Below are 72,089 nucleotides of genomic sequence, written 5' to 3' on the forward strand. Positions count from 1 at the left end.
GCTGGTTACGTAGAACAAATTTCCTGGAGTACGTGCTCACCCCTCCTCTATCTCTCTTCTCAGCCAGCCAGCAGACGCGCGGAGCCCATCATCTGTTTCTCACATGCGGTCCCACATGTCAGTGAAAATGCAAGAGGACCCACTGAACATGCACATCTTTCACCTCGACGTGCTGGTGATGAAAAACAAATCCAATAAAGATCTTCGGTGGCCGCTTTTGGAGTTACTCAAGAGTAGTAAGATTCTATTTACAGTTTAACCCAAGATGCACATCACGTGGCTTCAACTACCACTCCATTTTCTTGCATGACATGACCTGGATGCTGGATGTCCCACGTGTCGGCAAAAGAAGGAAGAACTCGACCAAATCTTCTCCACATTTAGACCGGAGGAGTAGGAAACACGGGAAGCCCTGTGCCTACATCATACTACGTACAAGCCCACCTCACGCAGTCACGCTATCACCATATTTCTGGGCCTCCGTGCGACACCTAGCTCTATATGATCTAACTAGAACTAACTATTGGTTTGCTCTATGTGATGTGGCAACTTCATACTACTACGGATGTTGGCTATACTACTACGGCACTAACACACCAAGAAGTGATTCGAAAACCATTTATAAATTGAGTTTATGACATGCATAGGCAAATGTACCATTCATTACATACAACAAGTCAACAACACACAACGACAACGAGGATACATGTTGGATTATAGATTAGTTCCAACAAAACATTCTAGTAAATACTAAAGTTTTCATCACACAACAAATAACAAGCTATGAAATGAACTTCAGCTCAACCAATCCTCGGCGTTGGAAACACTTGCTTTGAACCAGAAGTGATTCTCTGGGAAGGGGCAGCTACCGTCAATCTCGAGACCAACGCAAGACTGATCATCCAAGCTGAAGCGGCCTATGTCAGAACGCATATTGTGATAGCCACGGTAAGGAACCATAGCAATGTCAGAGGTATAGATACAGTTGCTTCTCATAAATGGTAGTAACGTTGTGTCAACAGCAGTTGGATCGCCTTTCACCATCATTGGATAGTTTTGTCCAAGGAAGAGTGAGTTTCCTCCAAGAGTATCAATACTAAACCAGGGAGAAGGTGTTGGCACTAGCACAATAGTATCCATCCTGAGTACCCTGCAAAGGATGTTGGAATAGGTTCGGAGAGTGCGACCATGGGAGACAACACCTGCTTCCTTAGTAACATCAGCAGTTCCCTGTATACAGACAAGAAGAGGTGATCCATCGGAATAAGTTGCCAGGCGCCACTGAGTATATGGGTCCTCATGCTCGTGATCATCATCATTGTCATCTCCCCCTTGGTTATAAATTTTTTCAAATATAGGTGGTAGAATGTTCACGGGACCTTGGAAGCATAAGAAGGTTAATTAGTAAAGGGAAACTAGCTAACCCGCATGCATGTGGATGAAACAATTATAATTACGGTGGAAGACAAACGTACCGAAAGCATAAGGATTCCATGCAAAAATAGTGCCACGAGTTGTGGCAACAAACACAAGACCCTCGTATTGAATTGCATCACAGTACACATCCATGTATAGAAACTGATTTTTGAGCAATATCCATCCAGTCGAACTATGAAGGAAGGCAACAAGCTTCTCGAAGATAGCAACAACTCCATAGTCCATTAAATCCCAAGAGCGTTCGGGAACATGACAAATTGCTATCTTCTATAGACGACAGTCACCATGATCGTAGTTGAACATACGTAGAATACCGGTGTGCTCAACCTCTGGGCAGTTTGAGATTTTTGGAAGTGGAACCCGGTGACGAGTGCACACATTCACAAGTTCCCACTCGAAGTTGTACCCAATATAAACAACCCAATCTCCATTCGCCTGCCCAAGCCTTACCCTCAAGCGATGGCATCTTAACATCACACGTATCATTATCAAGCGGCATCAACTTGCACAAGGCGAGGCATGCGTCGTCCGCGCGCCAGTGACCAGGGTCACGGTGAAGAAGATATGGGAGATCAAACCGCTCCTAGACCCTTGGGTTCCTTGTAATGATGTTATTAGTTGAGTCAAGAATGGTCTTGAATGAACCTGCCATGCTAGCCAAGGTCATGACGTCGCACCGATCAATGAGTTCCTCCACCACATCATCTTTTAGATCGGGGCAAGAATAACGGGGTCGTTTCCAGCCTATTCCCTCCATGGAGAAGATGATCGAACAATGGCAGAAGGAAGGGTGAAGGCAAAAGGAGGAGGGAGGAAGAGCGTGCTACAGCAGTTCCAAATCGAGAGGGAAAGGCGAAGAGCAGTTGGACAGTTGCCATGGTACACGAAGAGGCGCCCCGGCCTACATAGACGTCCATTCGGAAATTGTACAAAAGGACTCGTCGTCATCTCACTGACATGTTGGAACAGGACCACATGTCAACGAAGAGGCTAGTGGGGAGCGGACGGTTGCTACAGAGGTCACACACTGATGACAAGGCCGTCCTGTCAGACCTAGCGCCCGTGCGGGATGGCTTTCGTCCCCCACACAAGCGAAGCCACTTCGCACCCCTGCACGGTTGGTCCGCGACACCGCTAGGCCAACTCCAGCGCGTGCATCTCGGACATGCGCTCGCTCAGCCCCCTTTCCCTCGACGCTCCGGAGCTACCCAACCACGGCTACGTGTTTTGCGCACCCGGCGGCCGGATTTGGAGCGGATCCGGTCGGGCTTGAGCTCGCCCGGCTGTGGGAGGCCGCACCACGCCATGGACTGGCCGGGCACCGGGCTGGAAGGCCCCGGCAAGGCCGCATGCAGGTACTGACTCCTCCTCTAGCCGCTTGGATCTACACCGTCGGCGGTCCGCCTACAGATACATGAATGGCGGTCGGCCGGGCTCGGTGTTGGCCCAAAAGCTCATCGGCGCACCGTTGCCACTCATTACGTGCGACGACTGCCCAAAGGTCTTGTGCCGCGTGTCTACAACGCCGGAACATCCCGGATGGGTGTTCATCAAGTGCTCAACCGATGGGGTATGTGCTACTTTAGCTTCGGTTGTGCTCTCGGATAATACTAGTTGTGCTAACTTAGAATTTTATTTTGTAGAATGGATGCAAGTTTTGGTATTGGGAAGAAGAGTACATCGATATATTGATAGAGCGCAATTTAGTAGATGTTGTAGCACTTCTAGCTAGCATAGAGGCTAGAGATGAGACTAGTGCACTTCTTGATAGAATAGAGGCTAGACATGAGACTAGATGCGAGGAAGCAACGTCTACTTCTTTACACTCGAAGAAGAAAGAAGCACGCAAGATCGAGCCTCCATAGATCAACAATGAATGCATCGAGAAGGCACTAATCCAACTTACAGGAGCAGTTATGGAAGTTGGATATCTTCTAAAATGTATTCTTGTGGTTCTTGTTTTATTTGGTCTTGCTTTTCTAGTCAAATTTTGGTGATCTATTTCCATGTACCAAAAATCAATGATGAAAAAAAGATATGTGTTTACAAAGAAAAATGTACGCGGCCGGGATGCGTCCGCGCATTGGGCACACGGCCACCGCATCCGAGAAATGGCCCGTACACGACCCCGTTGCCCTACCCAAATGGACAGAACCCGGGCAAAATGGAGGTCCATTTGGGGTCGTGCGTTGGAGTTGGCCTTACAAGTGGGACAATAGTTGAGGAAACTGACTATTGGCAAACCCCCACCTCGCCGCCACGCGATGGTTGAGTTAGAGAAACGAGGAGGTTGAAGAGATAGCTATAGCACGGACTCCAAGAAATATGGTGTCAGATGGAAGTCGTGCTGGTGGCGTGTGCCGTACTCCCGGACATGAATGCTTGTTCTGGCCCATGTCACCCTACTATATATCGAGGATTCGAGGTGCTGGTTACGTACAACGAACACATTAACATATGGCCCACCTAACACTGTGGCCAAATTTCCTGGAGTCTGTGCTAGGTTAAAGAGTGTTCTTTGTGAGGGTGGGTGGCTGGTCTCAAGTTTAAAACATGTTGCGTATACGTAGACGTAGAGATAGTGCAGCAGTTTTGAAAGTTTGAACCCAAACATCAGAATGCAATTTCTACGGGACTCATCTGAGGACCTAGGATGGTGGGATTCGCAGCTACAGTAAAAACACCCGCCCAACGCGCGAAGCATGTGAAGCTACTACAAATAGTAGTACTATTGTTGATTGGACTCACCCCATAACCTGTTGCAATGCACGTACAATTATGCATTCAGAAAATATTTTTTTGCCTCGTCGCAGCACCCACTCAGAGAAGCGACTCGAAAGCCATTCATAAATTTAGTAAGTTTATCATAGGCATATCATTTTATTACATACAACAGGTTATGAACCCACAACAACAACGAGGGTACATTAGAAATACTAAAGTTTTCATCACACAACAACTAACAAGCAATGAAATGAACTTCCGCTCAACCAATCCTCGACGTTGGAAACGCTTGCTTTGAACCAGAAGTGATTCTCTGGGAAGGGGCAGCTACTGTCAATCTCGAGACCAACGCAAGACTGATCATCCAGGCTGAAGCGGCCTATGTCAGGACGCATATTGTGATAGCCACGGTAGGGAACCATAACAATGTCCGAGGTATAGATACAATTGCTTCTCATAAATGGTAGTAACATTGTGTCAACAGCAGTTGGATCGCCTTTCACCATCACTGGATAGTTTTGTCCAAGGAAGAGTGAGTTTCCTCCAAGAGTATCAATACTAAACCAGGGAGAAGGTGTTGGCGCTAGCATAGTAGTATCCATCCCGAATACCATGCAACGGATGTTGGAATAGGTTCGGAGAGTGCGACCATGGGAGACAACACCTGCTTCCTTAGTAACATCAGCAGTGCCCTGTATACAGACAAGAAGAGATGATCCATCGGAATAAGTTGCCAAGCACCACTGAGTATATGGGTCCTCATGCTCGTGATCATCATCATTGTCATCTCCCCCTTGGTATAAATTTATTCAAATATAGGTGGTGGAATGTTCACAGGACCTTGGAAACACAAGAAGGTTAATTAGTAAAGGGAACTAGCGAACCCGCATGCATGTGGATGAAACAATTATAATTACGGTGGAAGACAAACGTACCGAAAGCATAATGATTCCATGCAAAAACAGTGCCATGAGTGGTGGCAGCAAACACAAGACCCTCGTATTGAATTGCATCATAGTACTCATCCATGTATAGAAACTGATTTTTGAGCAATATCCATCGAGTCGAACTATGAAGGACGGCAACAAGCTTATCGAAGATAGCAACAACTTCATAGTTCATCTAATCCCAAGAGCGGTCGGGAACTCGACAAATTGCTAACTTCCGTAGACGACAGTCACCATGATTGTAGTTGAATGTACGCAGAATACCGGTGTGCTCAACCTCTGGGCAGTCTGAGATTTTTGGAAGTGGAACCCGGTGACGAGTGTACACATTCACAAGTTCCCACTCGCAGTTGTACCCAATATAAACAACCCAATCTCCATTTGCGCCTGCCCAAGCCTTACCCTCAAGCGATGGCATCTTAGCATCACACGTATCATTATCAAGCGGCATCAACTTGCATAAGGCGAGGCCTACGTCGTCTGCGCGCCAGTGACCAGGGTCATGGTGAAGAAGATAGGGGAGATCAAACCGCTCATGGACCCTTGGGTTCCTTGTAATGATGTTATTAGTTGAGAATGGTCTTGAACAAACCTGCCATGCTGGCCGAGGTGATGACGTCGCACCGATCAATGAGTTCCTCCACCACGTCATCTTTCAGATCGGGGCAAGAATAACAGGGTCGTTTCCGGCCTGTTCCCTCCATGGAGAAGACGATCGAACAATGGCAGAAGGAAGGGTGAAGGCAAATGGAGGAAGGAGGAAGAGCGTGCGACAGCAGTTCCAAATCAAGAGGGAAAGGCGGAGAGTCGATGGACAGTTGCCACGGTACACGAAGAGGTGCCCCGGCCTACATAGACGTCTATTCGAAATTGTACAAAAGGACTCGCCATCGTCTCACTGACATGTTGGAACAGGACCACATGTCAACGAAACATGGTGTGTAATTTCTCGTGCAAAATGTGATCTAGCCGCGTTGGCCCGAGGTGCTGCATTAGTTATCGACCTTTATTTTTTTAATGGCATGCCATTCAGTTTTGAAGCATGACTAACTGGTACTGTATGTAGAGAAAATATAAACTACTCTACCACTACTCCACTAGTACTAGTAGAATAAAAAAGATATATAGGCTGGAGCTTCAGCGCTTTCTTGCTAAGGGCTGCCCACTTGCTTCTCACACTATCACCCTCTCTCCAGATTTAAAAAAGGCGGCCTCTCTCTCCCTCCTCACCGGTGGTCACAGATCCGCCGGGGAAGAAAAGGACGTGCAGCGTTGACGCACTTGTCGTCGGCGAGCTAGGTCATGCACTTACGATAAGCCGTCCTCTCAGACCTAGCGCTCGCGTGGGATGGCCTCCGTCCCCAAGCTCGCTGCCGTAGTGTGTGTGGAGGACGATGACCATGAGCGAAGCCACTTCCCGCCGACCCTCAGGTATGCTACCTCTTTTCGAACCATACCCTTGTTCTATTGCCCCATCTGCCACGTCGCTGCATGTGGATCTTTTTCCACTCCACCATCTTCCCAATTTGCTATCATCTGCTCTGCTGGTCACGCAGACGAATAGCTTAACTTGCACTATTAAAGGAAACCCTACTTCATGCAGACTAATCCATATCTGGGTTGAATAAGGAAAGGAAGGGAGACTGTACTATCCAAGAGACTAGGCATCGAACCTGCATCTAGGTTGAAAAGGGGAAAATCAGTAGCTAAGGAACGAGTCTTGTGTCTCTTGGTTGAAGAAGGTTAGAAAGGCATGACAACGCAATAGAGAATTTCCAAGTCGATCGGTTTGTTGTCCTCACATAGGAAAAAGGTGGCAAAAGAGAACAAAAATGGGACGTAATCCACATATGTTGCCTGGATATTTGTTGCTCTGGGCAACCATACCTCCCTCACCACACTATGCGTCCGTGGAGGTACATCGTACCGGTGCGCCCATTGTCCGAATGGGCCTCCCATGCTTTTATTGACACTTTTTTGCTGTTAGTATAACGCCAGCGGTCAAGTCAAGCAATGCTACTGCTAAAGTGATGCCACATTAAACTAATGCCGCACTCAGTCTAATGCCACCGATAAATTTAAGCAATGCCATTTAATGTCACTGGATTATTTCAGGGTTAGCTGTTGATTGTGGATGTATTAAAGTTTTTTCAGCTAAGGCATTCTAATGTTGTTGCACAGCCAGTATACCAACGATGAAACTTGTTACTACCTTCAGATTTTTGCACTGCTAATGCTTATAGATTACATACCTCACTTTCATGAGATAAGTCAATTTTTTTTGTACAGTGTCACCAAAATCCCAAGGCGCTGATGTCATTTTATTTTGGTTAAACTGCACAAAAAATTATGAAGACAAGAGGAAAGCTCAAGAGTGGGCACCTCCTCCTCCGGCTGTTCTCTTGATTCGTTCGATCAAGTTTTTATGTTTGATCGATTATCAAGATTGGGATAGCAATTTTTAGGTCCCCTCGAGTTCGAAATGATATTTACGGTTTGCAATTTTTTTATACTGTCATTAGTTAATAATGCTAGTTACCTTCAGACTTTTGTATTTGGTTTAATGCTCTTGCACAACTAGTATACCAATGCTGAAACTTGTTACCTTTACATTTTGTATTATTAATTCTTATAGAAATCTTCGAGTGCTAGAGCTTATTTCTGTTCAGTAAAACCATTGTATTGTACCCTGTAATAAAATAACTACTCTACTGTTGCACTAGCCACTGGATTAGTGTATATTTGTACTATTTGAATGGTGTTGCATTAGCGTATGGACATATATAAAGTGAGGCAAGCTTTCCCAGATATGTGCTCAAGAAAACTACTACCTGTTTTTCTAAATACTAGACGTTTGGGTACTTTAAATTGAACTGCGAAAACGTCTTATATTAAGGAACAGAGGGTGTAGACTTCACTCAAATTATCCCGGTAAAGCTAGTCACACCTTTGTTAAAATTAGTGTTCATTATGTTATTGGAGGAGGTCTGTATGTTTGTCTCTAATGCCTGTCGACTACATACCTGACATGATGATGTAATGTTAAGTCATTTCCTTTTGTACTGTGTCACGGAATTGTTAAGGTGGTGATGGCATTTTATTTTAGTTGAACTGCACAAGATATGCTTAAAAGAAGAGGAAAGGTCAGGAATGGTTCAATTTTTCAGAAAAAACTATGTATGCCTTCCTGACATCAGCCGATGTTGCCTTATTTATTCCTTCAAACAGGTGGTTAGAAACAGTCTTGCTACCTTTTCCCATTAAGAAATTGGAATGCTTATATTTGTGAGTCTATGCTTCAACTAGTGCCACTTTTATAGTAATCACACTTTCAATATCTATGCAAACAGGGATGCTCGATTTTAGTGGAACTGCACAAAAAGTTCAAATGGTTCAACATTAGGAGCATGTTTTCCTCCAAACCTTTATATCCAATTGGTGGCACTATGAGTTGTTCATTACGAAGGTACAGCTACTATCTTGCTACCTTTTTTGTACTGTCATTAGATAGTAATACTAGTGGTTTGCATGTGAATTTATTGGCAGGGTGGACCTACATTGGAGGTACAGGATAGGATTCAATGATTGGATGCTCAATTTCGGTTGTATCGATTTCACCTCTTCCATCACTGCGAACATGGATATCCTTGGTCTAATGAAGAATATGCGCTATATTTCTGCTCTGAATGAGCAAATCAATTCAGTATGAAATTGTCTAGGGCAAAACATGACTGTATCAAATTGTCCAGTGCAAAACATGGCAGATGCTAAGCGGAAGAGACGTGTTTAAACCGAAAATACAAGGTGGGGTATGTGTTTACTAGTTGCTTGATATTTGTGCAGACAGAGATGTCTGCCCGTTGCTATTTGGCAAAAAAACAAAGTGACCGCAATTTTGGTTGAACTGCACAAAGAGAATAGTATAGTCACTGCATGCTGTGCCATTTGAAAATAGACACAGAAAGATTGGATAGTCACTTCATGGACTACAGAAAAGTAGTATTGTACTATTTATTGGCCAACACTAGGTGCTTCAAAGCTTTGGTCTGATTATACAATGGGCATCATTTTGCCTAAGTTAAAGTTTGTATTCCGAACATAGTCTCGTCGTGTGATCGAGAGAAGACCAAATCATATTGCAGTGGATGTTCCTCCATCATGTGTGGTTCATTCTCATGGTTCCAGCTGTTGGTGAAACCACTTACATTTGCAAGAGGAATTGTAGACTTCACAAACAAATTTGTCTTTCACTTCGTACTGAATGTTGGCCAAGAGAAGCATCCATGTTAGTAGGAAGAACATATGTTTTTTCTAGATCTTTGCTTTTGGAGCTACATATTTGTATATGATCTGTGAATCATTGAGATGCATTAATAGGTTGATCTTATGTATGGGAATCGTACTAGTTGGTTTTGAATTTGGTCAACTAATGTGAACATATTACAATGCAAGGCCTGTGAGTCTCGTGTGAACATTTCGAACGGATTGGCTCTTACTGTTGTGCACAGCATGATCCTTATTTATGTGTTCTCAGTGTTTACAAGTTACTAACAGTTCCTTATTTCTGTTTGCTCAGTGTTTACAAGTTACTGATCGATCACTAGCTAGCCTACTAATGCGCTCCTGGCAGTTTTAGTTGTGACACAAGATCCAAAGTGGCAGTATTTTGAATAAAAATGCCTACCTGTGAAGAAACTGATAAGCTGCTCTGAAGAAAATGCCATGCGAATCTGAAGAAACTGCCAGCAAAAACGTTCGCAAATGCCTTATCTCCCAGCGAACGTTCATCAGCTAATGCGATTCTACACGTACACCCTCCGACCTACTCGATCCAACGCGTACACTATTCGACCTACTCGATCCTACACGGAAAAATAGCGGATCACGCACGTACTACCTCCTTTCCGGTTTGCAAGGCTCAATTCAAAAAACGACCTACTCGATCCTACACGAATAAATAGCGGATCGCGCATGTACTACCTCCTTTCTGGTTTGCAGGGATTAATTAAGAAATCTCACCAACCAAGGTAGTACCTCCGTCCGGGTATATTGGGCCCTATAGCAAGGCAGTCGTGTCCTGTTTTATTAGGCCGTTTCCCTCGGTCGTTGTTTTTGACAAGGAGTGAGTACCTCATCTAGATGATTCGAGTGCACTCGTTTGGCCGTCATGCCGGCGTGCGACCCAGCACGGATGGGACGCACCACTGACGGGACAGCACAGTCATAATTTCAGTTTTTCTAGTTTTCCACGGCAAGCTGGCGCGCTAAGCCATGCCTGCTTATGCATTGAATTCCAATGACCGCGATGACTGTCGCGTTTCCCGCGACACACTGGTTCGCCTACCTTCCGCCTATAATTATTGTTTCCCGGCCTTCTCCGGTGGCACCATCACCAACTCGCCCTATCCTCATAAGCCCCCACCGGCCCGACGTCGCTCGCCACTTATCCTTGCTCTCGCCACATCCGCCATGCCCCCGCCCGTCTGCGATAGGCGACGCTGGAGGCGGTCACCGCCGGAACTAGTGTTCGGTTTTTCACCGGAAGGCAGACGGAGGGAGGAGGCATTCTATAGGTCTGTAGATGGCAATGCGGAGTATGAGGAGTTATTGGAGCATGACCGCCTGGCGGAGGAGTAGCGTATTGCCGATTTGCGCCGCCAGTGGGACATGGAGCAGCAGCGCACCGACACTCTGAGTCGCGAGCAGAGCACCCGCAACTGGGCCGACTACGTGGAGGCCGACACCCGGCAAATAGCCCTAGAGGCTGTCGGGCACGCACGCGTTCGCGACGCCGAATTTTACTACCAGCTCGTCAAGTGGGTTTCCCACTCAGAAGCCAAAGCTTCGGTGGACCACGCCGGCATGGAAAGGGCCAACGCGCGTGAGCAACGCGCCCTATCGCACCTCTGGCAAGTCCGAGGCAAGGCGGAGGACGCCGGTGGTGGCATTTAGCGTGTACCGCAGATGGCGGCCGGCATCGTCTAGTTAGCTAAGAGTAAGTTAGTACTTGTACACTACTAGAGTATTAGTGGGAGTAGATAGTTAACTTGGCTATGATGGTTGTCAACGTGGAAGTTCAGTACTCTATATCTGGATCAGACCTGTTACTTTGCTCTGAATGTTGAACTTTCCTTTTGAACGTATGGAATGGGCTGTTATTTTTTTAAATGGGTTGTATTTGTCTGCCATGGGTTTAGAGGCTGACTTGTGGGCCTACCAGGTTGACGCATACACAATCAGGAGATGATTGTACATGGAGAGGATGACAGCAGGGGCCCACCAAGGTCATGGCAGTACGCAAGCAAGTGCCTCCTTATTTCAAGCCAATAAAAAATGGCTCCTCCTAATGGATTTCTGACATCTGGGTCCCATGCCATTGTCAACATAGTCAATAAACAAGAGAATTGCACAACGAGCGGCTGACACCAGGGACCCAGCAGCTCGCCCAGTTATTTTTGTTTTGGGCTATTTTGATAAATGCCACTCCAAATCTGGTGATTCCGAGAAATGCCACTGCAATTTCCAAACTTTGAAAAATGCCATTTCATGCCATTTCCAGTGGCATTTTTCGAAGTCTGGAGTGGCGTTTTTCAAAGTTTGCAAAAATTGCAGTGGCTTCAAAGTTTGCAAAAATTGCAGTGGCATTTTTCAAAGTTTGGAAATTGTAGTGGCATTTTTATGAATCGCCATAATTGGAGTGGCATTTATCTAATTTGTTTTGAGACGGAAGCAGGGTGTCAACTGGGCTGTGCGGGGCACTCTTCCTGTCTAGACAGCCTTTTCCTTTATGTTTACCACAGACCAGCCCAGTGGTTTTTTTCTTTCTGAAAATGGCTAGCCCAGTTTTTTTGTGATTTCTCAAGTAAGTCGCTTTGTCAGGCCTATTGGGCGGCAAATCTTTCAAGACGAGGAGAGCTTCATTCGGCTGGCCGAGAAAATGGCCTATCAGTAATGAGAAATGAGTTGTACATTTTTAAAACACATCAATCCGGCAATTAGTTTCAATTTTTTTCATTTCGAGAATTTAAATTGCATTGATTTTTATGCGTGGACAATTTGTTGGATTTTATACTGATATACATTTATTTTTAAAATCAGTTTGAATGTGACTCGAAATTTCGGGATTAAAAATAGTTCGGACCGCATCGAAATATGCAAAATTTCATATAATTTTTTAACCATGGCCACAATATGGGCTATAATGGTAACAAAAAGAATATGGGCTCCAAAAAAACCTTAAGAATTAGCAAATGGGCTGTAAATTATTAGAAATAACGGCAGATGGATTGTATGTTTTTTTCCACAGATTTGAGGCTTTCCTAAAAAAAGGTTGACGCACAAGCAGTGACTGTTGGATGTCCATCCAACGGCCGTCGTGCTTCTTCAATCTCTACTCTTCCTGCTCCAGCCGCTCAAACAAGCGTCGGTGGGACTGCCTGCTCCCTCCTCCCGTAGCCGGCTGTGCTGCCACGCAGGCCTCACCGCCCCACCGTACTCCCATCGCTGGCCTAGCCATCCCTCTACTCACCCACACCTGTTGTTATTCTCCGGCGACGGCAGACGAACCAGTAAACCCGCGTACTCCCCTCCGCGTGGGAAACAACAGCCGAGTCTTCCCTGGCTCCGTGTCGTTCCCTTCCTAGGCCTCGCCGTCGTCCACTGCCCTGGTGCTCTCAGCGCGGAGTGGTCAACGAACGACATGCATCGGAAGTGGACTATACGTGGAGAGGCTGACAGTTGGGTCCATCGCTGCACGCAAGGAAATGCCTCCTTATTACGCGCAAAATAATGATTCCTCCACCTGACAGCTGGGACCCACCGGAAGGGCCTTTGTATTTCGTGAAAAAAAAGTTCCCCCCGCTGACAAGTCGGACCCACCAGCTATATCTTCGCACGCAAGGAAGTGCCTCCTTATTACGCACAAAAAATGAATACTCCCCCTGCTAGCTGGGACCCACCATAGTGGGAGGCTGACTTGTGGGCCTACTAAGATGACGGGGACAGAGGCTTTGTCAACTTAGTCAATATGAATGATTCTAGCTCCAGTGACCGTACGATGTCCATCCAACGGCCGTAGTGCTTCTTCAACCTCTGGTCTTCTTGCTCTAGCCGCCCAAACAAGCATCGGCCGTGCCGCCTGCCCCTGCCTCCCGTGTCCGGCTGTGCTGCCACCGCTGGCCAGGCCATCCCTCCACTCACCCACACCACCTGTTAGTCTGCGGCGACGGCAGCCTCACACTGCAGCCGAACCAGTGAACCCTCGTACTCCTCTCCGCATGGGCATCCACTGCCGCGTCTTCCCTGGCTCCGCGTTGTTCCCTTCCTAGGCCTCGTCGTCTTCCACCACCTTGGTGCTCTCGGTGCAGCGTGGTCAATGTGGTCAATGAACGGCTTCCATCGGAAGAGTACTATACGTGGAGAGGCTGACAGTTGGGTCCACGGCCACAGCAAGGAAGTGCCTCCTTATTACGCGGAAAATAATGATTCCTCCACCTGACAGCAGGGACCCATCCGATGGGCTACCGTATTTCGTGAAAAAAATGTTTCCCCTGACTACTGGGACCCACCAACTACATCTTCGCACGCAAGGAAGTGCGTTCATATTATGGGCAAAAAAATGATTCGCCCCCCTGACTGCTGGGACCCACTAGCTACATCTTCGCACGCAAGGAAGTGCCTGACAGTCGGGACCCACCTGGTCGAAGCGTACGTAGCATTGTCACTCTGGTCGCAACGTGTACGTACATACGATCGGTCTGTCTGCAGGCTGCAGCAATGAACCGTGGCCGTGTAAGGAAGGGCACGTGTCGTAGTAGAGGCACGCATGTAGCATGTACACGTACGTACAACTAGGGTGCAAGAAAGTAAATACGGCCATGTACATACATACGGCCGGGGTCTCGAACGCCTACTCGCGCATACGTATGGCCAGGGCTCGTGTACATGGCTGGGTCAGAACGGAGAAACTACGTCATCGTCGTCGTGTTCATGGGGAGGGAACGGGATGCGTCGTGTTCATCGGGAGGCAACGGAATAGTTGTGTTCATCGGGAGCCAACCGGCTTGGACAGAGGAGCCGATGGAAACGAAGCCTGGTGTACCGCAGAACGGAGGAAATGGCCTTGTGTTCGACCGGCCACGGACGAAACGGGATCCTGTTCATCGGGAGGGGTCTGGCGTACCGCAAAACAGAGGAAACGGACTTCTCTTGGACCTCCTATGGTCGAAATGGGGTCCTGTTGATTGGGAGGGGTGTGGCGTACCACAAAACGGAGGAAACGGACTTGTGTTGGAGCGCTACCGTCGAAACAGGGGTCCTGTTCATCGGGAGGGGTGTGGCGTACCGCAAAACGGGACTCCACGGGATACTGTTCATCTCCACTGTCGACCTCCTCTAGCCTCCACGGGCTACTGTTCATCCACCGTCGACCTCCTCCAGCCTCCACCTGCGACTGTTTATCCACGGGCTCCTGTTCATCCAGCCTCCACCGCACGCTCCTCCACCGGCTACTATTCAACCAGCCCTCTCCACGGGGTCCTGTTCAACCACCCCTCCACGGGCTACTGTTCACCCAGCCCTCCACCGGCTACTGTTCAACCAGCCCTCCACGGGGTCGTCCTGTTCATCCAGCCCTCCACGGGGCCGTCCTGTTCATCCAGCCCTCCACGGGGTCCTGTTCATCCAGCCCTCCACCGGCTCGATCGATCGGGGTCCTGTTCATCCAGCGGCAACGGCCTCTACTACCACGGGGTCCTATTCATCCAACCCCCACCAGGAACTGTTCATCCAACCCCCCCAACAACGCTCACTGTTCATCAAGAGGGAGCAGGTTCGATCGGCTTCAGTTAGCAGCAGTAGCGAAGGAATCGCTCGATAGGGTTCAGTTAACAGCCATCGATCGATCGCTCGGGTTCAGTAACGCGTAGCCTGTAGTGCACTGGCTCGGGTTCAGTAGGCGAACGCCTCGCTCGGGTTCAGTTAGAGCCCAACGCCTCGCACCCACGCGCGTACGTGTACGAGAGAACGCGCATCGCTCGGCCACCGACCACCCACTTTAACCAGGGACTCCCCGATATTTTCCTCGCCCTCGCTTCTACCACGGTTTTTTCCGTCATGGACGGCCCAAAGAATGTCATGCAATTGCATCTCCGGCTCGCCCAGGACAAAAAGCCCATTTTATGTCATGATTTTTTGTCATAGAAGTAGGAGCCCACCACATTTATGATGATACCAGGTTTTGTCACAATTATCATCATAGAAGTGTCATAAGCATGACAGAAAAAATTTCGCTCGGCCCAAAATGTCACGGATGTGTCTTTTTTTGTAGTGACTAACCAACGTTACAGTGATGAATTTTCCTATATGATGAGTGAGGAATATCAAATGTCTATGATGGGAGAATTGAAATTCTTCTTAGGTCTTCAAATTCGTCAACAGCGCAATGGCATCTTCATATCTCAAGAGAAATACTTCAAGGATGTGTTGAGGAAATTCGGCATGCAGGATTGCAAAGGCGTCAAAATCCCTATGCCCACAAATGGCCATCGATGCACTGATGAAAATGGTATTGACTTCGATCAAAAGGTATACCGCTCCATGATTGGCTCTTTATTGTATCTATGTGCATCTAGGCGAGATATTATGCTTAGTGTTTGCATGTGTGCCCGTTTTCGAGCTACACCGAAGGAATCACACCAAAAGGCTATGAAGCATATTCTTCGATATCTAGCTCACACTCCAACACTTGGATTATGGTATCCCAAGGGCTCGGCTTTTGATCTCATTGGATATTCTGACTCTGACTATGCTGGTGATCGTGTGGACCGCAAGCTAACATCAGGCACATGCCATTTCCTCGGACGATCCTCAGTATGTTGGTCCTCGAAGAAGCAGAACTGCGTATCACTCTCTACTGCTGAAGCTGAGTACATTGCTGCTGGTTCGTGCTGTGCTCAATTGCTATGGATGAAGCAAACCCTCAAAGACTACGGCATCAGTGTGAAGAATGTGCCACTCTTCTGTGACAATGAGAGTGCCATCAAGATTGCTCATAACCCAGTCCGGCACTCGAAGACAAAGCACATCCAGATTCGTCATCATTTTCTTCGAGATCATGTGTTGAAGGGCGACATCTCTATTGAGCACGTGAAGACTGAAGAACAACTAGCCGATATCTTCACAAAGCCCTTGGATGAGAAGAGATTTAGCAAGTTGCGGTGTGAGCTAAATATCTTAGAATCTTCGAATGTTCTTTGAAAAGGACATACATCCTAACACTTATGAAAAATTGATGACTTAGATGTGCAACACACGAAGTAACATTTTTCTCCAATCAATGAAGACTAACCCTCTAAGTGTGAAGAAATTAATGAGGAATTTGATTCTCAGAGCCCTACGACAATTGTACGCGGCATCTGAAATCATCATTCTTATACGGTGCGTCACGCCACCAACAAAAGTTGAAAATCTTCAATTTGAATTTTTCTTCATTTTTTTAGATTCCTCAATTGTTCAAATTCTTCAACTTTGCAAAGTCTTCACTCTTTCCGACTGTGTTCTTCATTGACTCTATATATATACATGAGTTTCCAGTCCTCTACAACATTCACTTATTGCTAATTCTTCAAGTTGACTTTTCTGCTAAGTGAATGTGATCGGACCCGTTCTCCTCTATGCTAACTCAACCCAGTCTGTTCACAAATTCTTCATGTGCGTTCTATTTGAAACCCGTTCAAAATCTTCATTGTGTCCTTGTCAGCTGAAGAATTTGCGAACGAAACTTTAAAATATTCTTATCTGAATTTTTGGCGTTTGCCGCCCAAACTGTTCCGCATCCCATGAGAGATTATTCTATTCACCCACGATCTAACACGATCTCCACTTCACAGTACGTGGGTGACACATGTCGCTAGGATGAGAAGGGTCAGGGGCACGTTCGTCCATTTTCCTCGGACGAACGGTTTTTCACCTCGGCTATAAATACCCCTCACCCTCCTCTTACCTCATTTACCCCGCTCGACCTCACTCCCCACGCTCGAGCTCTCTGACCTAGCACTGCCGCTACTTTCCATCGTCGCCGGTGAGGAAGAGCTTCACTACCTCGACCTCGTCGCCGTCATACTCGCGCCGACCACGGAAATCTTCACTCTGTCGCTGTCGTAGCTGTCTTCCACCGCCAAGTTAGGGCGTGGAAGATCTGAACGGATGAACTTCTCAACTTCAACTCCCCAACCATCTAATATGCAAGTGCTGATGAAGCCTTTGAAGCCAGGTCAAGCTCCAAGGACACATTCCTAGTGAAGGAATTGCTTTATGTGCCAAGGACGATCTACAGAATATTGACCAAAATCCTCGGTCCAATCATGGGCCACAACTCTGATGAGGAAGAGGTTGTTGGGATAATGAAGAATTTGCTTTTCAATCAACTACCATGATTTCTTCATGAGGACTTTGGCCAATGATGCTTTGTCACCTTTTGAGTTGAAGCCTTACGCTCCCTGGATTATGAGATTCTACAGATCAAGGTCTTCAATTCATTACAAGGCTGACTTTCAAAATCATCTCAGCTACTTGCCACCAATAGAAGTCCTCAAACAGACCATTTCCTCAGCTGATGAGAAGGGCAAGGCTGCTGTCATTGATGAAGGCACACGTCCATTGGATGGACAGTTTCACAAAACTGCATCTTATTCCATCAATGATGACTCTGCCACACATAATTCTGCTGCAAATGCTTCAAAGCAATTTCCTCAAGCCACTGCTCGGTGTGTGATGACTAACCGTGAACTTATCCTCGGCCTACACCAAAAAGTTGACAGAAATCACAAGTGGGTCAAGAGACAGTTTAGTGCAATTCTTCAGAACATGACAGTCACTCAAAACACTGTGAAAAGAATCACTATTGCTTGCATGAAGTCTTTGACCGCACTTGGGCTATTATGTCTAACCTCTACACTGCTGGAGATCTCAAGGAGATGGACTTCCAACAAGACTTTGACTGGTCTCAGCCACCTTCGAAGAAATTCAAGAATGTCAAAGTTCCTCACTTGGTCGCCAGTTCATATTCCTCATCGCGTGAGATAGACGAAGCCGAAGACTTGAACGACACCGCGGCAGGCCCTACTCCAACAGACGACCCCAACAACGCTAGCACTCCTCCATCGACGTCTTGATGATATTCTTCAGGGGTGTTAGTACTCACTTTTCGTCCCTTTTGGTCATTCGATGACAAAGGGGGAGAAATTTGAGTTAGTCTTCAGGCGTGTCTCTATATATGGGCATTTTTTTATTAAGTTACAACTCTCTCTCTCTCTCTTCTGAAGTGTTTGTTGATCGAGTTGTAAACTTAAGTCCTATGGTGGTCTGATACTTTTGCTCTATTTTTCTGCATGCTATTTCCTCAAGTACGTTAATGCACGCATGCTGAATTTCAAGTCACCATATTTCATCATGCATTTCAAATTCTTCATATCATATGTTAAATGCGTGTATGAATTATGAGATATAGGGGAAGATCTCCATGTTTCTACTCTACAATGTGCATTTGCTATTCAAAGCAAATTCCTTAAATATGCACATCTTCAGGGAGAGTTCCTCTATATCTTGCAACCAAATTCCTCAATATCAGTATTTACACTTCATATGTTTATCCCCATTGAAAACTTAACCTATATTGTCATCATCATCAAAAAGGGGGAGATTGTAAGTGCATCTAGTGCCCCTTAGTGATTTTGGTGTATTGAAGACTTATAGGTTAAGGGACTGATATGTTTGTGAGTGTACACAGGTCTATAAGTCTATGACAAGTTTGATATTTACGATGAAAGTCGACCCCTAAAAATGAATGTCTTCAGCTGACGACTTTGGTTTTCTTGAAGACTTTGAAAGTGAAGAAATTGGTGTGACCGTGAAGACTTGATATTCATGCGAGTATTATGAAGCGTGAAGACTTTTGTTTTCGTAGTTTTATTTTCCCTTTCTTGAGTCATAGTAAACACCGTACTGTTAAAGGGGGTCGAGGTAAAACTAAGGAAAAGTTTCCAAGTGATGCTCATCTCAAAATCTTACACCTACCCAATTCTTTCGAGTGAAGCCATTGGAAATCTCATACAGTTCAGTCAATTTCTTCAGTGACAGAGACGAAGGTCTTCTAGTCTCTGAGCAATTTCTTCTGACTGAGGAGTTAGGAATTCGTCAGTGCGAATTGCCTACAAGTGAGGAACATGATAGCCCTGAGGAATTTGATACTCAAATTTCCGACCGTTGCTGTTCTATGCGCCAGCTGTCCCAAAATATCTACCCACCTAACGGTCATATCATTGAAGGGCATTTATGTCTTATCATGTTGGGCTGCTCCCTAGGCTATAAATAGCCGCCCCCTACAACCACTAGCTGGTTTGCTGCTCCGAGAGAAACTAACACTTTCATTGAGAGCATCCCATCCTCCGAGGACTTTGAGTGAAAATCATCAAGTGAGGAAAACCCAAACCCAAACACCTACATACCCAAAGTGATTGAGCCTCACTGAAGAGATTGTTCCTGTGTGGAACCGACGCTTGTTATCTTTGAGGACTGTGCATCCTCCAGACGGTTAGGCGTCATGGTCTAGAGTATCCAAGAGGAATTGTGGATCACCGAGTGACCGAGTCCGTGAAGGTTTGGAAGTCACCTGAAGACTTACCACGAGTGATTGGGCGAGGTCTGTGTGATCTTAGCTCAAGGAGAATACGGTGAGGATTGTGTGTCTGGGACTGTGTTTAAATACCTAGCCGCTCCAACCAGACGTACAACTGTCATAGCAGTTGGAGCTGGCCTACCAAATCACTGTCTTCATCGAGCTACTCGTTCTATTTCCTCAACCCTTCCATTTCCTCATTCATATACTGTTGCACTTGATCGTTACTGTTTGAAGACTCTGACTGAAGACTTTCTCAATTTCCTCATTCCAAATTCTTCAGTCACCTTGTCTTCAGCCTGCTTATCCTGTGTTTACGCTACTTGTACTATGTGCTTGTTTTCATTTCATCATGATGACTGTGCTACTACTCTGTTATGCTTGCATCTGAATACTTATTCCGCTAATTGTTGTTCGTAACTTAGGAATTTCCTCACCTTGAAATTCCTCAGTGACGAATTTGTAAAAATCGCCTATTCACCCCCCCCCCCCTCTAGTCGATATAACGCACTTTCACAACCGGCTATGGTTAACACCTTCCTCCGTTAGGCTGTTGACTCAGTTGTGGTTCTTGGGGTCGGGATGAATGGGACTGGGGCGGCGCGGTGGTGGAGCGGCCATCAGAGAGACCGAAATGACAGCGAGAGAGTGATGAGTGAATGGGGTTGAGCAGTGAGGGAAGCGAGGCGTGAGAGTTAAGGCGTGTTAGAGACGTCCCATCCGTCTCTTCCGCTTCCCCACAGGTGCAGGCGAGAGCCAAGCGTGGCTCGCCATAGCCTAGAACGGAAAAAAGCGGTCGATTCGCTCGTTTCCCTCAGCCTGGCCTTGAAGTGCTTTAAACGTCGTGCGGGCACATGTAGCTCAAGCAACTAGACATGCTATTTTTGCACCCCGTGAGTCTGGTAGGGCCTCATGTAGACTACCAAACGCATCCAAGTACTGGCGCAAAGCGCGCGTTTAACAAATTTCATGACCAAACTCTGCAATCATTGATGCGTGACGATGCATAACTAGTGGGAGCGTAGCGATCACCCAAATGCATGCTTAAGATGAGTGACGGTGAACAATTAAGTAGTATTGGCAAAAGCGTCTTACTCCATGATACTAGATACGTAGGCAGTGATGCCATCAACAAAGCAAACAAGAAAACTTGTGGAGACGAAACACCATCATACATACAATTATACGTAGATAGAAAACTAGGAAGTTCAGTTGGAGAGAATTCTAAGGTACCCGGCAGTGACGTAGGTACTCTTATTGCAAAATTGTGAAGAAGAGTCGACCGGCCGGACGGAGGAATTCTCAACGTGCGTGCGTGCGTGCGTGGTTGGTTGGTGTCCCCAGGCATGAGGTGCACATGCATGATACTCCAGTTGAGTTAGGAAGGAAGGAGGGACAAAGTCGACCGGATCATGTTTGGAAATCACGAGAGCCACTAGCTAGAAGTCCACAGCTTTGTGGAAGCTTTATGCACGGCTTGGGTCTGGTCTGGGTTGATCGATCGTCCATTCCCACTCGGTGACGTACTCCGCAAAGCAACGGTTCCGGTCGTGTGGCCTGCATGCGGCGATTCTGGGCCTTCCGTTGGGACTGGTTGGTCGTTGCCTCGCTCGCGGCCGGAGTTGCACGACAGGGATGGTTTGCCAATTCCGCCAGCGGCCAGCCACCACCTGATCTGCCTGCTGAGCATTATAGCTTCAGAACGAACTCACAAGGAAGGAATCTTGAGAAAGAAAGGCTCTGAAATGTTTGTACAGTAAGTGAAGCTCATGCTAAACGCACGCCACCCACGTCTCCGCATCAAAGGCGGCAGGTACGGGTGCAATCACGTTTGGTTATCGGTTCGGCCATCGCTAGGACAGGAACCACATACTACCATACGCACGAACAGACCTAACGATATACATACCCATGTGTTTTTTGCCTCGTTCTGACAGACACGGACGTATCATCATACACACACGAGTACGCATCATCATGGCGTACAAATACCTAAGCATGCATGCCACGTTCAGATCCCGGACGTCGACATGACCCAAGGAGCCTGTCGGGGTCTCAGCACCAAGCATTGGTTTACGTACCGGCGCAACGGCGTTCATCTCCCACAGTCGGCAGCCGCACATGGTGGTACTGGCCTAGCACTCTAGCAGTCGGCACTTGCTCCCGGCGGTTGGGTTGGGTGCTCGGCCACATGGCCGTGTCCAGTCGTCCAGGAAACGAGGGCCAGCCATCGGGATCGGGTGCTCCGGTGGGCAGTCCATGTTATGTGTCACTTCACTCGTCGCTACCGCCACGTACCCGGCCGACAACTTAAAGATCTCGTCCCAGTAGCCAGTAGGCGCGCTTCCTCAGACTGTTCTGTGCGATCAAGTATCATCTCTGCGCCCGTTTGGCCATTTCTTCTGCAGTGGCGCACCTGCTATGGAAGGAGTTAAAGAGGAAGTTTCGATTGTAGTAAAAGCTACTGTAGAGAAGAAGGCTTGTAAAGATCCCAGTGAAAGACGACGGACAATGCACAGGGATATGACCACTGGCACCAAGGGCATTCAGACGCTGGGATTTCGGTTGATGAATCTGGCAATGAGTGCCCGATATCAGGCAGGGTCGACCTCCCTCTCTGCAAAGCAATCTTTTGAGTGTTTCTGTTCGAGCTGTCTCTCCCGTGACTATTTTGTACGTATGGTTTAGAACTGTGTGCCTGATTACTTACTTTCCTGCAGTATTGATTTGTAAGAGCTCAGTGAAAAAAAATGTACAGTGGTATTGCCAAATCAACTAGGAAACCCGAACAAGTGAGTCATGCATACGATACGATTGTAGGGTAAAGAAAAGAGTGAAGACACAAGGACCAACTAGTGGGGGAAAGGAAGGCAGCAGAATGTGCCTTTCACCAACCAAATCTTCATCACATTCAAAGATGCTAACATGCAGGCAGGGAACCTTTCGAGTGGATGCTTTCCTCCCTGGGCATGTAAGTCAGCATTTGAAGCAGCTAGTGACTCAAAACTTCCAGCAGACTAGACAGCACAAAGCTGACTGAACAGCACCCAAACAGTTCACATGGTGTGTGTTTTGGGGGAAAGATGCCGCGTCCATCATTACTGACCCCCTTCTTACCACACTATTAGCTAGTGACATCTCAAATCGGCACAATATCTTCTTTTGGTTGTAGGTAGACCCTTGGTACAGCAACAACCCATCAGACACCAGAATCATCACACGAGATTCCGTGAGAACATACAGCGATGGCTTATAGCATCAAAGACATCAATCATATTGTGCCGATCGATAGCAATTTGTTACTTGTGCAATCATATTTAGCAAAGCTCGGTTCACCTGCTGAACATGAATGTACCTCTACGGTTTTCATTTTCACTAACAGGAGGACAACTGTAGACATCATCAATCAGCTCCTTCAGAGGCGAGCACGAGCACACGTATTTCTTTAACATGTTTTTCGATGAACAATTCATATTATCTGCGCCCAATCACCCATTTTTCATGCCCTTGCCCTGTACAGAAGCATGGTAGAACCAAACACCCAAGCAATGTCTATGGTAAGCACACGTATCAAACGTTCGATATACTCAATATTGGAATATAAACAAATGAAACTTGAACATCCTGTATATTATATCGGAATATAAACATCCTGTATATCAGACTAGGCAGACGAATAGACTGGGATTGTCCTATCCCAGTAGACTAGTGTCCAGATGTCAGTGTATGTGTCTAGCAGCTCCAAACTCCTTGAGCTCATTGGAAACCGGTGTAGTACATCATGTTCTCACCATCATGGGCAGATCATCACTGTGCTGCCGGCTCGAGCAAGAGCGGTGCACGCCATCAAGGATTTTGGTGAGCTTTAGAAAGATTGGAACATGCTCCAGATATTGAAGGCAAAGTCCAGGCAGCGTTCTAGCAATGCTGCTACACACGGCCACGTTGCCGATGAGATTAGGAGCTCCTGCCTTGCCAATCATAAATTGGAGATATAGCAGGAGAGTAAAAATAAAGATGCTCTGTAAGTTCTGGAATTTTGAGAAACAGTACCCCGTGTTTGCAGTTTATACTAGTACAGTACAGTTAATGCAGCAATTCTCCGAACGGAGATGGAACAGAAGGGTTTCTGTGTGTGTGTGTGTGTGTGTTTCATTTTTATTCTCATGAAAGTATATGCTTGATTCGAGTTTTTCCTTTGTGTGATCAAGTATCGACTCTGCATCCGCCTGGCCCTTTCTTCTGCACTGGTACGTGCTGCGTCTAGCTGTCAGCTGCTACGGAAGAACTTGTTTTGATTTTAAAAGCTAGAGAAGAAGACTTGTAACGATCTAGGCGGCGGACAATGTAGAGCGATATGACCACTGATGGCATCGAGACGCTGGAATTCTTGTTGAAGAATCTGTCAATGAGTGATAACATCCATGTTATGTTATCAGGCAGGGGTGGCCTCTCTGCAAAGTAATCTTGAGTGTTTCTGTTCGACCTGTCTCTCCTGTGAAATTCTTTTATGGTTTAAAACCATAGTTTTAAATAGCATGCTAAGCCTCTTAGCGGCGAACCTTTTCTAAACGCTATAGCCGGAGCTATAGTACGCTATTTAAAATGTTTGTTCATTTGTTTGGACCAAAGTCTCTTAGCGCAAGACATTTTGTAAACGCTATAGCGGGCTATTATTTAAAACCATGTTTAAAACTCTGTGCCTGCCCTTATGGACAGGGTTCCTGCAGTATTGATTTGTAAGAACTCAATAAAAATGTAGCCGGGGGGCTCCCCTGTTTATCGAAGAAAATAGTTATATTGCCGGATCAACTAGGAAACCCGAAGAAGTCGGCCATATATACGTAAGATTGTAGGGTAAAGAAAGAGTGAGTAGTGAAGACACAAAGATCAAATAGTGGGGGAAAGGAAGGCAGCAGAATGTGCATATCAGAGCTTTCACCAGCCAAATCTTCATCACATTCAATGATACTAACGCGCAGGGAACCTTTTGAATGGGTGATTTCCTGGGCATGTAAGTCAGCATTTGAAGCTAGTGACTCCAAACTTTGAGCAGACTAGACAGCACCCAGACGGCTTCACATGGTGTTTTGGGGGCAAAGATGCCGCGTCCATCATTACTGCATTCTTACCACACCATTAGCTAGTGACGTCTCAAATCGGCATAATGTTTTCTTTTGGCTGTAGCGCCCTTGGTACAGCAATTACCCTGTTTGTTCCTTTTCCCTATCAAGTTGTTTGTTACTGTACTCGGCATGGCATCAAACACCAGAATCATCACAAGAGATTCCATGAGAACATACAGCAATTGCTTATATCACTATGAGCAATGATAAAGCAGATAGCAGATTGTCACTTATCCAATCATATTCAACAAAGCTCAGCTACCAAGCCTTTTCTGTTCTTTTTTACACAGAGACAGTGCATTATAAATGAAGATGACTGTACCTCTGTATGATTTTCATTTTCCAACACATCCTACCTGGGGCTTCACTAACAGGAGGACCAGGTAGGTCAACTGTAGACATCATCGATCGGCTCCTTCAGAAGCACGTGTTTCCTTAACATAATTTCCGATGAACAATCACAGAATGATATCATCTGGGCCATGTAAGTCGGCATTTGAAGCTAGTGACTCAAAACTTTTAGTAGACTGGACACCACAAAGCTGACTGAACAGCGCCCAAGCAGTTCACATGGTGTTTTGGCGGAAAGATGCTGCCTTCTTACCACACTACTCCCTCCGTTCGGAATTACTCGTCCAAGAAATGAATGTATCTAGACGTATTTTAGTTGTAGATACATCCATTTTTGTGACAAGTAATTCCGAACGGAGGGAGTATTAGCTAGTGACATCTCAAATCGGCATAATATCTTCTTTTGGTTGTAGCGCCCTTGGTACAGCAACTACCCAATTGTTCCTTTCCCTATCAGGTTGTTTGTTACTCTCTCCGTCCCAAAATACTTGTCCAAGGAATGGATGTATCTAGATGCATTTTAGTTCTAGATACATCCATTTGTATCCATTTCTACGACAAGTATTTCCGGACAGAGTACTTGACATGGCATCAAACATCAGAATCATCACACAAGATCCCGTGAGAACATAAGTGATTGCTTATATCAAAGACAGAGGCAACACTCTAAGAACAATGACATTTAAAAAAGCTCAGCTACCAAACCTTTTATGCTCTCTTCAGGTGCAGTGTAAATGAAAATGACTGTACCTCTAGGCTCTATATGATTTTCATTTTCCAACACCTGTTACCTGGGGTTCAAAACAAGAGGACCAGGTAGGTCAACTGTAGACACCACCAATCAGCTCCTTCAGAGGCATGTATTTCTCTTAACTTGGTTTTCAATGAACAATCCACAGAATTAAATCATCTGAGCCCCAATCACACATTTTCATGCCCTTGCCCTGTACAGAAGCATGGTTGAACCAAGCACCCAAGCAATGTCTATGGTAAACACACGTATCAAATGATATACTCAATATCAAAATATAAACAAATGAAACTTGAACATCGTGTATATTATATGAGGTTTTCTTAAACTAAAATTACATTCCTTGCAAATGCTAGTATTTTATTGTGTGCACTCTGTAGATTAAGTGGATCTAAAGTGCATAAGACCAGACAACCCAATAAACAGGGATTGTCTTATCACAATAGACTAGTGTCCAAGATGTCGGTGCATGTGTCTAGCAGCTCCAACTCCTGGAGGTCAATGGTCACTGGTCACTGGTCACCGGTGTACTACATCATGTTCTCACCGTCGTGGGCAGATTATCACTGTGCTGCCGGCTCGAGAAAGAGCGATGCACGCCATCAAGGCTTTTGGTGAGCTTTGAAAGATTGGAACATGCCCTAGATATAGAAAACAAAACTCCAGGCAGCGTTCTAGGCAATGCTGCCTCCCATCTCGACTAACACGGCCACATTGCCAGTGAGATTAGGGGCTGCTCGCTGCTGCATTGCCGATCATAACTTTAGCGGGAGTGAAAAAAAAATACACAGTAAATCTGGAGTTTTGAGAAAAGGTAAGCCAGTAAACAATAGTGGAAACAACCACTGAAGTATGTCATTCCAGTGGCATGGGATTGAATCAATTAGACAAAAGCAGCAGGAAATTCAAGAAGACAAAGCTAAAAGAGAACCAGCAACACGGACATAAACTTTTCAAAATCAGAACAATGGGCTGTCTGGGATTAGTGTACCTGGGTCAGTTCGGGAACTGTGTTATATGGGTCTGTATACTATTATTTTGTTTATGTTCATATAAAAGATCTGGATTCGGTTTATATCCAGTGCCATGACTACCTACATCGATGGCAAATGTCGTTTGAAAACTAAGTGCAGGAACAATTTTAAGGTTGCTGCTCCTTAGTGTAAATTAAACAGAGAGCCCTGCTTTCTCTATGGATTACTCCCTCTGTAAATTAATATAAGGTGTTTTAGATCACTAAATTAGTGATCTAAAAAGTCTTATATTTGTTTACAAAGGGAGTACATGGTTGAACAGGCATGTCATGACAGAAATTTGAAAAGAACACCTTTTAGTTATCTCTCTACCACCATGTGTTTCCTTTTTGCAGCACGTTTGGAAATTCTAAATGAAGCCGAATGGACAGAAATAACTCTACATGTTGTTGTTCCATGTGAATTGTCATAAGACTCTGAATACAAGCGAGACTGGCTAAATATTACTACTACTCATTAGCAACTGTAAAGAGTCATAGTAGAAACATTGGTTCAGCAGCACAGATTAAGTCAAATGGATTTTCAGGCAATTTTTATTTCACAGAGAAAGGTAATGCTAGTGTTGTTACAGATATGGAGCCACAACAGATCCAAGCACAGTTGTATTATACTCCCTCCGTCCAAAAATAAGTGTCGCAGACTTAGTACAACTTTGTACTCCCTCCGTCCCATAATGTAAGACGTTTTTCGACATTAGTGTAGTGTCAAAAAACGTCTTCCATTATGGGATGGAGGGAGTACTATTTTGGGACAGAGGGAGTATAATTTTCCTCAGCATCAACAGAAGCTGTAGCAATTCAGACAGTAAGAAAGCAGAATCTCAGGAACCTACAAGCTTATTAAGGTCTTCATCAACAAAACATTTTCTCAGGCTTCATGAAAACAAAATGGCCATTATTAAATATATTTTGATGGTTTGGCTCTGTGTGAAGAAGCGAAAGACTGTTCTGGTACTGGCTCCGGAACCCCCGAAGTAGTAATTCCCAGGATATGGCACTCAAGCTGATGTTTGATGTTCTTATCCTTCTAGCGTTCTGTCCTCCTTATTTGTCCTGGATTCTATTTACATTCCAACCTTTACGGCCTGTATCATGCTGTGCTGTATAACATAGACAGTTGTTTCATTTCAAGTAAATGGAACAGGGCGATGAGCCTTTCGATCTAAAATCAGGATATTCTGATGTGTAGATAGTTAAATAATATCTTGTTGTCAGATAGATGAGAACTGTTGTCAACAGAAAAAGTAATCTCACGTATCTCCAAATAACCAAAATAATATGGTTAACTCTGCAAACATTACCCTGTGTTTGCAGTTTATACTAGTACAGTTAATGCAGCAATTCTTTTAACATCCGAACGGAGATGAAAAAGAAGGGTTTCATTTTTATTCTCATGAAAGTATATGCCTGATTCGAGTTTTTCCTTGGACTAGATACATTTTTCAACTTTGATATCAATGAGAATAACCTTGTCATGTACTCCCTCCGTTTCTAAATATAAGTCTTTTTAGAGGTTTCAAATGGACTACAATATACGGATGCATATAGACATACTTTAGAGCGTAGATTCACTCATTTTGCTCCGTATGTAGTCCCCTTGTTGAAATCTCTAAAACGACTTATATTTGGGAACGGAGGGAGTACATTAATATTATGCGGTATCCTTTCAATATATCATTCTCATTAGTAAGTCAGGAGCAAGCCTGTTGACTTAAATCCTTCGAATTTTATAAAGATAAGAGTGGCATCCATGTGCAACAAGTTGGTACATAAAAGAATTCACTGAGAAACAACCTATAAAAAGGATCACCTCAATTGATTTGCTATGGACAGAACAAATTCTTATCAGAACACGAAGGATAAATTTGCAGCTTTAATTGTGATCAGCAGTCTTTTTAATTGAGCATGCGAGAGTGGCAATAAGCTATCATGCTTTCAGTAATCTAACCGAAAATCTAAGATATATATGATTTAACTTATGTGAAGCCACCATGGTACAACAAGGATGATTTCACTTAATAATCACCAGCTACTTCACAACCTAGTTAAACAAAAATAAGCACCATCTTCTAGTAGGTTTGGTACCTGTTATAGAAGCTGATTGTACATTATGTTGCTAGGTCTCCGAGCATATTCATGCAATTCAAATGCACATCACCACCAACATCACAAGACCAGCTATGATGCAGTTTCTTGTTTCAGTTAGCGGCTTGCTGCGGTTCTCCAGTTTCTCCCCTGTTCTCTGTGTCCTCGTCATCGCTCTCCTCGTCCTCTGAAGCAACACCCGCTTCAATGTTCTCCTCATCCTCTTCTTCATCCTCCTCATCATCGTAATCATCCTCGTTCTCCCCATCTGCACCATACTCGTCTCCCATCATTTGGTCGCCACGAACTGTCTTCCTCTCCTTGCCCTTTGCTTTACCAGCCTCCTCCCTCCCCATATGCATCAAATGCAGGAACTGATACCTTATCCCCATCATTGGGTGCTTGTCCACCAACATATGCCTCCGGTAGGCTTCCCGGAGCACCACCGTTTGGGTCCTCAGCTTATGCGACAGGTAGAAGATACCTGGGTGCCTCGCGAGCACCTTCCTGAACCCCGGCGGTAGCCTAAGAGCCTCCCCAAGCTTGACCAAAACCTCCTTCTCCATCTTCTTCCCCACCGTGAGGCTGAGCGCCTCGTGCAGCACCGCCACAGTCCTCTTCTCCGTGATGTCGCTCCTCGGAGCCAGGTGCGAACCATCTTCGTACGGCGAGATGTATGGCAGCTTCTGCCACTCATCCAGCCACTTGCGAACGTTCTTGTCGAGCTCAAATCCACGGGGGAACGAGAGCTGGAAGGCGATGGGGTCGCCGATCTTGTACCCGCCGGTCCGCTGCGCGTAGGACTGCACGGCCGACACGGCGAGGTCCTTCCGGTAGCAGACGAGCTCGAGGAGGCGGCCGTCGGCGGAGAGCGCGAAGTAGTCCGGGTAGTGCGGGAGGAGCGAGCGGGGGAAGTCGGAGGGGAGGCCGAGGTCGAGGCGGATGCGCGCGACGAGGTGGAGCGGGAGCGCGCGGGAGGGCGCGAGCATGAGGAGGCGCAGCAGGCGGTCGGCGGCGTCGGCGCGGGTGGCGTCGACGGCCTGCTCCTCGTCGAGGTGGAGCGCGCTGAGCCTGTGCGTGGGCGAGACGGTGACGGGGTGCGGCGAGAGCGCGAAGGCGGAGGCGTAGAGGCGGAGGAAGCGGAGCGGGCGGAAGGGGAAGGGGATGGTGGAGGGCAGCGCGTGGAGCGGCACGGCGTGCGGCGGCGGCGCGGCCGTGAGGAGCGCGTCCTTGGTGAGGAGGAAGGGCACGAGGTGGCGCTCCCGCTCCACGACGTGGTCCAGCGCGCGGTCCCGGCCCCACGGCACGCGGGCCTCGAGGAGACCCCGCACCGGGACGTAGAGCGCCGCCGGCGGCCGGCGCGGCAGCAGCGGCATTTCTCCGGGCGGTTTTGGGAGGGTTTTTGGTTGGGGAATGCGGCGGTGGTGGGGAGGAGGAGGAGGAGGCGGCGGCGGCCTGGGTCAAGGGTTAGTGCAAGCGGCGCGGGACATCACGCTGGGCCGCCACGCCGCCCCGCGAAAAAGGCCCGCAAAGTGCCGCCTGGGCCGACCCCGTTTGTCTGTTGCGGGCTGAAGCGGGCAATCTCTTTTTGTTTCTTTGTCAAAAAAAAAAAATCTCTTTTTGTTTCTTCCTGAAAGTCTAAAGAATTTCACACATCAAACAGCTCGTCCACTACTGCATTGTCTTTGTATCTTTCACCTGATCAGTAAAACGCTTATGAGCATAGAATGGTACTGCTGCTAGAAAGTTAGCGCGATCATCCTCATTTCTATTTTTGGTACAGTGATGGTGTCGTCTTTTCCCCCGCAAAAACAAAAAAAGAATGGTGTCGTCTTTTGGTTGTTCTCCTTTGACATAATAATGATGCTTGTTCTCTTTTGGTTGTTCTTCTATAGGCATTTTGCAAGGCATGTAGACAAGTCGATCCTCCTGTTGTTCTTCTATAGGAATTCTGAAGATTAATGTGTCATTAGTAGGGAAATACCCTTTGGTTCCTGTTTGTATATACACCCTATATGGGTTTTTTTTTAATAATTAAACAAAAATTCAAAATAGTTTAGAAGTTTTTTTAAAATAAACTTGGCTTGCCTTTGCACTAGTATATAAATTTCCACGAAAACAAAACCAATGTTGACTTCACAGCGAAAAAGACAAAATTTATTTGCTATTATAGGTCACTATTTTGGCGAATTTTTTGTCTTTTTTGAAAAGAAGTCAAAGGGGGATTCTCTTTTTGTGAAATTTTTCTCACAAGTACAATGTAAGGTCAAGTTTATTTCAAAAATATTTTCAGAATTTTTCGACTTTTTGTTGAAATTACTAACAAAATCATATAGGGTGTACATGTCCCCGTAGACCAAAAGTTCCCCTCTTTCGTTAGTACTCATATATGTGGTGTTGTCAGCATTGAGGGCATTATCTGAAGATCATTATTCTGCTATTTCCATCTAAACTGCAGTTCAATATTCACTGCATACTGTATCTTATTCGGACCATGCTGTAATTTCGTTTTTCTTACGGGTCTTTGTGCAAGCTGTGCTGAATTTCCAGATTTAATATAATGCAGCTCCAGCCGATGCTACTGTTATCTGAATTTTCAGTGACCATGTTGTTATCTGAATTTTGCACTGAGCTAATGCAGCTCTAGCTGATGCTGATGAATACTACTGGAGCATGCATGAACGAACAGATATGTGTTGTCGTGCATGAATCGTGCGCACAATATCGTGTGTGTAGCACTGCTCATACTACTGTCCGCTGGTGGGTGCATGCGGGCTGCCGCAAACGCCGGCGCTAATTATAGCGGTGTGTGGCGGCCAGCCACTCCCGCATGCCGCATCAGCCGCAGTGTCCCACTTAGCCCTGTAAACGGGGAGCGAAAAGTTTGCGGTCGATGCAGCGAGCGAGCGACGATTGGGATTTTCTTTCTTTCTCTCTGATGAATGAGAGGGGAGATTGCAGGTTTGCCTTCTTGCCATCCATTCGAGAGGCTTCTTGTTGTTCTTATTACGGGTGTCATTCTGGATTGCAGATAGGAATTCTCGGTTGATTTTGTGCTTCCGCGGCAGAATTCTGCTGTACGTGCGCGCAGGATCCAGAGGAGGGGACGAACGAGCCTCTGGTTCGTTAATGCCCACAGTGCTCTGGATGAATGAATGGAATCAACCAGCGGCCTCCTTGGCGGCTAGCAGATCATGTTCGGCAGTGGCCGGCATAAGACGCGATTCATCGACGGCGGCAAGAAGAAATTTGTAAGGTGAGATGCCGGATGCATTTCATTTCATCTCATCTCATGAGGGAGGATCCCTTAGATGATTGGTGGGGATGATGAATTGAATGCATGCATGCATGCATCAACGTTTGGTTTTTGCCTCGTAGCTTAGGCTTGCTGACGACGCGAGCGCGAGCGGGATGTCGTACGAGGCGTCCATGGGCGGGGGCGGGGGCGGGGAGCGGCGGCGGTCCGCCTTCCACATCGGGTACGGCGGCGTGGTGGGCGCGTCCCGGCGGCGGCTGGCACAGCCGGAGCTGCTGGCGCGGGACGTGATCACGCATGGCTCGGCGCAGCTCCGCACGCTGGGCCGGTCGATCCGCACGGGCGCGGCCATGGCGGCCGTGTTCCAGGAGGACCTCAAGAACACGTCGCAGAAGATCTTCGACCCACAGGACCGCATCCTGGTGCGCCTCAACCGCAGCTTCCTCATCTCCTGCATCATCTCCATCGCCATCGACCCCATGTTCTTCTACGGGCCCCGGGTGAGGGAGGAGCAGCTCCCCGGGGAGAAGAACACGAACCTGTGCATCGGCATCGACCCCGGCCTCGCCATCTCCACCGCCGTGGTCCGCACCCTGTTCGACATCTTCTTCCTGGCGCGCATCGCGCTGCAGTTCCGCACCGCCTTCATCGCGCCCTCCTCCAGGGTGTTCGGGCGCGGCGAGCTGGTGATCGACACGGTGGAGATCGCCAAGCGCTACTGCCGCCGCTTCTTCATCGCCGACGTCTTCTCCGTGCTCCCGCTGCCGCAGATCGTCATCTGGAAGTTCCTGTACCGGGAGGACAAGACGGCGGTGCTGGAGACCAAGGACAGGCTGCTGTTCATCATCATCGCGCAGTACGTGCCGCGGCTGGTCCGGATATACCCGCTGTCCACGGAGCTCAAGCGCACCAGCGGCGTGTTCGCCGAGACGGCCCTCGCCGGCGCCGCCTACTACCTGCTGTGGTACATGCTGGCCAGCCACATCGTGGGCGCCTTCTGGTACCTGCTGTCCATCGAGCGGGTGACGGACTGCTGGCGCTTCTCGTGCAACGAGTTCCCGGGGTGCAACCAGATCTACATGTACTGCGGCAAGACGGAGAGCAACGAGGAGTACACGGAGTGGACCACCGTGATCCGGCAGGTCATCACCGAGAACTGCCAGCCCACCGACGACGGCGAGATGCCCTTCGACTACGGCATGTACTCGTCGGCCGTCACGTCGGCCGTCACCACCTCCAAAGACATGACCACCAAGCTCCTCTTCTGCCTCTGGTGGGGCCTCGCCAACTTGAGGTACGTACGTAACAACATTATTATACTACTTCACTACTATAGTTCAAGAGTGTCTCATTAACAAATTATTGTCACGGTGGGTCAGTACGCTGGGCCAAGGGCTCAAGACAACCATCTACACCGGGGAGTCGCTCTTCGCCATCACGCTCGCCACCTTCGGCCTCATCCTAATGGCCATGCTCATCGGAAACATTCAGGTCAATAATCTATATATCTTCTTTGGGACCGGCTAAGGGTCAGCTGACTGAAAAAAAAAGCTAGCTAGGGGCTATCGTATCACTACACATATCCCATGCATTTGTGTGGTTAAAGAGAAATGCAAATGTATAAAGAAAACGAAAATAAATAATAAATAAATAATGGAAAAATTTGCACACAGTTTATATAGAAATTGCGTTTTTTATAATATGCAAGAATAAACCTATAATAGTAAAAAACTCATAAAAAGGAAATTTCCTAAGAAGGAATGAATTAATCAAACAAAAACTTAAACAAAATCAAAATATGAACTTTTCTATGAAAGAATGAATTAATGGTTTTGGTATTACCCATTAAGAAGAAAGAAAATAAAAAATAAAATCAAAACAATGAGATTTTCTAAGGAAGAATAAATTAGTGACATTGGTGTTACCCTTTAATAAGAAATAAAATAAACTCAAAAAAATGACAAAAATTGCACACAATATACACAAAAAATTGCACTTTTAAAATATATGCAAGAATAAGCATATAATAGCAAAGTTTTTGCAAAAAAAAATCCTAAGAAGGGATGAGTTAGTGGCGTTGGTATTGCCCATAAAGAGGAAAGAAAAATTTAATGATAACTAAAACAAAATTAAAATAATGAAGTTTTATGTGAACCAATGAATTAGTGGCACTGGAATTACACTTTGGAAGAAAGAAAAGAACACTTGCACACAATTGCACTTTTCTGTATTATGCAAAATATACTCATATAATAGTACAATTCTTTCATTCATTTTATAATATTTGTGCACATATATTTTACATTCATCCAGCATCCAAAAACACCCACACACAAAAAAAATCCAACTAATAAAAAGAAGAAAATAACAAGCAAAAACAAATAAGAACAGAAAAAAAAAACAAAGGGGGAGAGGGCTGCGGCGCACACGTAAACTTGCGCATGACTTTGCACCGAAATTGCAATTAATCATAATATGCAAAAATAATCATATAATCATGAAATTTTGGCACATATTATATAGTATTTGTTTGTATATAATTACACTCAGCCAAAAACTCACAAAAAATCAATAAAGGACAGAAAAGGGTAAAATAAAAACGCATAGAAATATAAAACAAAAATAAATAAACAAAAACACCCACAAAAGAAAGAATTAAAATTTATAAGGAAGAATATATTAGTGGCATTGGTATTACAATTTAAGAACAAAGAAAAGGGGAAAAAGAATCTAAAATAAACACTGACAAAATTTGCACGAAATATACATAAAAATTGCGCTTTTTAAAAATATGCAAGAATAAGCATATAAAAGGGGAACTTTTGCAAAAAAAACAAGTGAATAGTGGAATTGGTATTAACATTAATTAGAATAAAAATGAAGTAAAGACTGAAACAATATCAAAATAATGATTTTTTCTATAAAAAAATGAATTAGTGGCGTTGGTATTTCTTTTAAGAGAGATTTGAAAAAAAAAAACTTACGCACAACTTTACACCGAAATTGCACTTTATCATAAAAATAATCATATAATCATGAAATTTTAACACATATTATGTAGTATTTGTATGTATATAATTACACTCAGCCAAAAACCCACAAAAACAAAAAATAACCAATAAAGAAAAGAAAAGAGAAAAAGGAAAAGGAAAAATGCAACCTAGAAGAGCTAAAAGGAGCCCAAGAAGCAATTCGACTGGCCCAAAATAGGGGTCAATCGATTCCATACAACCCAACTCACCATCAAAATTAAACAGGAAGTACAAACTCCCCTCTCGTTAGGGTTTACCATCCTCTCGGCGACGGCGACGGCGCCACCGTAGAGAACCGATCTCCCCTCCCTCTATCCTCCCGCCAGGGTCGCCGGGGTGTGTAGCCCTCGCTGACGGTGGGGGGGGGGGGTAGGGTTTCTGGCTAGGGAACATACCGCTCGCGGGATCAGGAACCTCGAGCGAGAGATCTAATGGAAGGAACGCTGTCGGGATCGAGCACCAAAACAACTGATCTGGAGGCGATGATGGAGGAGCTGGGTCTGAAGGAAGAGGATCTCCAAGATGTAGTAGTGGAAGATGAGGAAATCCCGGAAGAGGCCACCAGATGGATGGCGATCGCCAGAGTCCACACGGAGAGAACCTACAGTCAGTATTGGTTTTTCAGGAACATGCGCTCTGCATGGGATCTGGCGAAGGACGTGAAAATCAGACCATTGGAAGATAACCTCTACACCTTGCAGTTCGGTTGCCTGGGCGACTGGGAACGGGTGATGGAGGAAGGACCTTGGACGTTCAAAGGGAAGGCGGTGGTACTGTCGCTTTACGACGGGATCACAAAGCCCTCCTCGATAGAGTTAAACAAAATTGATATTTGGATGCAGATTCATGATCTTCCGGATGGCTTCTACCCTAAGATTAAAGCCTTATCTGCAACAGTGGGAGAGTTCATCTATGCGGAGCCCAAGTCGCATGATTTTGAAGGTAACTTTGCAAGGGTCAGAGTTAGAATTGATGTTACAAAACCTCTCAAGAACGCAGTTTCGCTGGTGATAAAGAAGAAAGACACAGTCCAAAGGGTCATCTTTAGGGTGAAGTATGAGCGTCTCCCGGACTGGTGTGCTGTTTGTGGATACCTTGGGCATCTTTTCAAGGAATGTGGAGACGGAGTTCATCCTCCTAAGGCGCTAGTCTTCAAAGATTTAAAAGCAACTTGGTCAAGAGGACCTGGGAGAGGTCCGGGAGAAGGAAGAGGAGCAGCTGACAGTTCAGGAGGACGGGGAGGGCGCGACCGAGGCCGGTCTGGCAGAGGCCGGGGCCGGGGCCCGCCCCAACCTAACGCTGCTGATGGATACAATGACTTGGGCACCGATGGTCATGACAGTGATGTGGCTATGAGCGATGGAGAAAACAACAAGAAAAGAGGGGTCGCTGCAGCTGAACCAGTCCTTGGTGTGACGGGAAACACAAGCAAGCAGTTGCTGTTGCCTCCCCCGGAGATACCAACGAGCCCCTCAACGGTGCAAGAACCAAAGAGGAACAAGCTGAGTTCTGCAAATTCAGAGAAAAATACTGGGAAGAACACCTTGATCAACAAAAACCTTGATGCGCGTTTGGCGGGCCTCCAAGGGGGGTCTCGCCATGCGCAATGAGTCTCCTATGTTGGAACTATCGCGGGGCTGGCAAACCCGCGACGGTTCAGGAGGTTCGTGATCTCATGAGGCAGTTTGCCCCCTCTGTCTTATGTATATTGGAAACCCAAATAGAGGGAACTAGAGTTGAAAGCTTGGCTGGCACCTTAGGCTTTAATAAAAGTTTTGTTGTAAGCAGTTCTGGTAGAAGTGGTGGTTTAGGAATATTTTGGAACGAGGAAATAAATCTTGAGATTGTTGGTTACTCGAAGTATCACATTGATGCAATGTTGAATGACCTTTTGGATGTCAAAAAAGGGTCACTTTTGTTTATGGTGAAGCTCAGGTCAATGAGAGATACAAAACATGGGACACGCTTAGGGGAATCGTAGGCACAAACGATATACCCTGGCTTGCCCTAGGTGACTTTAACGAGGTGCTGTATGCACATGAGCACGATGGAGTTGGAAATAGAAGCCAAGCGCAAATGGACGCATTCAAGGATGCATTGGATACATGTGGCCTAACTGATATAGGCTATGTTGGAAGTGGATGGGCTTTTGAAAAGAAAGTGTCTGGAGGGACATATACTAGAGTGCGGCTGGACAGAGGAGTAGCTAATCCCGCGTGGTCGCTTGCGTTTCCATCAGCAGTACTTGAACACAAAAATGTAGCAACCAGCGATCATCTACCGCTATACGTTCAGTACGTGCATGAGGAGCCATGCAGACGGGCCCCAAAGTCATTTAAATACGAGCTTGCATGGGAGCGTGACCCTGGTCTCACACCATTGGTGGAAAACGCTTGACGGACTCAGTCCAGGAAATTAGCGACAAGCTGATGTCGCTTTCAACCGACCTGGCCACATGGGACCAACGGCATTTCGGGAATGTGCGGCGGGAGATCCAACGCATGCAGAAGGAACTACAGGAGTTGCGCGCGATCCCAAATCGCTCTGGTCCAAATCACCTGGAAATTAAATTAATTGACAAGTTGACAGAACTTTATCACAGAGAAGAAATTTTATGGCGTCAGCGTGCTCGCCTAGAGTGGCTCCAACACGGCGACAAGAATACATATTTCTTCCACTTAAGGGCGAGCCGGCGTAGGAGGAAAAACCAAATTAAATCCCTTCAACTACCTTCTGGACAGATGACTGACGACCCAACGGAGATGGAAAACATGACTATTGATTTTTACCAGCAGCTCTATACTTCGGAAGGAGTCCAGGATATGGGCCAGGTTCTAGACACTGTCCCGGTGAAAGTGACACAAGCAATGAATGATATGCTAAATGCTCCATATAGTCAGAAAGAGGTTAAAACAGCACTTTTTCAAATGTACCCAGTGAAAGCACCCGGCCCAGATGGTTATCCGGCACATTTTTTCCAGCACCATTGGGACATTTGTGGCGATGATGTCACAAGGGCAGTTCTGAGGATTGTTGACGGCACTGAATCGGCGGAGTGTATTAATGATACGGTTCTTGTGCTTATCCCGAAGGTAAAAAACCCCACACTCCTCTCACAGTTCCGCCCTATCAGCCTTTGTAATGTGCTGTACAAAATTGCCTCGAAAGTTATATCTAACAGATTAAAGTTAGTCCTTCCTGATATCATCTCAGAGGAGCAGTCAGCCTTTGTTCCTGGCAGATTCATAACTGACAACATCATAACAGCCTATGAGTGTCTTCATTTTATGAAGAGGAATAAGGCCAAGAAACATCAATCCTGTGCTCTAAAGCTTGATATGATGAAAGCCTATGATAGAGTGGAATGGGACTATTTACAGGCAATAATGCTTAAATTGGGCTTCTCTGAAAGATGGGTCCAAATAGTGATGAGCCTGGTGACAACTGTGAAATTTTCAGTGTTGTTTAATGGAAAGAAACTTCAGCAATTTATACCTTCCAGAGGGATCAGACAAGGGGACCCAATATCTCCATACTTGTTCTTGATAGCAGCAGAGGGCCTGTCGTGCCTTCTAAAATCAAAAAGTGAGTCATCCAACTTGCATGGCCTACAGGTAGCACCTTCGGCGCCACCGGTAAACCATCTTCTATTCGCTGATGACAGCCCGCTGTTCTTCAAGGCAAAGGATGGTGGAGCCAATGAGGTGTACCATGTTCTGAACACTTATTGTCAGGCAACAGGCCAACGTATCAACTACTCTAAGTCATCTATATATTTTAGCAAGGGAGTTCCAGACTCTATCAGGCAGGAAATCAAGAAGATTCTGAACGTTCCCAACGAAACCCTAAATGAGAAGTACTTGGGGATGCCGTCTGATGTTGGTAGCTCTAAGAATGGTTCGTTCAAGTACTTGAAGGATCGGCTCTGGGGAAAGGTGCAAGGATGGATTGAACGCACGATGTCCACAGCGGGCAAAAAAGTCCTCGTTAAATCAGTAGCACAATCAGTCCCAGTCTTCTCGATGTCTTGTTTCAAGTTACCTCGGGGCCTCTGTGAGCATCTAAACAAGCTGATAAGAAAATTTTGGTGGGGGACCAAGGAAGGGAAGAGAAAGCCCCATTGGGTCTCGTGGAAAGCAATGACCCAACCAAAGGGGATGGGGGGCCTGGGTTTCAAAGACTTCGAATTATTCAACCTTGCAATGCTCGCTAAACAAGCCTGGCGCCTGCTTCAAAATCCTGAGTCTCTCAGTGCTCGAGTGCTCAAAAGTGTATACTATCCAAATGCTGATATCCCGCAAGCTCAGCTTGGTAACCACCCAAGCCAGATTTGGCGGGCAATCATTGAGGGGAGAGACATCTTGAAACAAGGTCTGGTTCGGCGGATTGGAAACGGAGAAACCACGGAAATCTGGAATCATAATTGGCTACCCAGAGAAGAGTCCTTTAGGCCATACGGATGCCGCGTCCTCAACCCACCGACGAGAGTTTCGGAGCTCATCACGACCGCGACGGCATCATGGGACAAACAGCTGATCCAAACCACTTTCTTGCCAATGGATGCTCAAGTGATTCTCGGAATCCCTCTGTGCACCCGAAACATAGATGATTTTTGGGCTTGGCACTACGAGAAACATGGATCTTTCTCGGTCAAGTCGGCGTATAAAATGCTGGTGGCCACTAGGGCAAGACGGGAAGCATGGCTAGAAGGAGCTGCAGGTCCTTCTAACGCCAGGGCAGAGGAAAAATCATGGAAAATGCTGTGGAAGACCGAAGTCCCAGGGAAAATCCGAATGTTCTTATGGAGGCTCTCAAAACAGTCGCTCCCAACTAACGATGTTAGAGCACATCGTCACATGTCCGACTCCAGTCTATGTGGCATCTGCGGGATACGCGATTCATGGCGTCACTCCCTCTTAGATTGCACAACATCAAGAAGTGTTTGGGCTTTGGCTAATACGGAGGTCACGCATAAAATCACATCAAATAATGAGCCTCATGCCAAACAGTGGCTTTTCACGTTGATGGAGATGCTAACTCATGAAGAATTCGTGGACATGGCTGTAACACTTTGGGCAATATGGCATGCTCGACGGAAGGCAATACATGAAGCTATTTTTCAGAGTCCCCAAGCGACCCACAGCTTCATAGAGAGGTATCTGAAAGACCTGTCTTTGATCAACACTAAACTGAATGCTCCACCACGGAATGCCACCTCTCACCAAGCAAACACGAAGCCAAAAAGACCTCCTGCTGAACATTGCAAGATCCATGTGGACGGGGGAGTGCAAGGAAGAAGAGGCGGATCAGCAGCTGCAGTTTGCAGAGACCCGGAAGGACATTTTTTGGGCAGCTCGGCTCTAGTCATAGAGGGAGTAACCGATCCGGCCACTCTTGAGGCGATGGCGTGTCGTGAAGCCCTAGCACTTGCTGAAGATCTACACATACAACACTTTGTGTAGCATCCGACTGCAAGCAAGTCATCTCAGACATTCACAAAGGCGCCAGAGGCGCATACGGGGCGATCGTCAGCGAGATTAGTAGTCATTCGACATCTCTAAATTGTACTTTTTCTTTTGAGTCTCGTGCTGTGAACTATGAAGCACATAGTCTAGCTAAATTTTCCTTCTCTAGAGGTCCGGGGCGTCATGTTTGGTTTGGCACCCCGCACGACCTGAGACATATTCCACTTCATGTGGCCTTTGATGAATAAATCAGGTTTTTACCCCTAAAAAAATCAAAATTAAACAGGAATAGAAAAGAAAACAACACACATCTCAAAGCAGAATCAAATGGTCACAAAATCGACTGCAAAGTGAAATTTTCAGCTGACTGACGTATAGCTAAAGGGATCTTCTTTACGAGCCTAAGCCTAGCCGCCCCATTTATGTAGTATGTGTTGCACTGACCGACTGACGAGACGATCGATCTGTCGCAGACGTATCTGCAATCGCTGAGCGTGCGGCTGGAGGAGATGCGGGTGAAGCGGCGCGACTCGGAGCAGTGGATGCACCACCGCCTGCTGCCGATGGAGCTGCGCGACCGCGTCCGGCGCTACGACCAGTACAAGTGGATCAACACCCGCGGCGTGGACGAGGAGGCGCTGGTCCAGAACCTCCCCAAGGACCTCCGCCGCGACATCAAGCGCCACCTCTGCCTGGGCCTCGTCCGGAGGGTGCCGCTGTTCGCCAACATGGACGAGCGCCTCCTGGACGCCATCTGCGAGCGCCTCAAGCCGGCGCTCTACACGGAGCGGACCTACATCATCCGGGAGGGGGACCCCGTGGACCAGATGCTCTTCATCATCCGGGGCAGCCTGGAGAGCATCACCACGGACGGCGGCCGGAGCGGCTTCTTCAACCGCAGCATGCTCCAGGAGAGCGACTTCTGCGGCGAGGAGTTGCTCACCTGGGCGCTGGACCCCAAGTCCGGGGTCAGCCTGCCCTCCTCCACGCGCACCGTCATGGCGCTCTCCGAGGTCGAGTCCTTCGCGCTGCACGCCGAGGAGCTCAAGTTCGTGGCGGGCCAGTTCCGGCGCATGCACAGCAAGCAGGTACAGCACACCTTCCGCTTCTACTCGCAGCAGTGGCGCACCTGGGCCGCCACCTACGTCCAGGCCGCGTGGCGCCGTCACCTCAAGCGGAAGGCGGCCGAGCTGCGGCGCAAGGAGGAGGAGGAGGAAGGCCGGTCGTCGAGCTTCAAGACCACCATACTCGTGTCACGGTTCGCGGCCAACGCGCTGCGCGGCGTGCACAGGCAGCGGTCGACCAAGCGGGATCAAGGGGATATCATGATCCATGTCCCCGTGCCCAAGCCGCGTGAGCCGGACTTCGGCGCTGATGATTGACTTGCCTCCGGTTGCATATGGAGTACTATCGAGATGAAGCTATGTGACTTTGACAGTTTGACTATTCTCTACGCAAGAAATAGCACAGTGTTCCTCGTATTTGATTGTCTTTGGTTGTTTGCACTAACATAATCATGCATTACTTGCGAGAACACGAGATTCAACAATAGGAAAAAGAACCGGACTAGTATCTCTCATAAGTGTCATGCGTGTGGCACGAAGCAATTCCGCTCTGACATTTTTTGATGGCAACTTTAGTTACCCGGAGGTCGCAACTTTAGTTGTGAAGCATGGCAGCTTTCTGTTTGAATGGCAAGTTTTAGTTTTTTTTAGAAATTTTTATGGCAATTTTAGTTATAAAAACATCATGGCGGTGTTGCTCGTGCCACACGTGTGGCACTTATCATTTAGGTTATTCAAAACAACGTGCCTCGTTGTCGATTTCATTAGAGAACCTCAATGCTAATGGGCGAACGTTCATTGGGAAGGAACTCCCAGCAGACGCACTCAGAATTGTCTGATTGAGATCAAACGATGTCAGTTTTTTTTTTAAATCTCTATGTAGAAATTGTTGCTAGTCTAAAGAAATTGCCGCCCTCTTAGATCTGTGCCAACGCATGAGCAACCAGTGTGGCCGCACAGAGCATCCGATTCGTAGGGGGGAAATGAATTTTATAGTAATTTACTGCATGACATGTAGCTAAAGACCCACAATTCAATGAACCTGGACCGCTCAAGGCAAAAACATGGATAAAACACATTACAACGTCAAACACTAGCAAAAAGAAAAAGAACAACAACCATTTTATCTATTTTGCATCATGTGCCATATTAAAAGGAGTAATAATTCTAGAAATACTATTACAAGTACTCCCTTCGTCCGGGTTTATTAGGCCCTCTGACTCAGGTACCAAAGCAACCTATTAATTTCACATGCTACTTTAGGTAGTAAACCGCATGCATTAAAAGCTGATTAGTTACTGCTTGTTAATTGCCCTATAAGATTGTGCATAGTGGGAGTAATTTCAGCATTAACATAGGGTCCAACTCAACAAATTTACTTATGTGGCAATAATTTAATAAGGAGAGAGGTGAATTGAGTATCATAGCTAATTACTCATAACATCACACGTACCAAAATATGATGAGTCTATAATCTAATAAATGAAGTGTTGTATGACACCATACATATGTTACTCCCCGCTATAGAGGTAGTAACATATACTGGTAATACTAATCTAAGTTACTCCCCACTATGTATAGTCTAAGAATGCTCGCTACAAGCTGGCTGCGACAAAAATCTCGCGTGTGTAGCCCATCGTGGGATAAAAAGGGCATGCATTGGCTAGTAGAATGGGCAGAATTAAAACATGATTAATTAGAGGGCACCGTAAACGTTTTTAAGCACGGATCGAGAAAAGGGACTTAGAACAGGGGACGCCCCTAGATTGCTCACGGGGCCAATAATCCCGGATGGAGGGAGTATATGAAGACACCACTTCATGTCCGATGTTTGGAGGTGTTTAACTCCATCTCTAGCATTATTTTCGGGTGTGCCTCCCATTAAAGTTGTGGCTAGTCTTTTTCTCTACTAGTGATGAGTTAATTACATGCAAGTGAGTCATTAAGGTATTTCTTTTAATTCACTAGTCCATGGTGTACTAGGAAGCAAGCAGTGTCCATGATCCATGGTGGACTAGTCCACATATCATTGACTCAATGGACCTCTTTGACCTAGTCTTTCTTTCATTGATATTTTTAGTTGTTTTGATTTGTTTACATGACTACCTAATTGCTCGGACTTTTATTAACTTGACTTGACTTTGACGATTTTCCATGTAGATGCAATGCATACCCACGAGTGGGACTAGCTAGTCCCATCATCCCGATAGCGCAAGTTGTGGTACCCTTGACACCTCATTTCGATGTGTAAGGGCATTTCCCGACTTATGCGCTCTGGTGTTGATGACAATGCATTTTGCGGACTAATCATGTGCCATAGCTCTCAGGTTAACTTCGTATGGCATAAGATGGTTAGGCATTCCCTCTCGACGGAAAAGATCGAAGACAAAGTTTTCGACGCCTTTGTTTATTTGGTCGTAGGAAATCTATACTATTAATAGGGAATCCACAACGGAAGGTACTGGGTGAAGCAATGCACATACACACTCATATTGCACCACTTGCTTCCTTCTGTTTTGAGGAGAGAGCCTCTTGTCCAACTATTGTAGAAAGAAGTGATGCGGCGGTTTTACCGCTCGCAGGACCGGTTGTACCAGCATGATTGGTACTTCCGGTGCAACTACCGCCAGAGGGGTGATTCCCTCTGGTTGTAGTGCTTCAGGTGGGTGTGGCGCAGTTGTACCGCTATGTCCCAAGTGGTTGTACAGCCAGGGACTTAGCCACTATACGGGTGCACTACACGATGGTTGTACTAGACAGGTACCACCCTAGTACCGCTTCGGGGTGATTCCCTTACTGTACTAGGAGTGGTACTTGGGCGGTGGTGGCCCGGTTGTTGTTGATGGCGTGCACGCCCTGGTACAATCGGCTGTCTTAGAGCGGTTGTACCACTCCAGACTTAGCCACCCCAGTGCCTCTGTCCGCGCGGTTGTACTGCCCCTCCACCGGCTCAGGTACCGCTTGGTGGTGATTCCCTGCTACCTCTTGAGCACTGCGTTGGTTTTCCCTTGAAGAGGAAAGGGTGATGCAGCAAAGTAGTGTAAGTATTTCCCTCAGTTTTTGAGAACCAAGGTATCAATCCAGTAGGAGGCCACGCACGAGTCCCTCGCACCTACACAAACAAATAAATCCTCGCAACCAACGCGATAAGGGGTTGTCTATCCCTTCACGGTCACTTACGAGAGTGAGATCTGATAGGATAATATTTTTGGTATTTTTATGATAAAGATGCAAAGTAAAGAAAGTAAAATAAAAAGGCAACGGAAATAGCTAAGTGTTGGAAGGTTAATATGATGGAAAATAGACCCGGGGGCCATAGGTTTCACTTGTGGCTTCTCTCAAGAGCATAAGTATTTACGGTGGGTGAACAAATTACTGTTGAGCAATTGACATAATTGAGCATAGTTATGAGAATATCTAGGTATGATCATGTATATAGGCATCACATCCGAGACAAGTAGACCGACTCCTGCCCGCATCTACTACTATTACTCCACACATCGACCGCTATCCAGCATGCATCTAGAGTATTAAGTTCATAAGAACAGAGTAACGCTTTAAGCAAGATGACATGATGTAGAGGGATAAACTCATGCAATATGATATAAACCCCATCTTGTTATCCTCGATGGCAACAATACAATATGTGCCTTGCTGCCCCTACTGTCACTGGGAAAGGACACCGCAAGATTGAACCCAAAGCTAAGCACTTCTCTCATTGCAAGAAAGATCAATCTAGTAGGCCAAACCAAACTGATAATTCAAAGAGACTTGCAAAGATAACCAATCATACATAAAAGAATTCAAAAGATTCAAATATTGTTCATAGATAAACTTGATCATAAACCCACAATTCATCGGTCTCAACAAACACACCGCAAAAGAAGATTGCATCGAATAGATCTCCACGAGAGAGGGGGAGAACATTGTATTGAGATCCAAAAAGAGAGAAGAAGCCATCTAGCTAATAACTATGGACCCGAAGGTCTGAGGTAAACTACTCACACATCATCGGAGAGGCTATGGTGTTGATGTAGAAGCCCTCCGTGATCGATGCCCCCTCCGGCGGAGCTCCGGAACAGGCCCCAAGATGGGATCTCACGGGTACAGAAGGTTGCGGTGGTGGAATTAGGTTTTTTGGCTCCGTATCTGTTAGTTTGGGGGTACGTAGGTATATATAGGAGGAAGGAGTACGTCGGTGGAGCAACAAGGGGCCCATGAGGGTGGAGGGCGCGCCTGGGGGGGGGGGGGGGGGGTAGGCGCGCCCCCTACCTCGTGGCCTCCTGGTTGAAGTCTTGACGTAGGGTCCAAGTCCTCTGGATCACGTTCGTTTCGAAAATCACGTTCCCGAAGGTTTCATTCCGTTTGGACTCCATTTGATATTCTTTTTCTGCAAAACTCTGAAATAGGCAAAAAACAGCAATTCTGGGCTGGGCCTCCGGTTAATAGGTTAGTCCCAAAAATAATATAAAAGTGTATAATAAAGCCCAATATTGTCCAAAACAGAATATAATATAGCATGGAACAATAAAAAAATTATAGATACGTTGGAGACGTATCAAGCATCCCCAAGCTTAATTCCTGCTCGTCCTCGAGTAGGTAAATGATAAAAACAGAATTTTTGATGTGGAATGCTACTTAGCATAATTTCAATATAATTCTTCTTATTGTGGCATGAATGTTCAGATTTGATATGATTCAAGATAAAAGTTTAATGTTGACATAAAAACAATAATAATTCAAGCATACTAACTAAGCAATTATGTCTTATCAAAATAACATAGCCAAAGCAAGTTATCCCTACAAAATCATATAGTCTGGCTATGCTCCATCTTCCGCACACAAAATATTCATATCATGTACGACCCCGGTTTTGGCCAAGCAATTGGTTCATACTTTTAACGCGCTTCAGCCTTTTCAACTCTTACACAATACATGAGTGCAAGCCATGGATATAGCACTATGGTGGAATAAGGTATAATGGTAGGGGTTATGTGGGAAGACAAAAAAAGGAGAAAGTCTCACATCAACGATGCTAATCAACGGGCTATGGAGATGCCCATCAATTGATGTTAATGCGAGGAGTAGGGATTGCCATGCAACGGATGCACTAGAGCTATAAGTGTATGAAAGCTCAAAAATAAACTAAGTGGGTGTGCATCCAACTTGCTTGCTCACGAAGACCTCGGGTATTTGAGGAAGCCCATCATTGGAATATACAAGCCAAGTTCTATAATGAAATTTCCCACTAGTATATGAAAGTGACAAAATGAGAGACTCTCTATTATGAAGATCACGGTGCTACTTTGAAGCACAAGTGTGGTAAAAGGATAGTAACATTGTCCCTTCTCTCTTTTTCTCTCATTTTTTTATTTGGGCCTTTTCTCTTTTTTTATGGCCTCTTTTTTTAGTCCGGAGTCTCATCCCGACTTGTGGGGGAATCATAGTCTCCATCATCCTTTCCTCACTTGGGACAATGCTCTAATAATGATGATCATCACACTTCTATTTACTTACAACTCATGAATTACAACTCAATACTTAGAACAAAATATGACTCTATATGAATGCCTCCGGTGGTGTACTGGGATATGCAATGAATCAAGAGCGACATGTATGAAAGAATTATGAACGGTGGCTTTGCCACAAATACAATGTCAACTACATGATCATGCAAAGCAATATGACAATAATGGAGCGTGTCATGATAAATGAAACGGTGGAAAGTTGCATGGCAATATATCTCGGAATGGCTATGGAAATGCCATGATAGGTAGGTATGGTGGCTGTTTTGAGGAAGATATAAGGAGGTTTATGTGTGATAGAGCATATCATATCACGGGGTTTGGGTGTACCGACGAAGTTTGCACCAACTCTCAAGGTGAGAAAGGGCAATGCGCGGTACCGAAGAGGCTAGAAAATTACGGAAAGGTAAGTGTGCGTATAATCCATGGACTCACATTAGTCATAAAGAACTCATATACTTATTGCAAAAATTTATTAGCCCTCGAAGCAAAGTACTACTACGCATGCTCCTAGGGGAAGGGTTGGTAGGAGTTAACCATCGCGCGATCCCGACCGCCACACAAAGGAAGACAATCAACAAATACTTCATGCTCCGACTTCGTTACATAACAGTTCACCATACGTGCATGCTACGGGAATCACAAACTTCAACACATGTATTTTCCAATTCCATAATTACTCAACTAGCACAACTATGATATTACCACCTTTATATCTCAAAACAATTATCAAGCATCAAATTTCTCATGATATTAATTAAAGCAAATTTCCATGATATTTTAAGACTCTCAAGATAATATAAGTGAAGCATGAGAGATCAATAGTTTCTATAAAACAAATCCACCACCGTGCTCTAAAAGATATAAGTGAAGCACTAGAGCAAAACTATATAGCTCAAAAAATATAAGTGAAGCACATAGAGTATTCTAATAAATTCCGAATCAAGTGTGACTCTCTCAAAAGGTGTGTACAGCAAGGATGATTGTGGTAGACTAACAAAAAAAAATACACAAATAATACAAGACGCTCCAAGCAAAACACATATCATGTGGTGAATAAAAATATAGCTCCAAGTAAAGTTACCGATGGAAGTAGACGAAAGAGGGGATGCCTTCCGGGGCATCCCCAAGCTTTGCCTTTTAGGCGTCCTTAGATTATCTTGGGGTGCCATGGGCATCCCCAAGCTTAGGCTCTTGCCACTCCTTGTTCCATAATCCATCAAATCTTTCACCCAAAACTTGAAAACTTCACAACACAAAACTCAGCAGAAAATCTCGTAAGCTCCGTTAGCGAAAGAAAACAAAAGACCACTTCAAGGTACTGTAATGAACTCATTCTTTATTTATATTAGTGTTAAACCTACTGTATTCCAACTTCTCTATGGTTTATAAACTATTTTACTAGCCATATATTCATCAAAATAAGCAAACAACACACGAAAAACAGGATATGTCAAAAACAGAACAGTATGTAGTAATCTGTAACTAACGCAAACTTCTGGAACTACAAAAATTCAGCCAAAATAGGAAGACCTAGAAAATTTGTTTATTGATCAGCAGCAATTGGAATCAATATTTTATCACGTTCTGGTGATTTTTAACAATTATTTTCGTGAACAGAAAGTTTCTGGAAGTTTCTGCAAGATCAAATAACTAACATCCAAGAAGATCCTATAGGTTAAACTTGGCACAAACACTAATTAAAACATAAAAACACATCTAACCAGAGGCTAGATCAAATATTTATTCCTAAACAGAAGCAAAAAGCAAAAAACTAAAAATAAAATTGAGTTGCCTCCCAACAAGCGCTATCGTTTAACGCCCCTAGCTAGGCATAAAAGCAAGGATAGATCTAGGTATTGCCATCTTTGGTAGGCAATTTTTTAATGGAGTTATGCTCGGTGATCTTTTGATCTAAAGTATCCAGCCGCTTATTGCAAAGTGTAATCAGATTATTCATGCGGTTGATATTCCCACCAATACTTTTAAGAGGTTCAACAATTTTTTGTAACTCACATAATTTCTCTAGGATTTGAGTCTCTTCTTGGGTGAGGGATGATACTTTTTGTAGGGAGAGAACTCCCACTATCCCCTCTATGATCTCATAAGCGAAGCTAGGATCAGTATCGATAAAATTGCCTTTGGCGGAAAAATTGAGGAGCTGTTTATGGGGCAAGGTTAACCCAACATAAAAATTGCGAAGCAAAATTTTAAAATCTCCCTCTATATTGCAGTTACGATAAGATTCGAGCATCCTAAACCAAGCATCTTTTAAATTTTCCCCTTGTCTTTGCTTGAAGTGGAGGACTTCAAAGTCGGGAGATGAAGGGATAAAGATCGAGCTGGCCATAACAACAAGGCAAGCGAAAAAGAAGCGAACGAAAAAGAGAGGGCGAATAAAACGGCAAGGGTGAAGTGGGGGAGAGGAAAACAAGAGGCAAATGGCAAATAATGTAATGAGGGAGATAAGGGTTTGTGATGGGTACTTGGTATGTTGACTTCTGCGTAGACTCCCCGACAACGGCACCAGAAATCCTTCTTGCTACCTCTTGAGCACTGTGTTGGTTTTCCCTTGAAGAGGAAAGGGTGATGCAGCAAAGTAGCGTAAGTATTTCCCTCAGTTTTTGAGAACCAAGGTATCAATCCAGTAGGAGGCCACGCATGAGTCCCTCGCACCTACACAAACAAATAAATCCTCGCAACTAACGTGGTAAGGGGTTGTCAATCCCTTCACGGTCACTTACGAGAGTGAGATCTGATAGATATGATAGGATAATATTTTTGGTATTTTTATGATAAAGATGCAAAGTAAAGAAAGTAAAATAAAAGGCAACGGAAATAGCTAAGTGTTGGAAGATTAATATGATGGAAAATAGACCCGGGGGGCATAGGTTTCACTTGTGGCTTCTCTCAAGATAGCATAAGATAGACCCGGGGGCCCAGAGATACCTCTCCGACAATCGGAGTGACAAATCCTAATCTTGATCTATGCCAACTCAACAAACACCATCGGAGACACCTGTAGAGCATCTTTATAATCACCCAGTTACGTTGTGACGCTTGATAACACACTAAGTGTTCCTCCGGTATTTGGGAGTTGCATAATATCATAGTCAGAGGAACATGTATAAGTCATGATGAAAGCAATAGCAACAAACTAGACGATCATAGTTCTAAGCTAACGGATGGGTCTTGTCCATCACATCATTCTCTAATGATGTGATCCCATTCATCAAATGACAACACATGTCTATGGCTAGGAAACATAACCATCTTTGATAAACAAGCTAGTCAAGTAGAGGCATACTAGTGACACTCTGTTTGTCTATGTATTCACACATGTACTAAGTTTTCGGTTAATACAATTCTAGGATGAATAATAAACATTTATCATGATATAAGGAAATTTAAATAACAACTTTATTATTGCCTCTAGGGCACATTTCCTCTAGTCTACCACTTGCACTAGAGTCAATAATACAGATTACATAGTAATGATTCTAACACCCATGGAGTCTTGGTGCTGATCATGTTTTACTCGTGAGAGAGGCTTAGTCAACGGGTCTGCAACATTCAGATCCGTATGTATCCTGCAAATCTCTATGTCCCCTTCTGACACTTGATGACAGATGGAATTGAAGCGTCTCTTGATGTGCTTGGTCTTCTTGTGAAATCCGGATTCCTTTGCCAAGGCAATTGCACCAGTATTGTCACAAAAGCTTTTCATTGGACCCGATGCACTAGGTATGACACCTTGATCGGATATGAACTCCTTTATCCAGACTCCTTCATTTGCTGCTTCCGAAGCAGCTATGTACTCCGCTTCACACATAGATCCCGCCACGACGCTCTGTTTGGAACTGCACCAACTGACAGGTCCACCATTCAATATAAATACGTATCCGGTTTGTGAAGGAAATATGCCCTAGAGGCAATAATAAAGTTGTTACCTATATTTCCTTATATCATGATAAATGTTTATTATTCATGCTAGAATTGTATTAACCGGAAACTTAGTACATGTGTGAATACATAGACAAACAAAGTGTCACTAGTACACCTCTACTTGACTAGCTCGTTGAATCAAAGATGGTTAAGTTTCCTAGCCATAGACATGAGTTGTCATTTGATTAACAAGATCACATCATTAGAGAATGATGTGATTGACTTGACCCATTCCGTTAGCTTAGCACTTGATCGTTTAGTTTGTTGCTATTGCTTTCTTCATGACTTATACATGTTCCTATGACTATGAGATTATGCAACTCCCGAATACCGGAGGAACACTTTGTGTGCTATCAAACGTCACAACGTAACTGGGTGATTATAAAGATGCTCTACAGGTGTCTCCGATGGTGTTTGTTGAGTTGGCGTAAATCGAGATTCGGATTTGTCACTTCGATCGTCGGAGAGGTATCTCTGGGCCCTCTCGGTAATGCACATCACTATAAGCCTTGCAAGCAATGTGACTAATGAGTTAGTTGCGGGTTGATGCACTACGGAATGAGTAAAGAGACTCGGTAACGAGATTGAACTAGGTATTGAGATATCGACGATCTAATCTCGGGCAAGTAACATACCGATGACAAAGAGAACAACGTATGTTCTTATGCGGTTTGACCGATAAAGATCTTCGTAGGATATGTAGGAGCCAATATGAGCATCCAGGTTCCGCTATTGGTTATTGACCGGAGATGTGTCTCGGTCATGTCTACATAGTTCTCGAACCCGTAGGGTCCGCACGCTTAACGTTCGATGATGATTTGTATTATGAATTATGTGATTTGATGACCGAAGTTTGTTCGAAGTCCCAGATGAGATCGGGGACATGACAAGGAGTCTCGAAATGGTCGAGAGGTAAAGATCGATATATTGCAAGGCTATATTCGGACATCGGAAAGGTTCCGAGTGATTCGGGTATTTTTTGGAGTACCGGAGAGTTACGGGAATTCGCCGGGAGAAGTATTGGGCCTTATTGGGCCATAGGGGAATTGAGGAGGTAGGCCAAAGGGAAGGAGGCGCCCCCCATGGGTCCGAATTGGACTAGGGGAAAGCCCCCCCCCTTGCCCTTTCCTACTCCCTCTCTCTTTCCCTCTTTCTTCTTTCCTACTCCGGAAAGGAAAAGGGGAATCCTACTAGAACTTGGGAGTCCTAGTAGGACTCCCCACACTTAGAGAGCACCCTCTAGGGCCGGCCTCCTCCTCCTCCCTCCTTTATACACGTGGACATGGGACACCCCAAAGGCATAACAGACAATCTCTTAGCCATGTGCGGTGCCTCCCTTCACAGTTACACACCTCGGTCATATCGTCGTAGTGCTTAGGCGAAGCCCTGCGCCGGTAACTTCACCATCACCGTCGCCACGCCGTCGTGCTGACGGAACTCTCCCTCGACACTCAGCTGGATCGAGAGTTCATGGGACGTCACCGAGCCAAACGTGTGCAGATCGCGGAGGTGCCGTACTTTCGGTACTAGGATCGGTCGGATCGTGAAGACGTACGACTACATCAACCGCGTTGTCATAACGCTTCCACTTTCGGTCTACGAGGGTACATGGACAACACTCTCCCCTCTCGTTGCTATGCATCACCATGATAGATCTTGCATGTGTGTAGGAAAATTTTGAAATTACTGCGTTCCCCAACAGTTTGAGACTTAGAGTCATCCGGATCAGTGTCAAAGCTTGCATCCACGTAACCATTTACAACGAGCTCTTTGTCACCTCCATAAATGAGAAACATATTCTTAGTCCTTTTCAGGTATTTCAGAATGTTCTTGACTTGTCCAGTGATCCACTCCTGGATTACTTTGGTACCTCCCTACTATACTTATAGCAAGGCACACATCAGGTCTGGTACACAGCAATGCATACATGATAGAACCTATGGCTGAGGCATAGGGAATGACTTTCATTTTCTCTCTATCTTCTGCAGTGGTCGGGCATTGAGTCTCACTCAACTTCACACCTTGTAATACAGGCAAGAACCCTTTCTTTGACTGATCCATTTTGAACTTCTTCAAAATCTTATCAATGTATGTGCTTTTTGAAAGTCCAATTAAGCGTCTTGATCTATCTCTATAGATCTTGATGCCCAATATGGAAGCAGCTTCACCGAGGTCTTTCATAGAAAAACTCTTATTCAAGTATCCTTTTATGCTATCCAGAAATTCTATATCATTTCCAATCAGCAATATGTCATCCACATATAATATGAGAAATGCTACAGAGCTCCCACTCACTTTCTTGTAAATACAGGCTTCTCCAAAAGTCTGTATAAAACCATATGCTTTGATCACACTATCAAAACGTTTATTCCAACTCCAAGAGGCTTGCACCGGTCCATAAATGGATCGCTGGAGCTTGCACACTTTGTTAGAACCCTTTGGATCGACAAAACCTTCTGGTTGCATTATATACAAGTCTTCTTCCAGAAATCCATTCAGAAATGCAGTTTTGACATCCATTTGCCAAATTTCATAATCATAAAATGCGGCAATTGCTAACATGATTCAGACAGACTTAAGCATCGCTACGTGTGAGAAAGTCTCATCGTAGTCAACTCCTTGAACTTGTCGAAAACCTTTCGCAACAAGTCGAGCTTTGTAGACAGTAACATTACCGTCAACGTCAGTCTTCTTCTTGAAGATCCATTTATTCTCTATGGCTTGTCGATCATCGGGAAAGTCAACCAAAGTCCACACTTTGTTCTCACACATGGATCCCATCTCAGATTTCATGGCCTCAAGCCATTTCGCGGAATCTGGGCTCATCATCGCTTCCTCATAGTACGTAGGTTCGTCACGGTCAAGTTACTGTTGGGGAACAGAGTGATTTCAAAAAATTTCCTACGATCACACAAGATCTATCTAGGTGATGCATAGCAACGAGAGGGGAGAGTGTTGTCCACGTACCCTCGTAGACCGAAAGCGGAAGCATTATGACAACGCGGTTGATGTAGTCATACGTCTTCATGATCCGACCGATCCTAGCACCGAAGGTACGGCACCTCCGCGATCCGCACACGTTCAGCTCGGTGACGTCCCATGAACTCTAGATCCAGCTGAGGTCGAGGGAGAGTTTCGTCAGCACGACGGCGTGGTGACGGTGATGATGAAGTTACCGGCGTAGGGCTTCGCCTAAGCACTGCAACGATATGACCGAGGTGGAAATCTGTGGAGGGGGGCACCGCACACGGCTAAGACAACTGTCAACTTGTGTGTTCTAGGGTGCCCCCTGCCCCCGTATATAAAGGAGCAAGGGGGAGGCCGGCCGGCCCCTAGGGCGCGCCCCCAAGAGGGGAATCCTACTAGGACTCCAAGTCCTAGTAGGAATCCACCAAGAGGGAGAGTGGGGGAAGGAAGGAAGAGGGGAAGGGAAGGAAAGGGGGCGCGCCGCCCCTTCCCCTAGTCCAATTCGGACCCAAGGGGGGCCGCGCGGCTAGCCCCTCCTGGCCCTTCCTCTCTTCCCACTAAGGCCCATAGAGGCCCATTGGATCCCCCGACGGGTTCCGGTAACCCTCCGGCACTCCGGTTTTATCCGAAACTTTTCCGGAACATTTCCGATATCCGAATGTAGTCGTCCAATATATCAATCTTTATGTCTCAACCATTTCGAGACTACTCGTCATGTCCGTGATCACATCCGGGACTCCGAACTACCTTCGGTACATCAAAACACATAAACTCATAATATCGATCGTCACCGAACGTTAAGCGTGCGGACCCTACGGGTTCGAGAACTATGTAGACATGCCCGAGACTCACTTCCGGTCAGTAACCAATAGCGGAACATGGATGCTCATATTGGTTCCTACATATTCTATGAAGATCTTCATCGGTCAAACCGCATAACAACATACGTTGTTCCCTTTGTCATCGATATGTTACTTGCCCGAGATTCGATCATCGGTATCTCAATAGCTAGTTCAATCTCGTTACTGGCAAGTCTCTTTACTCGTTCTGTAATGCATCATCCCGCAACTAACTCATTAGTCACATTGCTTGCAAGGCTTATAGTGATGTGCATTACCGAGAGGGCCCAGAGATACCTCTCCGACAATCGGAGTGACAAATCCTAATCTTGATCTATGCCAACTCAACAAACACCATCGGAGACACCTGTAGAGCATCTTTATAATCACCCAGTTACGTTGTGACGCTTGATAACACACTAAGTGTTCCTCCGGTATTCGGGAGTTGCATAATCTCATAGTCACAGGAACATGTATAAGTCATGAAGAAAGCAATAGAAACAAACTAAACGATCATCGTGCTAAGCTAACGGATGGGTCAAGTCAATCACATCATTCTCTAATGATGTGATCCCGTTAATCAAATGACAACTCATGTCTATGGCTAGGAAACTTAACCATCTTTGATTCAACGAGCTAGTCAAGTAGAGGCATACTAGTGACAGTCTGTTTGTCTATGTATTCACACATGTACTAAGTTTCCGGTTAATACAATTCTAGCATGAATAATAAACATTTATCATGATATAAGGAAATATAAATAACAACTTTATTATTGCCTCCAGGGCATATTTCCTTCAGTCTCTGACTTGCACTAGAGTCAATAATCTAGATTACATTGTAATGATTCTAACACCCATGGAGTCTTGGTGCTAATCATGTTTTGCTCGTGAGAGAGGCTTAGTCAATGGGTCTGCAACATTCAGATCTGTATGTATCTTGCAAATCTCTATGTCCCCTTCTGACACTTGATGACGGATGGAATTGAAGCGTCTCTTGATGTGCTTGGTTTTCTTGTGAAATCTGGATTCCATCGCCAAGGCAATTGCTCCAATATTGTCACAAAAGATTTTCATTGGACCCGATGCACTAGGTATGACACCTAGATCGGATATGAACTCCTTCATCCAGACTCCTTCATTTGCTACTTCCGAAGCAGCTATGTATTCCGCTTCACACGTAGATCCCACCACGACACTCTGCTTAGAACTGCACCAACTGACAGCTCCACCGTTCAATATAAACACGTATCCGGTTTGTGACTTAGAGTCATCCGGATCAATGTCAAAGCTTGCATCGACGTAACCATTTACGACGAGCTCTTTGTCACCTCCATAAACGAGAAACATATCATTAGTCCTTTTCAGGTATTTTAGGATGTTCTTGACCGCTGTCCAGTGATCCACTCCTGGATTACTTTGGTACCTCCCTACTATACTTATAGCAAGGCACACATCAGGTCTGGTACACAACATTGCATACATGATAGAACGTATGGCTGAAGCATAGGGAATGACTTTCATTTTCTCTCTATCTTCTGCAGTGGTCGGGCATTGAGTCTCACTCAACTTCACACCTTGTAACACAAGCAAGAACCCTTTCTTTGACTGGTCCATTTTGAACTTCTTCAAAATCTTATCAATGTATGTGCTTTGTGAAAGTCCAATTAAGCGTCTTGATCTATCTCTATGGATTTTGATGCCCAATATATAAGCAGCTTCACCGAGGTCTTTCATTAAAAACTTTTATTCAAGTATCCTTTTATGCTATCCAGAAATTCTATATCATTTCCAATCAACAATATGTCATCCACATATAATATTAGAAATGCTACAGAGCTCCCACTCACTTTCTTGTAAATACAGGCTTCTCCAAAAGTCTGTATAAAACCATATGCTTTGATCACACTATCAAAACGTTTATTCCAACTCCGAGAGGCTTGCACCAGTCCATAAATGGATCACTGGGGCTTGCACACTTTGTTAGCATCCTTTGGATCGACAAAACCTTATGGTTGCATCATATACAACTCTTCTTCCAGAAATCCATTTAGGAATGCAGTTTTGACTTCCATTTGGCAAATTTCATAATCATAAAATGCAGCAATTGCTAACATGATTCAGACAGACTTAAGCATCGCTATGGGCGAGAAAGTCTCGTCGTAGTCAACTCCTTGAACTTGTCGAAAACCTTTCGCAACAGGTCGAGCTTTGTAGACAGTAACATTACCGTCAGTGTCAGTCCTCTTCTTGAAGATCCATTTATTCTCGATGGCTTGCCAATCAACAGGCAAGTCAACCAAAGTCCACACTTTCTTCTCATACATGGATCCCATCTCAGATTTCATGGCCTCAAGTCATTTCGCGGAATCTGGGCTCATCATCGCTTCATCATAGTTCGTAGGTTCGTTATGGTCTAGTAACATGACGTCCAGAACAGGATTACCGTACCACTCTGGTGCGGATCTTACCCTGGTTGACCTACGAGGTTCAGTAGTAACTTGATCTGAAGTTTCATGATCACTATCATTAGCTTCCTCACTAATTGGTGTAGGAATCACTGGAACTGATTTCTGTGATGAACTACTTTCCAATTCGGGAGAAGGTACAATTACCTCATCAAGTTCTTCTTTCCTCCCACTCACTTCTTTCGAGAGAAACTCCTCCTCTAGAAAGGATCCATTCTTAGCAACGAATATCTTGCCTTCGGATCTGTGATAGAAGGTGTACCCAACAGTCTCCTTTGGGTATCCTATGAAGACACATTTCTCCGATTTGGGTTCGAGCTTATCATGTTGAAGCTTTTTCACATAAGCATCGCAGCCCCAAACTTTCAGAAACGACAACTTGGGTTTCTTGCCAAACCACAGTTCATAAGGTGTCGTCTCAACGGATTTAGATGGTGCCCTATTTAACGTGAATGCAGCCGTCTCTAAAGCATAACCCCAAAACCGATAGCGGTAAATTAGTAAGAGACATCATAGATCGCACCATATCTAATAAAGTGCGGTTACGACGTTCGGACACACCATTACGCTGTGGTGTTCCAGGTGGCGTGAGTTGCGAAACTATTCTGCATTGTTTCAAATGAAGACAAAACTCGTAACTCAAATATTCTCCTCCACGATCAGATCGTAGAAACTTTATTTTCTTGTTACGATGATTTTCAACTTCACTCTGAAATTCTTTGAACTTTTCAAATGTTTCAGACTTATGTTTCATTAAGTAGATATACCCATATCTGCTTAGATCATCTGTGAAGGTCAGAAAATAACGATACCGCCGCGAGCATCAACACTCATTGGACCGCATACATCGGTATGTATTATTTCCAACAAGTCTTTTGCTCGCTCCATAGTTCCGGAGAACGGAGTCTTAGTCATCTTTCCCATGAGGCATGGTTCCCAAGTATCAAGTGATTCCAAAAGCCCATCAGCATGGAGTTTCTTCATGCACTATACACCAATATGACCTAAACGGCAGTGCCACAAATAAGTTGTACTATCATTATTGAACTTATATCTTTTGGCTTCAATACTATGAATATGTGTATCACTACTATCGAGATTCAACAAAAATAGACCACTCATCAAGGGTGCATGACCATAAAATATATTACTCATATAAATTGAACGACCATTATTCTCTGATTTAAATGAATAACCGTCTCGCATCAAACAAGATCCAGATATAATGTTCATGCTCAACGCTGGTACCAAATAACAATTATTCCGGTCTAAAACTAATCCCGAAGGTAGATGTAGAGGTAGCATGCCGACCGCGATCACATCGACTTTGGAACCATTTCCCACGCGCATCGTCACCTCGTCCTTAGCCAATCTTCGCTTAATCCGTAGCCCCTATTTCGAGTTGCAAATATGAGCAACAGAACCAGCATCAAATACCCAGGTGCTACTATGAGCATTAGTTAAGTACACATCAATAACATGTATATAAAATATACCTTTCACTTTGCCATCCTTCTTATCTGCCAAATACTTGGGGCAGTTCCGCTTCCAGTGACCAGTCCCTTTGCAGTAGAAGCACTCAGTCTCAGGCTTAGGTCCAGACTTGGGCTTCTTCACTTGAGCAACAACTTGCTTGCCATTCTTCTGGAAGTTCCCCTTCTTCCCTTTACCCTTTTTCTTTAAACTGGTGGTCTTGTTGACCATCAACACTTGATGCTCCTTCTTGATTTCTACCTCCGCAGATTTTAGCATCGCGAAGAGCTCGGGAATTGTCTTATCCATCCCTTGCATATTATAGTTCATCACGAAGCTCTTGTAGCTTGGTGGCAATGATTGAAGAACTCTGTCAATGACACTATCATCAGGAAGATTAACTCCCAGCTGAGTCAAGTGGTTGTGGTACCCAGACATTCTGAGTATATGTTCACTGACAGAACTATTCTCCTCCATTTTGCAGCTGCAGAACTTATTGGAGACTTCATATCTCTCAATCCGGGCATTTGCTTGAAATATTAACTTCAACTCCTGGAACATCTCATATGCTCCATGACGTTCAAAACATCGTTGAAGTCCTGGTTCTAAGCCATAAAGCATGGCACACTGAACTATCAAGTAGTCATCAGCTTTGCTCTGCCAGACATTCTTAACGTCATCAGTAGCATCTGCAGCAGGCCTGGCACCCAACGATGCTTCCAGGACGTAATTCTTCTGTGCAGCAATGAGGATAATCCTCAAGTTACGGACCCAGTTCGTGTAGGTTCTACCATCATCTTTCAACTTAGCTTTCTCTAGGAACACATTAAAATTCAACGGAATTGTAGCACGGGCCATTTATCTACAACAACATATACATGCAAAATACTATCAGGTACTAAGTTCATGATAAATGAAAGTTCAATTAATCATATTACTTCAGAACTCCCACTTAGATAGACATCCCTCTAATCATCTAAGTGATCACGTGATCCAAATCAACTAAACCATGTCCGATCATCACGTGAGATGGAGTAGTTTTCAGTGGTGAACATCACTATGTTGATCATATCTACTATATGATTCACGCTCGACCTTTCGGTCTCAGTGTTCCGAGGCCATATCTGTATATGCTAGGCTCGTCAAGTTTAACCCGAGTATTCTGTGTGTGCAAAACTGGCTTGCACCCGTTGTATGTGAACGTAGAGCTTATCACACCCGATCATCACGTGGTGTCTCGGCACGACGAACTTTCGCAACGGTGCATACTCAGGGAGAACACTTGTACCTTGAAATTTAGTGAGAGATCATCTTATAATGCTACCGCCGAACTAAGCAAAATAAGATCATAAAGGATAAACATCACATGCAATCAATATAAGTGATATGATATGGCCATCATCATCTTGTGCCTTTGATCTCCATCTCCAAAGCACCGTCATGATCACCGGGAGAGAGGGGGAAGGAAGGAAGAGGGGGAAGGGAAGGAAAGGGGGGGGGGCGGCCAGCCCCTCCTGGCCCTTCCTCTCTTCCCACTAAGGCCCATAGAGGCCCATTAGATCCTCCGGGGGGTTCCGGTAACCCTCCGGCACTCCGGTTTTATCCCAAACTTTTTTGGAACATTTCTGGTGTCCAAATATAGTCGTCCAATATATGAATCTTTATGTCTCGACCATTTCGAGACTCCTCGTCATGTCCATGATCACATCCGGGACTCCGAACTACCTTCGGTACATCAAAATAGATAAACTCATAATACCAATCGTCACCGAACGTTAAGCGTGCGGACCCTACGGATTCGAGAACTATGTAGACATGACCGAGACTCACTTCCGGTCAATAACCAATAGCGGAATCTGGATGCTCATATTGGTTCCTACATATTCTATGAAGATCTTTATCGGTCAAACTGCATAACAACATACGTTGTTCCCTTTGTCATCGGTATGTTACTTGCCCGAGATTCAATCGTCGGTATCTCAATACCTAGTTCAATCTCGTTACCGGCAAGTCTCTTTACTCGTTCAGTAATGCATCATCCCGCAACTAACTCATTAGTCACATTGCTTGCAAGGCTTATAGTGATGTGCATTACCGAGAAGGCCTAGAGATACCTCTCCGACAATCGGAGTGACAAATCCTAATCTCGATCTATGCCAACTCAACAAACACCACTACAAGAAAAGACACATCCGTGACATTTTGGGCCGAACGAAATTTTTTTCTGTCATACTTATGACACTTCTTTGACGATAAATGTGACAAAACCGGTATCATCATAGATGTGGTGGGGTCCTACTTCTATGACAAAAAATCATGACAGAAAATGGGCTTTTCGTCCTGGGCGGGCCGGAGACGCAGCTGCATGACATTCTTTGTGTTGGGGATCGTAGCAGAAATTAAAATTTTTCTACGCATCACCAAGATCAATCTATGGAGTCATCTAGCAACGAGAGAGAGGAGTGCATCTACATACCCTTGTAGATCGCGAGCGGAAGCATTCAAGAGAACGGGGTTGATGGAGTCGTACTCGTCGTGATCCAAATCACCGATGACAGAGCGCCGAATGGACGGCACCTCCGCGTTCAACACACGTACGGTTGGGAAGACGTCTCCTCCTTCTTGATCCAGCAAGGGGGAACGAGAGGTTGATGGAGATCCAGCAGCACGACGGCGTGGTGGTGAAGTAGCGGGGATCTCGGCAGGGCTTCGCCAAGCTCAGCGAGAGGGAGAGGTGTCACGGGAGGGAGAGGGAGGCGCCAGGGGCTGTGGTACTCTTGCCCTCCCTCCCCCCCACTATATATAGGGCCCCTGGGGGGGGGCGCTGGCCCTGGGAGATGCAATCTCCAGGGGGGGCGGCCAAGGGGGGGTGGCTTCCCCCCCAAGCCAAGTGGGGCGCCCCCACCCCCAGGGTTTCCAACCCTAGGCGCAGGGGGAGGCCCAAGGGGGGCGCACCAGCCCACCAGGGGCTGGTTCCCCTCCCACTTCAGCCCATGGGGCCCTCCGGGATAGGTGGACCCCCGGGACCCTTCCGGTGGTCCCGGTACAATACCGGTAACCCCCGAAACTTTCCCGGTGGCCGAAACTGGACTTCCTATATATAATTCTTCACCTCCGGACCATTCCGGAACTCCTCGTGACGTCCGGGATCTCATTCGGGACTCCGAAAAACTTTCGGATTTCTGCATACTAATATCTCTACAACCCTAGCGTCACCGAACCTTAAGTGTGTAGACCCTACGGGTTCGGGAGACATGCAGACATGACCGAGACGACTCTCCGGTCAATAACCAACAGCGGGATCTGGATACCCATGTTGGCTCCCACATGTTCCACGATGATCTCATCGGATGAACCACGATGTCGAGGATTCAATCAATCCCGTATACAATTCCCTTTGTCAATCGGTACATTACTTGCCCGAGATTCGATCGTCGGTATCCCAATACCTTGTTCAATCTCGTTAACGGCAAGTCACTTTACTCGTACCGCAATGCATGATCCCGTGACCAACCACTTGGTCACTTTGAGCTCATTATGATGATGCATTACCGAGTGGGCCCAGAGATACCTCTCCGTCATACGGAGTGACAAATCCCAGTCTCGATCCGTGTCAACCCAACAGACACTTTCAGAGATACCTGTAGTGTACCTTTATAGTCACCCAGTTACGTTGTGACGTTTGGTACACCCAAAGCACTCCTACGGCATCCGGGAGTTACACGATCTCATGGTCTAAGGAAAAGATACTTGACATTGGAAAAGCTCTAGCAAACGAACTACACGATCTTTGCGCTATGCTTAGGATTGGGTCTTGTCCATCACATCATTCTCCTAATGACGTGATCCCATTATCAATGACATCCAATGTCCATAGTCAGGAAACCATGACTATCTGTTGATCAACGAGCTAGTCTACTAGAGGCTTACTAGGGACACGTTGTGGTCTATGTATTCACACATGTATTACGATTTCCGGATAACACAATTATAGCATGAACAATAGCCTATTATCATGAACAAGGAAATATAATAATAACCATTTTATTATTGCCCCTAGGGCATATTTCCAACAGTCTCCCACTTGCACTAGAGTCAATAATCTAGTTACATTGTGATGAATCGAACACCCATAGAGTTCTGGTGTTGATCATGTTTTGCTCTAGGAGAGGTTTAGTCAACGGATCTGCTACATTCAGGTCTGTATGTACTTTACAAATATCTATGTCTCCATTTTGAACATTTTCACGAATGGAGTTGAAGCGACGCTTGATATGCCTGGTCTTCCTGTGAAACCTGGGCTCCTTGGCAAGGGCAATAGCTCCAGTGTTGTCACAGAAGAGAGTCATCGGGCCCGACGCATTGGGAATCACCCCTAGGTCGGTAATGAATTCCTTTATCCAGATTGCTTCCTGTGCTGCCTCTGAGGCCGCCATGTATTCCGCTTCACATGTAGATCCCGCCACCACGCTTTGCTTGCAACTGCACCAGCTGACCGCCCCACCATTCAAAATATACACGTATCCGGCTTGTGACTTAGAGTCATCCAGATCTGTGTCGAAGCTAGCATCGACGTAACCCTTTACGACGAGCTCTTCGTCACCTCCATAAACGAGAAACATATCCTTAGTCCTTTTCAGGTACTTCAGGATGTTCTTGACCGCTGTCCAGTGTTCCATGCCGGGATTACTTTGGTACCTTCCTACCAAACTTACGGCAAGGTTTACACCAGGTCTGGTACACAACATGGCATACATAATAGACCCTATGGCCGAGGCATAGGGGACGACACTCATCTTTTCTCTATCTTCTGCCGTGGTCGGGCATTGAGCCGTGCTCAATTGCACACCTTGCAATACAGGCAAGAACCCCTTCTTGGACTGATCCATATTGAACTTCTTCAATATCTTGTCAAGGTATGTACTCTGTGAAAGACCAATGAGGCGTCTTGATCTATCTCTATAGATCTTGATGCCTAATATATAAGCAGCTTCTCCTAGGTCCTTCATTGAAAAGCACTTATTCAAATAGGCCTTTATACTTTCCAAGAATTCTATATCATTTCCCATCAATAGTATGTCATCCACATATAATATGAGAAATGCTACAGAGCTCCCACTCACTTTCTTGTAAACACAGGCTTCTCCATAAGTCTGTGTAAACCCAAACGCTTTGATCATCTCATCAAATCGAATGTTCCAACTCCGAGATGCTTGCACCAGCCCATAGATGGAGCGCTGGAGCTTGCATACCTTGTTAGCATTCTTAGGATCGACAAAACCTTCCGGCTGCATCATATACAATTCTTCCTTAAGAAAGCCGTTAAGGAACGCCGTTTTGACGTCCATTTGCCATATCTCATAATCATAGAATGCGGCAATTGCTAACATGATTCGGATGGACTTCAACTTCGCTACGGGTGAGAAAGTCTCATCGTAGTCAACCCCTTGAACTTGTCGATAACCCTTAGCGACAAGTCGAGCCTTATAGATGGTCACATTACCATCCGCGTCTCTCTTCTTCTTAAAGATCCATTTATTTTCTATGGCTCGCCGATCATCGGGCAAGTCAGTCAAAGTCCAGACTTCGTTTTCATACATGGATCCTATCTCGGATTTCAGGGCTTCTAGCCATTTGTCGGAATCTGGGCCCGCCATTGCTTCTTCATAGTTCGAAGGTTCACCGTTGTCTAACAACATGATTTCCAGGACAGGGTTGCCGTACCACTCTGGCGCGAAACGTGTCCTTGTGGACCTACGAAGTTCAGTAGTAACTTGATCTGAAGCTTCATGATCATCATCATTAACTTCCTCCCCAGTCGGTGCAGGCACCACAGGAACATCTTCCCGCGCTGCGCTACTTTCCGGTTCGGAAGGGGTGACTATCACCTCATCAAGTTCCACTTTCCTCCCACTTATTTCTTTCGAGAGAAACTCTTTCTCCAGAAAGGACCCGTTCTTGGCAACAAAGATCTTGCCTTCGGATCTGAGGTAGAAGGTATACCCAATGGTTTCCTTAGGGTATCCTATGAAGACGCATTTCTCCGACTTGGGTTCGAGCTTTTCAGGTTGAAGTTTCTTGACATAAGCATCGCATCCCCAAACTTTTAGAAACGACAGCTTAGGTTTCTTCCCAAACCATAATTCATACGGTGTCGTCTCAACGGATTTCGACGGAGCCCTATTTAAAGTGAATGCGGCAGTCTCTAAAGCATAGCCCCAAAATGAGAGCGGTAGATCGGTAAGAGACATCATAGATCGCACCATATCTAATAGAGTGCGATTACGACGTTCGGACACTCCATTTCGCTGAGGTGTTCCAGGCGGCGTGAGTTGTGAAACTATTCCACATTTCCTTAAGTGTGTGCCAAATTTGTGACTCAAATATTCCCCTCCACGATCTGATCGTAAGAACTTTATTTTTCTGTCACGTTGATTCTCAACCTCACTCTGAAATTCCTTGAACTTTTCAAAGGTCTCAGACTTGTGTTTCATTAGGTAGACATACCCATATCTACTCAAGTCATCAGTGAGAGTGAGAACATAACGATAGCCACCGCGAGCCTCAACACTCATTGGACCGCACACATCGGTATGTATGATTTCCAATAAGTTGGTTGCTCGCTCCATTGTTCCGGAGAACGGAGTCTTGGTCATCTTACCCATGAGGCATGGTTCGCACGTTTCAAATGATTCGTAATCAAGAGACTCCAAAAGTCCATCTGCATGGAGCTTCTTCATGCGCTTGGCACCAATGTGACCAAGGCGGCAGTGCCACAAATATGTGGGACTATCGTTATCAACTTTACATCTTTTGGTATTCACACTATGAATATGTGTAACATCATGTTCGAGATTCATTAAGAATAAACCATTGACCAGCGGGGCATGACCATAAAATATATCTCTCATATAAATAGAATAACCATTATTCTCGGATTTAAATGAGTAGCCATCTCAAATTAAACGAGATCCTGATACAATGTTCATGCTCAAAGCTGGCACTAAATAACAATTATTGAGGTTTAAAACTAATCTCGTAGGTAAATGTAGAGGCAGCGTGCCGACGGCGATCACATCGACCTTGGAACCATTCCCGACGCGCATCGTCACCTCGTCCTTCGCCAGTCTCCGCTTATTCCGCAGCTCCTGTTTTGAGTTACAAATATGAGCAACCGCACCGATATCAAATACCCAGGAGCTACTACGAGTACTGATAAGGTACACATCAATTACATGTATATCACATATACCTTTGGTGTTGCCGGCCTTCTTATCCGCTAAGTACTTGGGGCAGTTCCGCTTCCAGTGACCACTTCCCTTGCAATAAAAGCACTCAGTCTCAGGCTTGGGTCCATTCTTTGGCTTCTTCCCGGCAACTGGCTTACCGGGCGCGACAACTCCCTTGCCGTCCTTCTTGAAGTTCTTCTTACCCTTGCCTTTCTTGAACTTAGTGGTTTTATTCACCATCAACACTTGATGTTCCTTTTTGATCTCCACCTCCGCTGATTTCAGCATTGAATATACCTCAGGAATGGTCTTTTCCATCCCCTGCATATTGAATTTCATCACAAAGCTCTTGTAGCTTGGTGGAAGCGACTGAAGGATTCTGTCAATGACCGTGTCATCCGGGAGATTGACTCCCAGCTGAGACAAGCGGTTGTGTAACCCAGACATTTTGAGTATGTGCTCACTGACAGAACTATTTTCCTCCATCTTGCAACTGAAGAACTTGTCGGAGACTTCATATCTCTCGACCCGGGCATGAGCTTGGAAAACCATTTTCAGCTCTTCGAACATCTCGTATGCTCCGTGTTGCTCAAAACGCTTTTGGAGCCCCGGTTCTAAGCTGTAAAGCATGCCGCACTGAACGAGGGAGTAATCATCAGCACGCTGCTGCCAAGCGTTCATAACGTCTTGGTTCTCTGGGATTGGTGCTTCACCTAGCGGTGCTTCTAGGACATAATCTTTCTTGGCAGCTATGAGGATGATCCTTAGGTTCCGGACCCAGTCCGTATAGTTGCTGCCATCATCTTTCAGCTTGGTTTTCTCTAGGAACGCGTTGAAGTTGAGGGCAACGTGGGCCATTTGATCTACAAGACATATTGTAAAGATTTTAGACTAAGTTCATGATAATTAAGTTCATCTAATCAAATTATTTAATGAACTCCCACTCAGATAGACATCCCTCTAGTCATCTAAGTGAAACATGATCCGAGTCAACTAGGCCGTGTCCGATCATCATGTGAGACGGACTAGTCAACATCGGTGAACATCTTCATGTTGATCGTATCTTCTATACGACTCATGCTCGACCTTTTGGTCTTCCGTGTTCCGAGGCCATGTCTGTACATGCTAGGCTCGTCAAGTCAACCTAAGTGTATTGCGTGTGTTCCGAGGCCATGTCTGTACATGCTAGGCTCGTCAACACCCGTTGTATGCGAACGTTAGAATCTATCACACCCGATCATCACGTGGTGCTTCGAAACAACGAACCTTCGCAACGGTGCACAGTTAGGGGGAACACTTTCTTGAAATTGTTATAAGGGATCATCTTACTTACTACCGTCGATCTAAGCAAATAAGATGTAAAACATGATAAACATCACATGCAATCAAATAGTGACATGATATGGCCAATATCATTTTGCTCCTTTGATCTCCATCTTCGGGGCGCCATGATCATCTTTGTCACCGGCATGACACCATGATCTCCATCATCATGATCTCCATCATCGTGTCTTCATGAAGTTGTCACGCCAGCGATTACTTCTACTTCTATGGCTAACGCGTTTAGCAATAAAGTAAAGTAATTTACATGGTGTTATTCAATGACACGCAGGTCATACCAAAAATAAAGACAACTCCTATGGCTCCTGTCGGTTGTCATACTCATCGACATGCAAGTCGTGATTCCTATTACAAGAACATGATCAATCTCATACATCACATATATTTCATTCATCACATCCTTTTTGGTCATATCACATCACAAGGCATATGCTGCAAAAACAAGTTAGACGTCCTCTAATTGTTGTTGCAAGTTTTTACGTGGCTGCTATAGGTTTCTTAGCAAGAACGTTTCTTACCTACGCCAAAACCACAACGTGATATGCCAATTTCTATTTACCCTTCATAAGGACCCATTTCATCGAATCCGTTCCGACTAAAGTGGGAGAGACAGACACCCGCTAGCCACCTTATGAAACTAGTGCATGTCAGTCGGTGGAACCTGTCTCACGTAAGCGTACGTGTAAGGTCAGTCCGGGCCACTTCATCCCACGATGCCGCCGAAACAAGATAAGACTAGTAGTGGCAAGAAAATTGACAACATCTACGCCCACAACTGCTTTGTGTTCTACTCGTGCATAGAAACTACGCATAGACCTAGCTCATGATGTCACTGTTGGGGATCGTAGCAGAAATTAAAAATTTTCTATGCATCACCAAGATCAATCTATGGAGTCATCTAGCAACGAGAGAGAGGAGTGCATCTACATACCCTTGTAGATCGCGAGCGGAAGCATTCAAGAGAACGGGGTTGATGGAGTCGTACTCGTCGTGATCCAAATCACCGATGACCGAGCGCCGAACGGACGGCACCTCCGCGTTCAACACACGTACGGTTGGGAAGACGTCTCCTCCTTCTTGATCCAGCAAGGGGGAAGGAGAGGTTGATGGAGATCCAGCAGCATGACGGCGTGGTGGTGGAAGTAGCGGGGATCTCGGCAGGGCTTCGCCAAGCTCAGCGAGAGGGAGAGGGAGCCGCCAGGGGCTGTGGTACTCTTGCCCTCCCTCCCCCCCACTATATATAGGGCCCCTGGGGGGCGCCGACCCTGGGAGATGCAACCTCCAGGGGGGCGGCGGCCAAGGGGGGGTGGCTTCCCCCCCAAGCCAAGTGGGGCGCCCCCCAGCCCCAGGGTTTCCAACCCTAGGCGCAGGGGGAGGACCAAGGGGGGCGCACCAGCCCACCAGGGGCTGGTTCCCTTCCCACTTCAGCCCATGGGGCCCTCCGGGATAGGTGGCCCCACCCGGTGGACCCCCGGGACCCTTCCGATGGTCCCGGTACAATACCGGTAACCCCCGAAACTTTCCCGGTGGCCGAAACTGGACTTCCTATATATAATTCTTCACCTCCGGACCATTCCGGAACTCCTCGTGACGTCCGGGATCTCATCCGGGACTCCGAACAACTTTCGGATTTCTGCATACTAATATCTCTACAACCCTAGCGTCACCGAACCTTAAGTGTGTAGACCCTACGGGTTCGGGAGACATGCTGACATGACCGAGACGACTCTCCGGTCAATAACCAACAGCGGGATCTGGATACCCATGTTGGCTCCCACATGTTCCACGATGATCTCATCGGATGAACCACAATGTCGAGGATTCAATCAATCCCGTATACAATTCCCTTTGTCAATCGGTACGTTACTTGCCCGAGATTCGATCGTCGGTATCCCAATACCTTGTTCAATCTCGTTACCGGCAAGTCACTTTACTCGTACCGCAATGCATGATCCCGTGACCAACCACTTGGTCACTTTGAGCTCATTATGATGATGCATTACCGAGTGGGCCCAGAGATACCTCTCCGTCATACGGAGTGACAAATCCCAGTCTCGATCCGTGTCAACCCAACAGACACTTTCAGAGATACCTGTAGTGTACCTTTATAGTCACCCAGTTACGTTGTGACGTTTGGTACACCCAAAGCACTCCTACGGCATCCGGGAGTTACACGATCTCATGGTCTAAGGAAAAGATACTTGACATTGGAAAAGCTCTAGCAAACGAACTACACGATCTTTGCGCTATGCTTAGGATTGGGTCTTGTCCATCACATCATTCTCCTAATGATGTGATCCCGTTATCAATGACATCCAATGTCCATGTTGGAAATATGCCCTAGAGGCAATAATAAATGGTTATATTATATTTCTGTGTTCATGATAATAGTCTATTATTCATGCTATAATTGTATTGTCCGGAAATCGTAATACATGTGTGAATACATAGACCACAACCTGTCCCTAGTAAGCCTCTAGTTGACTAGCTCGTTGATCAACAGATAGTCATGGTTTCCTGACTATGGACATAGGATGTCATTGATAACGGGATCACATCATTAGGAGAATGATGTGATGGACAAGACCCAACTTAAGCATAGCATAAAAGATCGTGTAGTTTCGTTTGCTAGAGCTTTTCCAATGTCAAGTATCTTTTCCTTAGACCATGAGATCGTGCAACTCCCGGATACCGTAGGAGTGCTTTGGGTGTGCCAAACGTCACAACGTAACTGGGTGACTATAAAGGTGCATTACGGGTATCTCCGAAAGTGTCTGTTGGGTTGGCACGGATCGAGACTGGGATTTGTCACTCCGTGTAAACGGAGAGGTATCTCTGGGCCCACTCGGTAATGCATCATCATAATGAGCTCAATGTGACTAAGGCGTTAGTCACGGGATCATGCATTGCGGTACGAGTAAAGAGACTTGCCGGTAACGAGATTGAACAAGGTATTGGGATACCGACGATCGAATCTCGGGCAAGTAACATACCGATTGACAAAGGGAATTGCATACGGATTGATTGAATCCTCGACACCGTGGTTCACCCGATGATATCATCGTGGAACATGTGGGAGCCAACATGGGTATCCAGATCCCGCTGTTGGTTATTGACCGGAGAGGCGTCTCGGTCATGTCTGCATGTCTCCCGAACCCGTAGGGTCTACACACTTAAGGTCCGGTGACGCTAGGGTTGTAGAGATATATGTATGCGGAAACCCGAAAGTTGTTCGGAGTCCCGGATGAGATCCCGGACGTCACGAGAGGTTCCGGAATGGTCCGGAGGTGAAGAATTATATATAGGAAGTCCAGTTTTGGCCACCGGGAAAGTTTCGGGGGTTATCGGTATTGTACCGGGACCACCGGAAGGGTCCCGGGGGTCCACCGGGTGGGGCCACCTGTCCCGGAGGGCCCCGTGGGCTGAAAGTGGAGGGGAACCAGCCCCTAATGGGCTGGGGCGCCACTTTGGGCCTCCCCCCCATGCGCCTAGGGTTGGGAACCCTAGGGGGGGGGAGTTTCCCCTTGCCTTGGGGGGCAAGGCAACCCCTTCCCCCTTGGCCGCCGCCCCCCCTTGGAGATCCCATCTCCAAGGGCGGCGCACCCCCCTTGGGGGCCTATATAAAGGGGGGGGAGGGAGGGCAGCATACTACAGCCTTTGGCGCCTCCCTCCTCCCCTGCAACACCTCTCTCTCGCGCGCAGAAGCTCGGCGAAGCCTTGCCGGAGAGCAGCTACATCCACCACCACGCCGTCGTGCTGTTGGATCTCCATCAACCTCTCCTCCCCCCTTGCTGGATCAAGAAAGGAGGAGACGTCGCTGCACCGTACGTGTGTTGAACGCGGAGGTGCCGTCCGTTCGGCACTCGGTCATCGGTGATTTGGATCACGGCGAGTACGACTCCGTCATCCACGTTCATTGGAACGCTTCCGCTCGCGATCTACAAGGGTATGTAGATCCACTCCTTTCCCCTCGTTGCTAGTAGACTCCATAGATGCATCTTGGTGAGCGTAGGAAAATTTTAAATTATGCTACGATTCCCAAAAGTGGTATCAGAGCCAGGCCTATGCGTAGTTACTATGCACGAGTAGAACACAAAGAAGTTGTGGGCGTTGATGTTGCCAATTCTTCTTGCCGCTACTAGTCGTTTCTTGTTTCGGCGGCATTGTAGGATGAAGCGGCCCGGACCGACCTTACACGTACGCTTACGTGAGACAGGTTCCACCGACTGACATGCACTAGTTGCATAAGGTGGCTAGCGGGTGTCTGTCTCTCCTACTTTAGTCGGAACAGATTCGATGAAAAGGGTCCTTATGAAGGATAAATAGAAATTGGCAAATCACGTTGTGGTCATACGTAG

General features: G+C 45.9%; 2 protein-coding genes across 2 annotated transcripts; one reads left to right on the top strand and one right to left on the bottom strand.

Moving 5' to 3' along the window:
* Window positions 1-28,882: 28,882 nt before the first annotated feature.
* On the bottom strand, window positions 28,883-30,575 carry LOC109751447 (protein WHAT'S THIS FACTOR 9, mitochondrial). The gene has a single exon (XM_020310334.4). It carries the CDS (start codon window positions 30,502-30,504, stop codon window positions 29,242-29,244), a length of 1,263 nt encoding a protein of 420 aa, XP_020165923.1. The 5' UTR covers window positions 30,505-30,575; the 3' UTR covers window positions 28,883-29,241.
* Window positions 30,576-32,539: 1,964 nt separating this feature from the next.
* Window positions 32,540-42,263, top strand: LOC109751446 (putative cyclic nucleotide-gated ion channel 9). Its single transcript, XM_020310333.1, has 3 exons — window positions 32,540-33,678; window positions 33,764-33,875; window positions 41,355-42,263. The coding sequence occupies exons 1-3, from the start codon at window positions 32,540-32,542 to the stop codon at window positions 42,261-42,263; spliced, it is 2,160 nt and encodes a 719-aa protein (XP_020165922.1).
* Window positions 42,264-72,089: the final 29,826 nt, after the last annotated feature.

The sequence above is a fragment of the Aegilops tauschii genome, chromosome 5 (assembly GCF_002575655.3).
Source record: "Aegilops tauschii subsp. strangulata cultivar AL8/78 chromosome 5, Aet v6.0, whole genome shotgun sequence".
NCBI lineage: Eukaryota > Viridiplantae > Streptophyta > Magnoliopsida > Poales > Poaceae > Aegilops > Aegilops tauschii.

Coding starts and splice junctions, on each gene's coding strand:
- LOC109751447 (XM_020310334.4), bottom strand. CDS start 30,504: ATGCCGCTGCTGCCGCGCCGGCCGCCGGCGGCGCTCTACGTCCCGGTG.
- LOC109751446 (XM_020310333.1), top strand. CDS start 32,540: ATGTCGTACGAGGCGTCCATGGGCGGGGGCGGGGGCGGGGAGCGGCGG. Junction 33,679..33,763: donor TGGGGCCTCGCCAACTTGAG/GTACGTACGTAA, acceptor ACGGTGGGTCAG/TACGCTGGGCCAAGGGCTCA. Junction 33,876..41,354: donor TGCTCATCGGAAACATTCAG/GTCAATAATCTA, acceptor GATCTGTCGCAG/ACGTATCTGCAATCGCTGAG.